Source organism: Panthera leo, chromosome F2 (genome assembly GCF_018350215.1).
Source record: "Panthera leo isolate Ple1 chromosome F2, P.leo_Ple1_pat1.1, whole genome shotgun sequence".
Classification (NCBI taxonomy): domain Eukaryota; kingdom Metazoa; phylum Chordata; class Mammalia; order Carnivora; family Felidae; genus Panthera; species Panthera leo.
The window spans coordinates 72,879,134-72,951,222 of record NC_056695.1 but is presented as its reverse complement, the minus strand read 5'-3'; positions in this window follow the sequence as shown (position 1 = coordinate 72,951,222).

Sequence of the window (72,089 nt, the reverse complement as noted above, 5' to 3'; positions counted from 1 at the left end):
CGGCAAGCCTGAGCCACATGTGGATTATTGGTCAGTCTAATAACAACCTGAAAGGAGAGACAAAAGGGGTGTTAACCAGTTAAGAGGACAAACACCAGACACTCCAGGAAAAGACAGATTTAGGCAAGAGGTTAGGGGAGGAGGGGCTGGACAATATTCTCAGAGGTGTTGACAAGTAGTAGTCATTATTTTTTTAAAGGGAGAGGGGGTCCTTTCTTTTGGGATATGATGAGATAGTCTGTTAAAAGCGCGTGCTGGTTTGCAGACCCAGAGTGGTCTTCCAAGAGTCAAATTGGAACTGACTTCTCCTACATTCACAAACTTCAGGGGGTTCCATACTATTCCGTATAGATGAGATAGAAGACTGACTTTGAGGGGCGTCTGGGTGGCTCAGGAGGTTAAGCGGCCGACTTCAGCTCAGGTCATGATCTCCCGGTTCGTGAGTTCGAGCCTTGCGTTGAGCTCTCTGCTGACAGCTCGGAGCCTGGAGCCTGCTTCGGATTCTGTGTCTCCCTCTCTCTCTCTGTTCCTCCCCTGCTCGCATTCTGTCTCTCTCTCAAAAATAAATAAAGATTTAAACAAAGTCTGACCTTGATCTAAGGTTTCCACATCTCTCTGATCTTATGTCTCACCACTGCTCACTACATACTCCAGTCTCTGGACTGATGGAAAGAATCACAAATTACTCAGTTTATCCTACCTTTCTGTCTGCTTCTACTTCTACTAGGAAATTCCTCTCCTGATGTCCAAGCATACTCCTGACAATCTCTTAATGTCAAATTCAAATATCAGCTTCCTTTGTGGAAGATTTATTCATTTCTGGAAGAAACAGCTGCTTCCTAATCTGTATCCTCTCAACAGCTCACATCTCGATTCTTCTAGAACAACTATTGCTATGTATGTATATACATATGTACCTCTCTCTATTCTTACATAAATACGTCTGTATGTATGTATGCATGTATATTTAAATCCACTTTTCCCTCACAAGCAGAAGGATCTGCTACTCTCAGCCCTTACTCTATTCAAGGTGAAGTGTAGACTTATCGTTTCCAGGAACTGAGTCATGTGGGTGGGGGATGTAGATTAATTTACGTAAACAGACCTATGACAATATTTCTTGAAAAATATTTTTAAAAACTGCAAAAAACAAGAGAGATGAATACTCATGGAAGGAAGGAAGGAAGGAAGGAAGGAAGGAAGGAAGAAGAAAGGAAGAAGGGAAGAAGGAAGGAAGGAAGGAAGGAAGGAGGAAGGAAGAAGAGAAGAAGGAAGGAAGGAAGGAAGGAAGAAGGGAAGAAGGGAAGAAGGAAGGAAGGAAGAAGAGAAGGAAGAAGGAAGGAAGGAAGGAAGAAGGAAGGAAGAAAGAAAGAAAGAAAAAGAAAGAAAGAAAGAAAGAAAGAAAGAAAGAAAGAAAGAAAGAAAGAAAAGGAAAGAAAAAGAAAGAATTTATTCTATTGCATTATATCCAAAAAATAAGCTGCTTTCTGGATAGAATGGGGACTGGCAATTATGACTCTTGCCACAATAACTGAAAGGTAGCATCATCCTGTGCCTGTGTTCCTGCTTCCATTCCAACCTACACTGTAGCTTAGAAGTGGGAGATAAGCCGGCAGCCCTCAGTGATGTTTAAGTAGAGAACATCTTCCTCCACTTTACCGACAGCTATTCAAGCAACGCTAGGCTGACAGGAGGATTCAGGTCAGTTGTTATAAATAATCCAACCATCTGGTATCTCAAGAACAGAGAAAGGGGTACTCTCCCCTCTATTTCAAATTGAGTCTTTATTCAAAACTCACCTCACTGGAGACAGAAGCAGAATTTCTGACTCAAGCCTCCTCTGTGGTTCCAAGCTTCCATTTGCCACAATCTTGTTCAGCAGTGGCAGTGACAGGGGGTGTCTCAGGTGTATGCAGAATGGTGATAAAACCCTTTGCATAGTCTCCATCAGAACATCTTTCCATCCTCAAGAAATTTGATATGTCCTTACAATGATACAATCTAAATATAAGCCATGAACTTTCTATACCTCAGGACAAGTCCCCTATTCCCCCTTGCAACAGGATTGCCTCATTTCTAAAGACTGTCCATCCTGTAGAGACTCTTAGCAGTCACTACTGTTGGATTTGTTCCCACAGTGCATTTTCTATTGTGAATTTTGTGGTAGCCAATAAATTTGTGGTAGCCAATAAATTTGTTTTGTGGTATATTGTGGTAGCCAATAAATTTGTTTATTCAAAGAATGAATAAGCCATTGTGGAATTTCACCAAAACATTCATTTAGCACTTTGATAGGTGCTGATGGTTCGAAGACAAAAACAAAACAAAACCACCCAACAACAACAAAACAACAACAACAACAAAGTGACCTTAGGAGAAAATCTTTGAGATTAAGGACGGGACAATGTGTTCATAGACGTTATACAAAAAGCATGGTGCGTTAAAGGAAAAACTGATAAATGGGACCTCATCAAAATTAAAACCTTTTTCTCTGTGAAAGCCCATGTGAGGACCATGAAAAGGCAAGGGATGGACTGGAATAAAATACACAAGCTATATACCCAACAGAGGACGAGTATCTGGAATATATACAGAAATCTTAAAACTGAATGTTAAAAGTCAAACAAGCTGATTAGAAAATTGACAAAAGACATGAACAGCCATTTCACCGAAGACATAGAGATAGCAAATCAGCCTATGAAAAGATGTTCACTGTAACTAGCCATTAGGGATATGGCTAATTTCCTACAGACAAGGGTCTAAAATACACAATTGACTTCAGGATAACACACATTTAATTTTGATAAAAATAGAAACTTTGCTACAATATGGCTCTATTTCTTTCCTCCCCCATTGTACTATTATTTTCATGCTTATAACACCTCTATGTTATAAACACCTTTCACATTTATAATACCGTGGCAATGTTTATATATCAGATAAGGCCAACAATTCAAATTCGGCAGGATAAGTATTGATCTAAATAATTCTGTGCTTTGGAAAGAAATTAAGAGTATTTTCTTCATTGCCATTATGTTTTCTTTTCTTTCTTTTTTTTTTTTTTTTTTGTTTTTAGGAACTTGCTTGGATTTTAATTGCATAGTCCCTACCCCCCACATGTATGGCTACAGGTGTGTCTGCTCAGGTGTTTTTATCCTGGCTTTCTAGGATATTCTAGGGCTTGTCTTGTTTCTGCACAGCTTAGAGGTGACCTAGGGATTTGAGGAAAGTCTGCTATTCAAATAGCTTGGGCCCGTAAGGCTTCCAACTCTGTTGATCTATCTGTGTGTGAGTGGGGGAACACATTCCAATTTTATTTTATTTTTTTTGACTAATCCACAGTTACAAAGATATTTCTCCTATGTTTTCTTCTAGAATTTATATGGTTTTAGCTTTTACATCTCAAGCAGTGGATCTATTTTGAATTCGTTTTGGCATAAGATGTGAGGTAAGGGTCAAGGTTCAGTTTGATTTTGCAAATGGAGTTTTAGTCATCTTAGCACCATTTGTCATTTTTTCATTTATTTTTATTTTTATTTTAGAGAGAGTGTGAGCGGGGGAGAGGGGCAGAGGGGGAGGGTGGTGAAGAGAGAGAGAGAGAGAGAGAGAGAGAGAGAGAGAGAGAGAGAGAACTAAGTAGGTTCTACACTCAGGGCAGAGCTCCACATGGGGCTCAATCCCACAACCCTGGAACCTGAGCCAAAATCAAGAGTTAGACACTCAACCGACTGAGCCACCCAATGCCCCTCATCTTAACACCATTTTTAAATCAACTCTCTTCTCTCCAAAGAACCACCGTGGAAAATTTGTCAACAATCAATTGACCAGATATGTGTGGGTCTGCATCTGGAATCTCCTTGGTTCATTTACCTATCTGTCTATCCCTAATGCTGTGAATTAAGGCTAATGATGCATTACTGAGATATATTTAATACCAGAAAAAGAGAACAGGATTCTACATTTTCTCGTAAGTCTCCACGATTGACTGAAGTACACACCTGGCATTTGGTAAATATTTCAAACCACTGTTTCTTCGAGAACCATGCAGAGTAGTGTCTTCTCTATAACCATAGAACAAGAGGGACTATTATCTCCTTATAAACCTTCTGATATTCCTCATGGGTTTTATGGTGGAATGCTACTGGAAAGCATTGCAAAGGGGCGAAAAGCAAGCTTAAGGAAAATAAAAGAGAAGAAGAGACTATTGAGAAATGAGCCATAAATATTTTTGGCACGTATAGCATTATGATAGGGCAACGTTTTCACCCTCCGTTGATTGTGTTCTCTCTCTCTCCGGTACCTCTATTTGGTCAAGACCTGATACACATAGAGATTGCTCAGCAAAAACTTACTAAATGAAATTTAACAAAGCATGACTAATTGATGAAATGAATAATTTATTGTCCTGCTTATTTCATCCACATATTAGAAATGCTCCTTTTTCTGCTGGTACCAGCTAATTAAGTCCTGACATGTTTCTCCCCCAAAATAGTAGCGGCAATTCAGTTGGGTAGATTTTTTTTTTTAATCCCAAATAGGAAATCATAGGCAGTAGCTCATTGTATGCTTAAAATGTGCTCTTTAAACAGGCTGCTGTTTGACAACTGGGATGTGAGAGGATGTCAAAACTAAGACGAGGATTAGAAATGGTGTGGGCCAACCCACTCGTTTTATTTAAGTTAGTGATAATGGAAATAATAGCTGTTGAGGTACTCTAATCACTTAGATGTGTAAAAATAATAAGGCAAGTGATAATACTTTATATTCATTCAGTACTTTGAGGCTTTAAAAGGAATTCGGCATCCACTATTTTATTGGATTTTAATGCCAATAACGTGAATTATGTTATTATCTCCATTTTGCTGGCAATCGTCACAGCTCACATTATTGGGTGTTTACAAGACAGTCTCCATGTGACTCTACATCGGTCCCCTTGTTTAATTCTTACAGCAATTCTGGGAGTTAAGCACTGTTAACATCCTCATTTCTAACGATGAAGAAAATCAGACACAGAGATATCAACAGCTTATTGCGCACAATCGCCTCGGTAATAACCGGCAGAATTAGGATCTGAACTCATTCAGCGTGGCCTTGGAACCTGTATTCCTGGTGAACCTATGAAGAAAAGCACAGCCTTTCTTGGCTAAGGAGTGAGCTTCGTTCTCCTGGCGAGGAAGTAACTGGCCTTAGATTTTCAACCTCACTTGGCTGACTCTCAGGTACCTACCTCCACCTGTTCAAGGAGAGAATGAGCTCCCTGGGGGAATACAATGATTTGTCACCCTGTGTCCCTATACAAACATCTAGCAGTTTGAGTCAAGAAATCCATAGCCTAGTCTTTGATTCCTCAGTTGCTATGTCTTTTTCCTTAAGACATCCCTTTAATCTGTTTTGTCCCGCTAGGGCACACCCTGGAATCAATCGGTGTGTTTGGTAAACAGAGCAGGTATACCACTGAGTCTGTGTGTAGACCTTGGCCTTGACCTCTGACAGCACTGGGGAGCCATCGAATGACTTTCATCATGACAGTTTCATGGGGCATCTCTATTTCACTTCCTCTCCCTGCCATCCCTCCCTTGGCAAGGGAGGAGTATCACTTGGTTCTCAGAGAAAGGGAATCCGTGCTGCTCTGCCTGTCAAAGAAAACCTAGCTAAGGAAACATCCTGATGTTAAAATCTAGGTCATTCTTTTAAAGACTCTTACGTATCTACAATCAGAATGGCAATATGATTCTTCTTTCGAGGACAAGTCCAAAGAAAACAAAATAAAAACGAAAACTAGCCACATCTCTGTTCCCGAATTATTTGCTCTTCCTCAGACAAAAGTTATTTATGCCTTATACCCATCTTTGGGAAAAAAGAGCCTAGAACGGAACCTGGTGTGTATAAAGTCTCAATCAACTTTCAAGGCTGGATGGGAAAGGTCGACTGGCATCCCACAGGCTGGGTACTCCACATACATTAGCTTATTTAATCCTTGCCTCGGTAGGCTGGATGCATTATCCTCATGGTACAGATGAAGAAACTCGGAGAGGTGATCTTCGTCAAAAGTTACAAGTCCTTAGTGTTAGAAGTGGAGAGGAAACAAAAGAAAAAGAAAATAAGAGGGAAAAGGGAAGGAGAAAGAAGGGGTAAAAGGAAGGGGAACTCGGCAGATTTGTACACGTTTGGTTTTCAGCGAACGACTACAAATAAATATGATTTGCTATAGTGCTTGTCCTAAACGATTACAAAGACATCGGTTATAGTCCTTCAACCGTCAGAGTAAAGCCAATATTAAGGGAAGATGGCTTCCTTTTGGCTCCCACCATAATTTCACCTCCATGATACTAAACTGGAAAGATCTGGTCCCAATAATAACGTTCGAAATCATTTACACACACATGTACAACCCACACGGACACACAGACAGACAGACACAGGAAAATTAACAAACCTGAGTTCACCTCTCTGAGCAAACAGTCCACACCATCTGGAAGCATCCTTAAACTCAGGGTATAAAGTGGCTTTGCTGGTAAAAGCACCAGTTTTGAGGTTGCAGGTATCTGAGTCCTTGGCACGTTCCCTCGTTTGTTCGATATTTGTTATTCAATACCATGTGGCAGGCACAAGAAATCACAGAAATGACCAAAATATTTACAGTTCCTGACCTCAAGAAAGCACGGACAAGTAGCGGGTCAATTAAATCTGCAATTGTCCTAAAGCCAGTGAACGCTGTGATGGCGAATTTTGAGTAGGACAGACATACGCAAGGAAATGCGAATTGAAATGAGGTCAGATGCGTAATGGAAAAAAGCCCAATTTGGATAGGAAAATGGAAAAAATTAAATCTTGGGCCCACCAGGGGGATTAAATCTGCAAACTCAGTTTCTGTATTTGTAAACTTGGGGTTACACAGGCGATCTCAGAAGGTCATTGTTACAATTAAATGCAAAGATACGGGTTGCTTGTCATCGACCTGACTCAGGGTGCAAACTCACCCGTTGTTGTCACTGCAGTGGAGTGAAATGGAGAGGTGAGTCCATTCTATCAGCTGCGCTCACGCTCTGCTGTAGCTAAACCCTGAATTACTGTCCCCATTAACGCATAGCTTTGTAAAATTAGCAAAATTCAAGGACTGACAAGCCATAGCAAGGGCCATTGTGCGGAAAACTTGGAACAATGACAGCTAGGCATCCGTAATAAGCGTGTGTACCCCAGCACCTAGAGTCTTGGCCTGACACAGAGGAGGTACGTAATAAATGTTTGTTGCCTAAATAAATCAACTTTCATTATTATTATTCTTTTTTATCAAGAGCCCAGATCTGTTTACAGAGAAGAGTTAGTTTAAAATTTTTACTGCAGGGGCGCCTGGGTGGCTCAGTCAGTTAAGCATCCAACTTTGGCTCAGGTCATGATCTCAAGCCCCACATCGGGTTCTGTGCTGACAGCTCAGAGCTTGGAGCCTATTTCAGATTCTGTGTCTCTTTCTCTCTCTGCCCCCCCCCACCCCACTCGTGCTCTGTCTCCCTCTGTCTCAAAACTAAATAAACATTAAAAAAATAAAAAATAAAAATGTTAATGCTCATCAGTTTTTGCTGATATGCGCATACAATGCCCACAACAGTTTTTGCCCCATCAGTCAGGGGGGAACAAAATGCAAAAACTACGTTTTCTCTGGACCTGCAAATTTTTAAAATCATCTAGATAAGTGAATATAATTATTTCCATAATTGATTGAATTTTCAAAAGTAAGAATTAACATTTGTACAGAAAAGCTAAGCATTGGAAAATGTTTTTATTTTTCCTGCAATTTATTTTTCTTTTAATCCTTTTTTTTTTTTTTTGGTTTTTTATTGGGTTTGCTGTGCTGAGCCCACCATGATGATTAAATTTTGACTCAAAGAACAGAATTAGTTCTACTATGGTGTCAAGCCTGAAGGAGAAGTCAATCTACCATATTGATGTTTATGGTTTCCATAGCTGGGATCGATAGTAATAAAAGTTTGTCCTCTGAATGCAAAATGCTAGCTCATTACGCTGTACCAGGGGAATGCCTGCGAAGTTTTGCTTCTTTCTTGGTGTTCTAAGGGATCGAACGGAAAATATTACACATGCCTATAAATATACACGCAAAATTAGCTATTTAACAATAGAAATCGATGTCACTCAGTTGGTTTTACTTAAAATACCTACACATTCCTCAGTCCTTATCTCCAAAGATGCCAGATCTTACAAGATGTATTTGTGGCATGGCGGGGGGTGGGGGGGATACTTTCTGTGTCCAGATTAGCGGAGGGTACCTTATATTTGGGCCAGGTATCTTGTTTTAACTAATTTATAATTTGAAGAAGCCATACACATCCATGCTTTAAATAGGCAAATAGTCCTAAAATGTCCCTGGTACCTACCTGTCAACCCCGGGTCATCTCCTTCAAGGTTGTAACTTCAAGAATTCTGGATTTTTTTTTTTGCCTAGCATTTGTCTCCATACCTCTAAATAATATGCTGACATTTGATGATTATTATATTTTTGGTTAGAAAATAGTTCTAGGCACTGAGAAATGACAGAGGCAAACTAAGCTTTTCTATAGCTTCCTATTTCCCCTCCCAGCAGCTATCTTAATCTTTCAGTAAATTAAAGACTAGAATTTACACGATAATGACGACACACATGTTCTTTGCTGAACTGCGTCACGCTGTATGGGTACATCTCTTGTCTTGACAAGGTTCCGTTTATCTGGGGAAATGATCATCACGTCTTCCACACACTTGTTAATATTTCCTACAGGCTAAATCATTAGCCCCCTCTTTCCCTGGAACAGTCTCTGAGCCATCATGACCATCTGCCTAATTCCGCTCCTCCTTCACCATCATCCTTCCATCCATTTCCCTACAGTATCACCAATGGACTTCCCTCTATTACTTGCCGACATTGGGTCTCCTAGAGCCGCAATCATATGCCTTCTTTCTTTGCTTAATTTGGTCTGCTGCTGGTTATTTTCCCTAATACTTTCATGAAGATAGGTTATAGCAAATGAATTTTGATGTGGTATCTTCGCACCTTTGAAATTTTCTTTTGCTCCTTTCACGTTTGCTTGATAGATTGAGTGCGTAGACACTTCTCCACTGAAATGATTTTTATTCAAAATACTGAAAACATTGCTATTCTGACTCCCAACTACCAGTGTTACTGTCAAGAAGATGACTGCTTTGGGAAATTTTCACCCTATATATATGACTTGTCTTTCTCTTTGGGAGATTTTAACATTTTATCTTTATCCTTGCTATGCTGAAATTCTTTAATAATATGCTTAGTGTGAGCCTGTTTTTTCTGGTTCAGCCCCAGACATATACTATATCAGAGACTTGGGTTTTCAATACTGGGAAACCATACTTCAGTTTTTGTTATTGTTAATTTCCTCCTTTCTCTTCTCTCTGTTCACTGTGTCTCAATCTCTTGCCTTTTTAAACTCCCATTCTTAAGATAGTATACCTTCTAGAATGATGCTCTGATATTCATGTACTCTGTATACCTCATCTCTTAGCTTATTTTCTGGGAGATTTTCTCAATATTATTTTCCAACGTTTTCATGCTATTTTAATTTCAGTCATTGGATTTTTATATTTTAAGTACTTTGAAAAATATTCTGTTTGTTTTTTTTTTTTTTTTTTTCCAATAGCTCATTCTTATTTCACGAAGGCAACAGGATCTTTTAGCTTTCTCAGGATATTAATTCCGGATGGGGTTATTTTGTGTGTGTGTTGGGAAGAGTTTACTTTTTCCTAGCTTGTACATTATTTCAGTTTCTTCCAGTGTCCTTCTTTTGTCGTTGCTGTTTGATTCTTTTGGTCTTTCACATTTGTCAGAGGTTTTCCTTAAATATCTGGTTATCTGTCGTCTCATAATTTAGAGAAGGGACTGAAATCTTCTGTCCGTAAGATGGGCTTGTCTACTGCTAGGCTCCACCGTGAAGTGATCCAGACCGAGGTGACTGAATGGACTCATCAGACACTTATTCTCTCCAGCTAAAGGTTGTCCAGCCACACCACTGGTCATCTCTCCAAAGTCTGCCCTCCCAACAGTGAATGTCCTAACGGTAGCCTCCTTTGCACTCTACCTAGGCAGGGACTAACCCAAATAATCCGGGGCTGGTTCCCTTTTGCTTCACAGTTTCTTCTTCAGGACATTTCTTTCACCTCACATTTTACTGTGAGCAGCAAGGAGAAACCAGGAGGCACCTTCAACAATTTCAAAGCCACTTCAACATTTTTAAGTATTTGTTACCGAAGGATCCCTCTTCTTGGTTCCAGAACCACTGAGAACTGTCCCTCTTTATAGTGATCTCCAGGTTTTTTCTTCTCTTGAAGACTTGTGGGTTTCTCCAGGTAGTAACCCGCTAATATTTTACATTAGAGGAACGAGAAGAGGAACTATTTCCTCTCATTTTGAGGGCAGCGGAAGGCTTTTTCCGCATCCCACTCTTTCAGTCCTGTGCCTCCCCGACCCCCTTTACTCTACCTGCTGTCCCGGAGCCTCAGTCTTCTCATGTCCAGTCTCCCCAGGAAACAAATCCGTGGTCTCCTCCAGGGCCAGTGGGGGTGGGAGGTGGGATCTAACTGACTCTGTATGCACAGAACTCCCACGAGTCCCTTTCGTTCTGCCTTCTGGCGTGTTTTGTGTCTCCGTGCTCATCCTTATGAGGCTCCTGGGTGTGAAATGGGCATCATCCCTCACTCAGTCTCCCCATCAAAGCACCCAGCCAGAGTTTGCTTTCCCCTTATTTACAGTCCCTGCTTCTCTGCTCACCTTTTTTTCCTAAATATTCCAAGGCTTTTCTTCTATTGTTTCCCCATTTTCTCTGTCTTTTTGGGTTTTTACATTTACTGGTTGTTTTTTTTTTAACTTCTTAAAATGTTTATTTATTTTTGAAAGAGAGAGAGACAGAGTGTGAGTGGGGGTTGGGGGGGGGGGGCGCAGAGAGAGAGGGAGACACAGAATCCCAAGCAGGCTCCAGGCTCTGAGCTGTCAGCCCAGAAGCCCAACTCAGGGCTCGAACCCATGAGCTATGAGATCATGACCTGAGCCCAAGTCAGATGCTTAACTGACTGAGCCACCCGGGCACCCCAGGTTTTTACATTTAAGAAGGCAAAAACACTATCATTTAGAAAAAGGTTTTGAGGGGAGGAAGAAATAGATTTAGAATGTTAATCCTGCATATTGAACTGGAGATTTATAATTTAAAAAAAATAGCTATCACTACGACTTTAGTCTAAGAGCATAAGGAATTAAAAATGTTTAAATTTTACAATTTATAAATTGCTATTAGATAAGGTAGCGTGTATACTTAAATGTGTCAATTCTTGTACCATATCTTATTGCCGTCTTCTTGCAGACAGGAAGACAAAAGCTATTGAGACTTTTTTCAATAACTAAACTTTTTTTTTTTTTCTGGTCTAACTATAGAGATTAAATGACACTCAAGCTCATGCACCCAGGGTTCGGCATTAGGTATGATTAAAGGTAATTATCTTTACTTTGTGTTACGTCTGGCTCTGGGCTGGCCAGTAGACAGACAGAGTAAAGGCTCAGGGCAGCAAGGAAACTGAAGCATACCGCGCGTACACATGCGTGTGTTGGTTTGAGTCCTTTGGGAAGCAGAGGTAATTAGACGCACAAGAAATTTATTGGGGGAGACACCTGTGAAAGGTAAAAAGGAGAAAGCCGGAGAAGGTGGGGGAGCTTCCAGACTGCAATGCGGGTCCAACACCTTTGAAGGAGAGAGGGCAGGAAGGAGTAAGAAAAGTCTCAGACAGTAGGATTGTTCCAAGAAAGGCTCATCCAAATTGCTATGAGTCCTCAAACCAAAGTTGGGGCACCTGGGTGGCTCAGTCGGTTAAGCGGTTGACTTCGGCTCAGGTCATGATCTCGAGGTCTGTGAGTTCGAGCCCCGCGTCGGGCTCTGTGCTGACAGCTCAGAGCCTGGAGCCTGTTTCAAATTCTGTGTCTCCCTCTCTCTGACCCTCCCCCATTCATGCTCTGTCTCTCTCTGTATCAAAAATAAATAAACATTAAAAAAAAAAGTTAAAAAAAAAAAACAAACCAAAGTCACCTACTGGGAGTCCCAGCGGGCCCGTGTTAGTCTCTCTGTTATGCTCCCTTATTGGCTGAACTTGTCCTTAATACAGATACAATGGTGGATCTGTATTACCGAATTAACGTTAATATACGGTAGGGACAACAGCTAGGATCGTTAGCCACCTTTGCTCCCTGGAGCAGGAGATCTGAGGGGCACATTTTCATGACCGGTTGACACAACAAGTTTTTAAATTATTTACTTTGTCATGTAAAAATCTAAATAATTGTCAGGAAAAAAAAATCAGGAATATTCTGTCTTTCTTACATTTATTCTATAGGCTGGTACTGTTTTTGTTGTTTTTTTAACTTATATGAAGTTGGGTTGAACCCCATAATCTATTCAGCTCTTCAAGTCTTTATTGGGCCCCTGGCCTAATAATGATAAAGACAACAATAACGAAACGGCAATGTAAAGGGTGAAGTATGTAGGATTGACTTGTTGCTGTTCCAGTTGATGGATGATACTTCTTTCAGAAACTGGAGGAAAACAATGACTGCTCTTGATTAAAAGATAAAAGAGGGGGCGCCTGGGTGGCCCAGCTGGTTAAGCGTCTGACTCTTGGTTTCAGCTCAGGTCCTGATCTCATGGTTTGTGAGTTTGAGCCCCCCCTCAGGCTCTGCACTGGGACTCTCCCTTGCTCTCTGCCCTCGCCCTGCTGTCTTTCTCGCTCTCAAAACTAAATAAATAAATATCTTAAAAGATAAGAGGGAAAAAATGTAGTTTATTCAGGCTGAGAAAACAAAGAGGCTACATTTTTCTATCACTGAATGGCTCTTGCCCTGGACCTTGGAACTTTGCTGGGTCTGGCATATCTTTGTCCATAAGAAGCAAAAGGGGGCTCACGTATGATCGCTTACATCCCTCCCAGCTTGCACGGTCTGGGACACCAGGGAAGACTTGGTGACTCTGCGGGCAAGCTATTTTTCTCACTGATTGCTTCCATTCTCTGCCCTGATGGTACCTTTTACGTCGTGGTTCCGGTGAGAAAGGACAGCCCAGGTACTGCAAAACAACGCTTCCTTTTAGCCGGTAATAAGCTGCAGGTGTTGGTTGTTTTAAAAATCTGTGCTTCGTGCAATACGAGAGAATTTGTTCACCCTCCCTATTATCACCCCCGCTCTGCTTCTGCCAACAAGACACTGCTTAGAAGCTCCTGTCTGGAAAATTATGCCGTTTTCTCTTGACGGATGATTTGGACAACGTTGTTAGAATTAGAGCCCTGAGAGAAATATCTAGATTGACGGGCTAATTTAGTCGGTCTAACTCTACACTTTTATTACACAGGGCAGGGGGTGGGGGGCTGGGCGAAGCCTCTCTTCCAACAGTTCAAAGAGAATCTGTCATTTCTCCTTGGGCGTTGATGCCTTTGCATGGCATTTATTTGTTTGCTTGTCTGTCTCCCTAACTAGATGGTTAGTTCTTAAGTTCAAGAACTGGTTCCCATTTGTCGTGCCATTCACAGCACTAAAGCATAGTGCCAGTCACATAACAGAGACTTGGTTATGTTTGCTGAGTAATGAGTAAATGGATGGAAGAATACATTTAATAAATAAGTGGTTAAAGACTTTGTCGAATTATAGTTCTACAGGGTTTACTAAGACATCATCCAGTATTTTCCCTATGGTTTGGCCTGATTTTTCACCGGGAATCCTCTTTGTTGGATTTGTGTTGAATAGTGCTTTAATAATCAACAAATATGTATGAAGTTGATTATTATTATTACATATGAAGTTGATATTTTTCTGTTCCAGGTACTGTTCAAGATGCTAAGGGTGGAGCAGTGAATTTAAAAGCTTGGGTCCTTGCCTTCTGGAGACTCAGGTTCTAGTAGGGGATCAGACAATGACCATGTTTAAAAAGAATAAATATAGCGGCACCTGGGTGGCTCAGTCAGTTAAGCGTCCGACTTCAGCTCAGGTCATGACCTCGCAGTTTGTGGGTTCGAGCGAGCCCTGCCTCGGGCTCTGTGCCGCCACCTTGGAGCCTGGAGCCTGCTTCTGATTCTGGGTCTCCCTCTCTCTCTCTGCTCCTCCCCGTTCATGCTATGTCTCCCTCAAAAATAAAGAAACATTAAAAAAAAGAATAAATATAATCCCAGGTATTAGCAAGTGTTATTAACAAGAATGAAGTAGACTATGGTAGTCATTAATGCTGTTCATGGATGCTTCCCATCCTGCCTCCGGGCATATGGCAGAATGGCAGTTTCCCACTATCTTGAGTTATGGACGCCTATGATGACTGACTTTTGGCCAGTTAAACGTAAGCAGAAATGACAGCCATGGCTTCTGGGTGGAAGCTTTAAGAGCCAGTGCTGGAACTGCCTATGCTCCTGTCTCTGTCTCCCAGTATAATTACTAGTGATGTGTGAATGGTGGGTGACCTGCCAGCATGGTTCCTTTAGGAAGAACCACTGGATCAGAGCCCACAGCTGACTTGTGATGGGGGAAGTAAACCAGGTTCCCAGACCCAATTCCAATGGGTTTGTTGGGTGGGGTGGGCAGGTGGCTTTCCACCCAGTGCCAAGCAATTCTCAGATACCGGTGGGGTGGCTGAAACTTCAACTCAATTCTGACACTACCTACCCAGAAACTGTATTAGATTCCACAGGTTAAGGGTTCAGTCCCGTAAGACTGAAGTTTATGTTACTTCTTCAAAGACATCATGTCCTGTGAGACATCATGTTTCAGTGGAAGAAATGAAAATACAACTTGAAATTGGAGCCTCGGTTCTCCACTCCGGGTCTTGATCCCTGCCAGCTCTTTGATCCTGAGACTCAGTGTATTCACCAGTAAATGGGCATAACATGCTTTTTGGGACCAGTTCTGATGCTGGATCTTGAGACCCCGATTCAGTTAGATATGCTGATTTTTTAGAAGACCACAAACTATCTAAACGGCACACCAATACTGTCTCTGGTGGCTCGCCTTATTCGCAAAGACCTGTGAGGGTGTTTATTTTTAAATTATCATGTGTCCTGTGCACAACAGCATGTGGGTTGAGTGTAGGTAGTTCTATTTTACAATTGAGGAGACTAGAGCCTTCTTTGGCATCTGATGTCTGCTAGAGCTTTGGGTAACAAAAGGTCAAGTGCCAACTGGTTATCAAGTGTTGTGCTAGATTCTGGGATACCAAAATAAATGTGTGGTCACCATTCTCAAATGATAGAATAACTCTTAATTGCCAACACTCATTAAGGGCTTACCATGTACCAGGAACAATGGCAACCTTCCTTATTTCATCTGATCTTCTTGGTGACATTATAGAGTGTTCACCATCATTATCTTTATTGAACCGGTGAGGAAATAAGTGTAGGCTTTAATTTGATCAAGTTTGCATGCCCAGTAAGGGGGGCGTTACGGCTTGAACCCCAGCTTATCTAGATGCCTTCAAACTCAAGGATGCCCAGTAAGGACTTGGCATGATGTTGGGTGAATTCCCAAAGCTGTTGGCTCTCTCCCCAGGGGACTTGGGGAAAACGAGCAGTTTTTGTGGCACCAAAGCAGAGTTCAAGCTTCTCTGCTACCAGGAAGCTTCAGCGTTCCTTCCTTGAGTCTGCCTCCAGAAAATAAGAGTGAATCAAAGGGCTTCTTACTATGGGTCAGTCAAATGGGGCAAGTCATTAAAATATTGCCATGTGGCTGCCAGCAGGGACAACTAGACAGGCTGACAGTGGATATCTGCCAGCCATGAGGACCAGGTCCTGACTTTGAAGTTTGGTTAGGAGTTTGCTCTCTGGTTGGGTCACGCTCTTCCTCTCTCGGCCACCCAGAAGCCAGCCCAGTATGAAGTCTACGTGAACACGAGATTGAGAGCATGTGACTATCCCCAGACTTCCAGGGAACGTGAATGACATACAGCAGGCTTTGGAATGTCACAACAGTATGCCCGTTGGATATTTGAATATTTAGATGTTTGGGGTTAGGGCACTGATCAGACTGACTTTGCCATGAATCGCACTGCGTTCTTAGATGGGAGATGTTTATGTTATGTTTCTTCCGCTGCATGTCCATTTCTAGCTCTCAAAATGGATCTCTCCTTCTAAAGCAAAGACATCATCACTTGATTGAAAAAGTTCATAGCCTGTCACGACCTTAGATAAATATTTAAACCTCTTTATACAAAATTCGAGGGGTGTCTACATGAAGCCCCATTTCTGTCCTTGCTATTCTCCCTGCCCACCTTCCTCTCACATTACTTGACAATCCCCAAATGTGTCGCACACTTTGACATATGTGTGGCTGTGAACACTTTCTTTTCCCCCCTGCTCAGAATGCATCCCCTCTGACCCCAACTTTCCAGGACTCTGTCTAATTATCCCCACTCTTGGCCTCTACCACAGCCCCCTAGTTTCCTTCCTTGGCTATTCATGTGTGTGCCTTCGAAGCTGGGCCACGTCTTTTCATGTCTCTTTCTAGAGTACTTAACACAGGACCTGGGATAGCAGCTGTGAAATAAGTATTAAAGAATAGGCTTCGTCTTTGTTATTCATGTGGCTCTTTGTGGGTCCCAGTGTCTCTTTTTGTTTCAACGTCTGTCATCTTTACCCCCATTTCCTCATAACCCAGACCCTTCCTCCTCTCTCTATTCCACTGGTTTTGCTCTGGTGTTTCTCTTTCTAATCAGCTAGATTAGCGCTGAGTCCCCACCCTGGCTTGGTGAGTTTTTCTTTACGTTTCTTGCTTGCTAACATATTTGGCTTGCTCGTTTGTTAACTCAGGGTCCAGAAGCATAAGAATGCTCGTTTTAACCCTCCCTTAGGACTGTCTTCTCTAAAACAGCCAGAAAATCCAACCAGAAGGAAGAACTGAATTTTCAATCGGTCTTTGGGCTGGAGACAGTTAATTCTTTACCACCCAACCAGCCAATGGCTCAGAGCCACAGTTCGTGTTTGGAAGATGGGTCTGTCTGAGCTATGTCAGCTCAAATGACTCATGTCAAGAAATGACGGATGCATTAGCCTCATTTTACAGATACGTAGATAAGAAGTAAGGCTTGTCTAAAGTCTTGTAGCTTCGAGGGAGAATTGATTTTGGACGATGCAAGCATGCAACTGTAGTTAAGGACGCCATAACTCATTCATCAGTGAAAACCGTATTATACATATTCTATGTGCCAAGCTCTCTACCAGGTGCTGTGACAACACTGACGAATAATATCATTTCTTGGCCTTCAGTAGGCGAGTTCGTCAGGGAATCTAACACTTACAACACGATGTAAGAAACTCCATCCTAGAAGCCGTCCAGAGGGGCTAATTTAGTACCAGAGGATATATAGAATCAGCCTGCCATGATCAGTTCAGATTTTCACAGTCTGTCTGGACATTATCTTCAAGGGAAACTGTCAGGTGGCATAGTTTTTTTATTCTGAGACCTTCTGCTAATTCCTGAAATTGAGGATAAACCATCTTGAAACGAAATTATTCTAAGAACTTCAGCGCGTGGGAAATGCTCTGGGACGCGCTATTAAGCACTATCTGTGTAGACGGCTTGAGGTGCTCTGGAGACTCGGAATCTGGGCTGACTTCATTGTGCACGTTAGTGCTTTATCCCTGCTCCCAAGTGTTCCTAGGAGGTTTGGGCTGTGTTTGTTGCTTTGGGGTATAGCTTCTCAGCATGCCGTGCTGCCCTCAATGCACAAAAACTTTGACAAGACCTGCAATCCCCTCTTCTGCTCAATTTCACTCAAAATCAATCAGTGGGGGCTCCATACGCTCTGCTTCCTGGGTTGCTCTTCAACATGTCTAGAGGGGATTTAATTGCTATTTTGTTCTCCTTGCTGCTCTGCTGGGGTTGAGACCTGTCGGCCCATGTCCCTGTGAGCCCCGCCTCCACGCATTCCCACAATCTCCACCAGGGGTCACTGAGGAGCGCCAGTGAGACACTTCCGGAAAACCAGTGGTTACTTCCATCTCATTATTTTTCTGATGAAGATGATGAAGAGCAGTGACCTCCTCATGTGTTCTAGAAGTATCCAAAACTTAGGGCTGCCTTCTCTTTCTCAGCCATGCTTTTCTTTGATTCAGGGCATTAAGTGAAAGCAATAATGTCCCCAAACTTGTTATCCAAGACGATGCTAAGCAACGTTCAGGAATTATCTGCATTGCTTTCAGCTTTCCACCAAAGGTGGGACTTCCCCTCCCCGCCCCCTCATGGTCCCATCTGGTTGTGGACATCAAGCTGACAGAACTCAGGGGCACTTAAGGCAGACACACTGAGGTTCACCCAAAACTCATGGCTTGAAAAGAGGCAGGTATTCTGATACCTTTCATTAGCTCCTTAAAGCCCAAGTGATGTCCAGACCTGTGTTTATGACTTCATCGGAGCACAGTGAATGAGGTGGCCCCTCTTGCCCATCATATAGAAAATAAATACAACTTTTAGAGACAGAAAAAGGTGGCCCCGAAATATTTAAAATGTTCTATACTTTTACCCTTTATTAAAGTATGCATAACTTATCTTTTGTGATGGGTTATCTGGCTCTTGGTGAGATTTGATTAAGAACAATTGACAATAGTCATAGTTGGCTAATGTTTCTTTCTTTCTTTTTCTTTCATCTCTCTCTCCCTTCTTTCCTTCCTTCCTTCCTTCCTCTTTCTTTCTTTCTTTCTTTCTTTCTTTCTTTCTTTCTTTCCTTCTTTTAGTTTTAAACTCCTAGAGACGATCAGACTTTCAGGTCCACAATGGGGGATTTGACCCAGCGTCGTTGGGATGCCGCAATCATGCAGCTGTCAGAGGTAGTCGGCCTTTTAAGTGATTCCCAACCTCCACAATAGCATATGAGTCTGTCATTTTAAGTACAGTATTTCTTTTCCCCCAGAAGTGCCGTGTAGCTGTCCACATGCTGCTAGAAGAACTAAAGCCACGTGGAGCGTCTCGGCAAGGGGAGTAGGGCATTCCCTATAAACTAAAAACTACCTGCTTATATACAAAGAAAGCTCCCTTAACTCTAAATCCTGTGTCGTGGTGTTTTTCAACGGTGTCCTGTGGTTCAACCATGTGCCCTGAATGTTTTGCAGGTGCCCAGATATGCAGCCGCCGAGCTTTGGGGGGGGGGGGGTGATGGAGTCTGCCAGCATGAGGTTTTCAGGGCACAACCAGCTCTGCTTGTCTACCCAGTGTGCCCTATAAGTATTACTATTTTCTGCAGGTGCCATGGTGTGAGAGAGGGTATGAAAGTGCAGGAATCACCTAAGAAATCAGGTAGCCAGCAGTGGGCTGCCTGGTCAGCCTTGGCTTTCCTGCCCCAGCTCTGGCCCCTCCTGTGCGGATTAGCTGCCTAGCCTCCCTTCTTTCTGTGTTTTCAATTTCACTTAAAGGAGTTACCGTCTCATATGGCCAGTTTTCAAATTGCCAACTCTTGAACTCATTCCTCTTTCAACCGCTAACGCAGAGGCACAGAGATTGGACCTCTTCATGCAACTTCCTCCACGTTCTTTCTTCACTGTTCATCTCCTAAATCAAGTCTCCGTCCTGTTTCCTAGTTAGTGGTACCTTTCCCCTGCTCTTGTATTTCTTACCTTCTGCCAGTTATGCCTCTCAAAGATCGCACTTTCTTCCCTAAAGACCTCCCGCAATGCTATGTCACCAACAGAATAAAGTCCAAACTCCCTAGCATGGAAATTAAGAAACTTCCTGACTTTGTCTCAACAGATGTTTTTTGTTTGTTTGTTGTTGTTTTTTGGGGTTTTTTTTTGATGGCTCTTTTCCCTTCCATGAAATTCTTAAAAAGATTACCCTTCGGTTTTTCATCCTTCGGTTCATTTTCTCCGGCTACACACTTGGCTTACAACCCTTATCCCTCTTCCCACCGAATGAAGATTCTTTTCATGTGCAAGACTAAATAAAATACTGCCTCCTCTGTTGACTTCAAAAAAAAAAAAATGTGCTCTCCTTTTTAGGCGTTCTGTAACATACCACTTTTGTTTTCAATTAATGTTTATCCTTTTCATTTGTTTTATATTTTTCTAGACTGTCTACATCCTATTCGCCCAATTAAATCATAAGTTCTGTGAGTGCAGAGAATGTCTTACATGGTTCTGTGTCCCTCCAGTGATACTGAAGATAGCCTGTAACTGGTGCTCCGTGCATGTTCGGCGAATGGACGCACGCCTAATACACAGAGTTCTTGGGTATGAGCCGGTGCACTGTGGAGTCCTGGAGGGCAGGAGCTGGGTCGTGTGACTTCGCATCCCCTGCAGTGGCATGGTAGTAAGAACACGGGCTCCGGGGGGAGCTGCCTGCCTTTGGATCTCACATCTGGCACTTTCTAGCTCTGTACCTCGGGTTATTTCATGAACTTCTCTGTGTCCCCTTGTGCAACTGTAAAATGGGGGCGATCATTCATTTATGCAACAAATCTGCGTCTGCTGGGAGCTGCAGATGTGGGACAAAGGTCAGGGAAAAACCAGGCAAAGTGCCTGCTCTAATGAAGTCTCCATCACTGTGAGAAAGACAGAGGGATAGATAGAACGACGCCAGGTGTTTGCATGCATTCTAAAGGAAAATAAAGTAGAGCGAGGGGAGAGGGGATGATGAAGTTCGCTGTTTCAGAGACCTGGACGGCATAGAAGTGAACCACACAGACGTACGGGGGGAGAGCGTTTCCAGCAAAGGGAAACTGCCAGCATAAAAGCCGGGAGAGATATCAGAAGTGCTGAAAGGTATGAGGATTAACTGAGCGAACACAGAATAAAAACGCTAACCCTTATCATCTGGCATGATTGCAGGCACACAGTAGCATCACCAATATTTATTAAAGGAACACGTGATTGACCAGAAAGAAAACCAATATGCCAATATTTGTTGAGTTTCTAACACGAACCACTGTGTCCGGAGCTTTCCAAAATCCCCATCAGGGATCAGGAGTACCGTGAGCGATGGGTGGGTACCCCGATAGAACTCACTGGTTCTGCTGCTCCTTAGTTAGGGTGTGACCTTGAGTGAGTCACTTAATCTCTCTGTGATTCAGTTTCCTTGTTTGTAAAACAAGGCTAATAGATACCTTTTTTTTTCCTAGGGCTGCTGTAAGGATTAAATGAGTTAATGTCTCTGAAGCATTCACAATGGGACCTGGCGGCAAAGTCAGGGGCTCTCCGATCCTTATCTTACTGATGGGGATACCTGAGAACAAATGGCTTAAGAGACTTGCCCAAGGCACCCCAGTCAGTGACAGGCAAGGAGGAGGTACCAAGTCAGGTCTTCTTAACTGGTAGGCCCACAACCTTTCCTATGCACCCTGCGTGTGGGATGGGGATGAGGCCAGCGGGGGTCGGTTCTCACCCCATCCCCCTGGAGGATGACCCCCATCACAGCCTCTCTAGAACCGCGATGCGATGCTCGGCGGCCTTTTCCCAGCTGGCTTTCTGAATTGGCCCTGATGTTCTTTATTTATGCAACAGCCGCAGTCTCCGAATGGGGACTTCCAGGCTGCAGGGGGTGATGCTTATGTTTAGGCCCATAAAATCTCCAAATGCTGCAGGGCAAGAGCTGTTGATTCCCCTCTACCTCCTCCTCAGGAATGTGTGATTTGCGCCAAACGTCTATTTACTGCCCCTAAGAGTCCCCCACGCTTTACTTTCTGCTTGTCGGAGGATTTAGCTTTCACTCTGTGAACCGCACACGCCCACAGAAAGACACCCCAGTGTCTCAGCACAGGGTTTCGTACCGAATCCCTCAATTCCGACATACGTTATTTATCTCTATTTCTGATGACTTTCACCCTTAAATGGCAGTTTCACTGGGCTGTTTTGTCTCTGCAGATGGCAAGCCGGCCATTCGCCATCTGGAGCCGCTACTGGGGGTATTTTGGGTTGGAAAGTTTGATGAGGGGGAAAAAGAAGGGGGATTGGGGGGAGTTTGGTTTCTGGTCAATCAGGACGTTTTTTGCTTTCCTCCTCTAGTTCTTCCCCGTTTTTTTTTTTCCTTTTCCTTTCTGACGTGGTCCGTGTGCATTGGCTCTCCCATCTCCGTGGGTTTGGAATCTGTGTTATCCCAGAGTTGCAGCTTCCTGGTAATTATTCAGAAACAACAGACAGAAAGAGAGGGAGGGAAAGAGGGAGGGAGGGAGGGAGGGAAGGGAGGGAGAAAGACTTTGTGAGTACGATGGTTCCAGAAAACAAATATCTCATGATAACATATTTTGCTTGTTCCAAATTGGTTTGGAGTTGTTTTACTCATCGGAAATGCCAAAAGACGAACGGGGCCTCATAGACATGAATGTGAAGTTTGCATATTTACAAACAGGCTTGTGGTGCTCGGGCTGTGAGGGCACACACTTCCCGCCTACTCATTACACCAGAATTTGTCCTTTTATACCAGTGCTAGCGAATGAGCTGCTAATCGCTGGGGAAGGATTGGTGAGGAAGGTTTGCGTTCTAAACATAAGGGACTTTGGAGATCCTCTAACCTGAGACCCTCATGTTACTGATGAAAGCACGGGGCGTGAGCGACGCGACCCAAGTCTCGCCAGCTAGTGAGTGGCACGGAGATTGCTAAAAGCCAGCCTGTGATTCATTTAATTCTTCTGTGTTGGTGGACTGAAATAAAAAGAGATGATATTTAGAATTTTTATTTGATATGACAAGAATCGGGGTGCAATACACAATTTAAAAGAAAATATAGACTCCGGCGACCGTGGACCCCAACTAGAGTTCAGACACTGTCGTGTCTCCTGGTTTCTAAATTGCGCTCTGTGGAGCCTTCAGCATCTTGAGAAGGTGCCTTGGACACCCCAAGCAGGAGAGGAAGAGTCTGAAGTTTCTCCCCCATTCCCTCCTACCCCTGGCCAGCACCCAGTCTTAAATCAGAACAGCTCAGCTCTTATCATCTTGTACTTTCCTTAGATTTCATTTTTTCAAGTGTTGTCGACAATCAAAGACATTTTTAGAAGAGCCCATTTGCAGATGAGCAGAGCACTGGTTTTCTCAAAGTCATCAATTAGAGGTGAAGTACAAGATCGCGGGCCCCTGAACTACTCATCCAGGGGATCGTCACTCAATCGGATGCCACAGAGCAGTCGCGTGATGAGAGCTTAGGGCCAGGGGAGTACACGTGTCACATCTTGCCTCCTCTGGCCTGACACCCGTTGCGAGGTACATCAGGAATGCCAACCACGTGAAAGAAACGGGGTTTCGACCGGCTCATACAGGGACAGATTTAATACTTAATGTGGGACTATACGGAAGGGTTTTCCTCAATTTACCAAGAGGAGAACACAAAGCAAGTCCTAAAGGAGAAAAGGAGAGTCAGATTCAACTTAGAAGGTATCAGACCACAAAGGAGCCGGGAATGGGGTATCTGATGCAATGGAGCAGGAGGACGCAGGGTTAGGAGGTCCAGGCAGCAGTAGTCACATGACGGCAAGGGGGCCAATGAATGTCTCCTGAAAGCTAAGAGAGGGTAGAAGGAGGAGGAATTAACCGGCACGGGCCAAAGCACCGGGGGCTTGAGTGGTCAGTTTTGGACCAATTTTCTTTTCTTTTTTTTTTCATGTTTATGTTTCAGAGACAGAGAGAGAGACAGAGACAGAGTGGGAGTGGGGGAGGGGCAGAGAGAGAGAGAGAGAGAGAGAGAGAGAGAGAGAGAGGGAGACGGAGAATCCAGGCTCTGGGCTGTCAGCACAGAGCCTCATGCGGGGCTCGAACTCCCGGACTGCGAGACCGGGACCTGAGCTGAAGTCAGACACTTAACCCACTGCGCCGCTCAGGTGCCCCCTGGCCAATCTTCTGAAGTTTGCATGCGCACAGCAACCTCTGTCCCAAGGACTTTCTCCACAACCACTGCAGCCGGGGGCTGGTCTGTTCACAGATTTATAAGTACATTGTCCTTGACCTTTGAACTGTCACTTCCACGTGGGCAGCCTATTATGCTTAACTCTAGTACGCACTTAGCTTTCCAATTGTGCCCAGTTCTGTAACAACTGACACCATATTTGCAGAGTGTTTGGCTTGTTTATTGAACTTCAAGGTACCACTGCCTGGATCCTTCTCAGACCGAGAGGTACCCGGTCCCAGAGCAGGACCAAAATGAATCAGGAGCGTGCGTGTGGTTCTTCAGCTTGAGGTAAGGGGTTTAGGATGAACACTTGTCTTTCTAAAAGAACCCTCAGAAAATGCAAACACTAATTCAATAAGATCAATGCTCCCCTGTGTTCATTGCAGCATTATTTATAATAGCCACGGTATGGAAGCAACCCAAGGGTCCACGGATAGACGGACGGATAAAAAAGATGTGATACGCACACGTATATACACACACCGCACGATGGAATAATCCCCAGCCATGAAAAAGAATGAGATCTCAACCATTTGCAACAACGTGGATGGAACTAGAGGGTAAAATGCTAAGTGAAATAAGTTAGATAAAGACAAATACCATATGATTTCACTCATATGTGGAATTTAAGAAACAAAACAAATGAATGAACGAACAAAATAACAGACTGTTAACTACAGGGAACAAAATGGTGGTCCCCAGAGCGGAGGTGGGTGGGGGATGGGGGAAAAAGGTGACGGGGATTAAGACTACACTTATCGGGGTGAGCACTGAGTTATCAACATATAGCATTGTTGAACCATTACATTGCACACCTGAAACCCATATAACACTGTATGTTAACTATACTTCAATTTAAAAAAAGAGAGAGAAGCGAGAGCCCTGGCAGAAACGCAACGTTTTTGTTTGTTTGTTTGTTTGTTTTTAGTGTTTATTTATTTTCGAGACACAGACAGAGCATGAGCGGGGGAGGGGCAGAGAGAAAGGGAGATACAGAATCCGAAGCAGGTTCCAGGCTCCGAGCTGTCAGCACAGAGCCCGACGCGGGGCTCGAACTCACGAACTACGAGACCATGACCTGAGTGAAATGGTCGGACGCTGAACCGACTGAGCCACCCAGGCGCCCCCAAAGTGTGATTTTTTTTAATCTAACCAAAGACGTTGTTTAGAAGACCATCATTGTTGCCATTCTTCCCTCCTTTCTGTGTTAGAATTCTACCTCTGCAGCCTGAGCCATGGGACATTGTGGTATCTGTGACTTGAGTAGATAAAACCACGGTCATTGGGCTTGGCCATGTAACTTGCTTCGAACGTTAAGGGACTTACGGATCGAGCCTTAAATGTGTTTGTATTAAATACACTGTGTTGAGCACTTTGGTCCCTTGCGTTCCTGCTATTTGCGATAAGAACAAGCTCTGAGTAGGCACTTGTTCAAGGAGAATGGAGTCTGCAGCAGACCCGAATCCAACCTGCAGCCCGACGCAGGCCCCGCCAAGCCTAAATGAGATCAGCAGAATCCCAGCCAACCCACAGATCTGGCTGCAAGATAAATCAGTGTCTGTTGTTGTGAGCCACCGAGATTTTACATTTCTTTGTTACACCTCAGTATCGCTGATTGAAACCGAGTGCCATTCAATTGAAAGTACTGTATCATGGGAGACAGCACAGTGGTTAAAAGCTTAGCTCTGGAGTCAGGATGTTGGAGTTTGAGTCCTGACTCGGTTACGTACGAGCGATATAACCCTGGGAAAATTAGTTAGCGACTCTGTGAATGTTTCTTTCCCTGTAAGAGGTGGGTCATGAACGTGACTATACACGTGATCCTCGTTACCCCTAGATCCCATATTTGCAAATTCACTGACTCGCTGAAGTTTACTTGTAGGCTCCAAATCCACACCCGTGGTGTATTCACCATCACTCATGGCCAAGTGCAGAGAGGTGAAAAATTTGTTCCCTGATGTGCATGTTTCCAGCTGAGGTTGAACAAGGCAATGCTCTAGCTTCTTGTTTCAGCCTCTGTATTGTAAACAAATGTCCTTGTTATGGTCTAGTTAGTGCCACGTTTGTTTTTGTTTTTTGGTTTTTTTTTTGCATTTTTGTGCTTTTTGTTAGTGAATTCAGTTTAAGATGCCCCCAGTGTGGTGCTGAAGCATGAATTATTGTTCCTGAGCTCAAGAATGCTGTGATGTGCCTTCTGGAGGAATTAAGCATATTAGACAAGCTTCAGTCACAAATTCTAGTGCTGTTTGTTGACAGTGAGTTCAACGTCAATGAATCAACCATATACATTAAATAAGGTATCTCTCAACAGAGGCACACATAATCCAAGGTTAGGTGTTGATCAGTTGACAAAAATGTTGCACGCAGAGGCTCCCAGAAACCTGAACCTGTATTTCCCCTAGAAACAGCAGTTGAGTGTTCGCTAATGCAAAAAGTAACAACTGCTGTGAATAATGCGAATCGACTTTCTAGAACATAACTGCCATTGATAGTAGGAATCGACTGTACTTACCTCATAAGGTTCTCGTGAAGGTTGAGTAAGATAAGTTGTGTAAGGTGCTTAGTTACCGAGAGCACAGGAAATGCTTATAAATATTATCTATTATTTAATGCTCCTCAAGAGTCCATATGGCAATCATAAGAGGCTAAAAATTATGTAAGTTGAAACTATAGTGATATGGGTACAGTTATTGACATGTTGACACGTAGAACTTTCATTGATTCTGCAACAGGCAGGAATTAAGACTGAAGGTGAGTGACGGATGATATCAATGCAGGAAGGGAAAGAGTATGCCATCCAGTGATTTTTATCAGGGATCCAAAGACACCAAGAGATATTTGGAAAGATATTTAAACCTGTGACCATTATTGGGGCGCCTGAGCAGCTCAGTCGGTTAAGCGTCCGACTCTTGGCTTCGGCTCAGGTCATGATCTCAGGGTTGGTGAGTTCAAGCCCCACATCAGGCTCCACGCTGACAGCACGGAACCTGCCTGGAATTCTCTCTCTCCCTCTCTCTCTGCCCCTCCTCTGCTCTCTCTGTCTCTCAAAATAAATAAACTTAAAAAATTTAAACCTGTGACCATTATTGTAGGTAACCTGAAACCTAAAAGAGTTTGGTCCAGTGGCTTATTTCTTGTACATTCTACCACACTGGTTGAGAGATTTTAATCAGCAGATTTTTCTGTGGGGCCACAGTGACCGGAGAGAGCCACAGGTCTTTATTTCTGGCATTTTCTGCACAACCGGAGACAGAATTGTTGTCACAGCCTGCTCCTGGCACTTCCTCAGAGATTGAGAGTAGTAATCACAATTAAAGATGACTATACAAGCTCTACCTTGTAAGTTTCCAGAAGCAGAGGATTGAGGGTTTCTGGTGAGTCCCATTCTTTAAATAACTTAAAAAAAAAACCTCTGAGGCATAACTGAAGCATAATTTTCATTATGTTTCTTGTGTGTAGGGTTCACTGAAACTCTTGAACCTGAAGGTTTAGAGTTTTCACTCTGGTTTGCCTGAAACTGTCCAGGTTTTTAGCATCAAAAGTCCCTACATCCTATGAAAGCTTTTAATACCAGCAGAAAGGAGCAGTTGGTTGTCTGTTAACACGTTGCCCCCAAACTTAGTGGCTACAAATATCAATTTATTATTATCTCCTACATTTTTGTGGGTTTTCTATGATTTGTTGGGTGGTTCTTGTCTGGGATCTCTTGTTCAGCTGTGATTAACCGTGGCTGCAAGCTTATCTGTACAAGGTGGGTGGTACCCGTCACCCAAGGTTGTTAAGTTCAATGAGATCATAGATATAAAAAGCTTCGTGCAGAGTGCTTGGGTGGCTTAGTCAGTTGTGTGTCCAACTCTTTCTTTCTCTTCCTTCCTTCCTTCCTTTCTTTCTTTTTTCTTTCTTTTTTTTTTTTTTTTAGAGAGAGAGGAAGCACATGCATGAGCAGAGCAGAGAGAGGCAGAGGGAGAGAGAGAGAGAGAGAGAGAGAGAGAGAGAGAGAGAATCTTAAGCAGGCTCCACGCTTAGCACAGAGCCTGTCTCAGGGCTTGATCCCATGACCTGAGCCGACACCAGGAGGCAGACGCTCAACTGACTGAGCCAGCCAAGTGTCCTGGGTGTCTGACTCTTGCTCTCAGCTCAGGTCTTGATCTCAAGGTTGTGAGTTCAAGTCTCATGTTGGGCTCTGTGCTGGGCATGGGGCCTACTTTAAAAAATAAAAAATAAATAAATAAAAGACTTTATGCAAAGTAGGAAACACGCTGAGGCAGTGGTGATGGTAGAACGAGGCGGCTGATAAGTAGAATTGTCAGAATGGCTAAAATTAACAACACAAGAAACAACAGGTGTTGGCAAGGTTGCAGAGAAATGGGAACCCTCTTGTGCTGCTGGTGGAAATGCAAGCCAGTGCAGCCACTCTGGAGAACAGTATGGAGATTCCTCCCAAAACTAAAAATAGAACTACCCTGTGATCCAACGGTTGCACTATTAGGTATTGACCCAAAGGATACAAAAATACAGATTCAAAGGGGTACAGGCACCTCAATGTTTATAGCAGCATTATCAGCAACAACTGCACTATGGAAAGAGCCCAAGTGTCCACCAACTGATGAACGGAGAAAAAGATGTAGTGTATACAATGGAATATTACTCAGCCATCAAAAAGAACGAAACCTTGCCATTTGCAAAGACATGGATGGAGCTCGAATGTATTATGCTAAGTGAAATAAGTCAGCCAGGGAGACAAATACGATATGATTTCACTCATCTGTGGAACTTAAGAAACAAAACAGATGAACAAATGGGAGGCGAGGAAAAAGAGAAGGAAACACATCACAGAGACTCTTAATGATAGAGAACAAACTGAGGGTTGTTTGAGGGAGGTGGACGGGGGATGGGCTAGATGGGGGATGGGGACTAAGGAGGGCACTTGTAATGATGAGCACCGGGTGTTGGAGGTAAGTGATGAATCACTGCATTCTACTCCCAAAACCAATATTGCACTGAATGTTAACTAACGAAAATTTAAATTAAAAAAGAAGGAAAAAATAAAAAGAAGTGGCCCAGGGAAGTTAAGGAACTGTCCCATTGATCACCCTTGTTGCCTGTCCACTAAGTAGTAGATGGCGGGTATGAAAATTTGCTGCTTTGACCGCAATCCGCATGCGATCCGGCCTCGGAAGTCAAATCCGAATGTGAGACCAATCAAACCTCAAATTCCTTTTCAGCTCAACATTCTACGTCTCTCATAGGCCTTGTGTGAGAGAATGAGATTCGTTCCGGCTACTAACTCCTCTGTTTTCGGCTACAAGGTCTTATTTTCAGGGCCATGTTCTGGAGAGCCCTGTTCCTCCTCTGGACCGGAAGAGATGACTATAATATCATGCACACACTTCATGATAATCACTTCTGCAATTATTTTCTTAAAACCGATTTTGCTACTGGATCGTGAGTTCACTGATGGGTACCTGTGTTCGTACAGTGTTCACCATGCAGAAAGTGTCACGTAAGTATTGGTTAAAATAGTAAAGTCCTTAAAACCCTACATACTGATTTTAAAATTTCTTCAAAATGTGAGAGAATTGATTTTGATGTTGCTGGATGTCAACATTGTATTCCAGGATTGATGTTGTTTGATTTTATATCTTCCACTGTAAACAAGATAGATGGGAAAGCATAAATTGGTCAATTTCAACTCTATCTTTGGAATATAGACTCAAAAAGAAGGTAATAGAAATTCTCATGATATTTGAGCATGTCAAGGAAAAGTTGTATATTAAAACTTATTTCAAATTGAACATTTGAAGTGGCTGTATCTAACAAAGCCTGCCTGTTTCTGTTGTTGTGCAATTTAAACGAAATTCTTATTTTAAAAGCATGTGATACTCAGGTCATGATCTCATGGTCATGAGATCAAGCCCCGTGTCAAGCTCCTCACTGGGCACGGAGCCTGCATAGGATTCTCTCTCCTTCTGCCCTTCTCTCTCTCTCTCTCTCTCTCTCTCTCTCTCTCTCTCTCTCTCCCCTTCTCTTCCCACCCAACAAAAATGACCAAAAAAAGTGTGTTGGGGTGCCTGGGTGACTCAGTCGGTTAAGCGTCCAACTTCAGCTCAGGTCATGATTTCAGGGTTCGTGGGTTCAACCCCCTGTTGGGCTCTGTGCTGACAGCTCAGAGCCTGGAGCCTGCCCTTGATTCTGTCTTTCCCTCTCTTTCTGCCTTTCCCCCCACTCATGCTGTCCCTCCCTCTCTCTCTCTCTGTCAAAAATAAATAAGCATTAAAATTTTTTTAAATAATAAAATAATAAAAAAGTAAAGGGTGTGACATACTTTTGGGAGTACTTTTTCCAATAGAAGCATTTAACTCTGTTCTTGGAATATACCCAGTTATCTCCGATTCTGTTTATAACACCAAAATATCAAGAAACTAAGAAGTAAAATAGTTAAGAAACAGTTTTCATGCCCCAAACAAAAACAATCCTCCTCGCAACCCTTGATGTGTTGACATCTAAGAAAATCTACTGGCTTTTTGCCTCACTGAAAATCAAGAATCCAATTAAGCTAAGCAATTTCAAATGACTTAATTAAAGAACATTTTTTTAAACTGAGTAACAAAATAGGCTGATGAACCTGAATAGGTTAGAAAATTGACTTGGGAGGATAGCAATGCAGGAGATTCTATTTTCCATGGATCCCATAAAGTTTAATATGCCCTGCTTTTCATCTTTCTGGGCCTAACAGAGTCATAGTTCACCAAAAGGCACAAGTTAAATTGGCTTTTTGAATGCTCTGGGGCCCTAAGATGTCATGTAGAACCCCTCTCCTATTTGACGGATGGGCCAGTGAACCCAAGCATGGACAGGTCTGAAAGGTTCTTCCTCCAAATAATTCCAGATAGTTGATGGCACAGCCCAAACTGAAAGTTAGGTGGGCCAGTTCTCAGTTCAGTACATTTCGGTTTGTTTGTCTGTGTTTTAGTTTTTGAGGATGCGGAGAGTAGAAGAGAGGATAGAGGGTTGGAAAGACGCATTTGTTTTCAGGGTTTTTCCTTTGCAACCTTATTTACGTGCTTGAGACCATCTTTTATTTGTAATATTTCTGCTCACTTTTTAACCTCATGTGATAATAAAATCATTTTTCATGTTGCTTATGAATTTTTTAGCCCTACACCCAGCATGTGCCTTGAACTCACCGCCCTGAGATCAAGAGCCCCCTGCTCTATGGACTGAGCCAGCCGGGCGCCCCTGCATATGAAATCTTCATACACATGGGTTTTAGCAGTTACATACTTTTCCGTTGAATGCATGCACCATTATGTATTAGACTGAGCCGTAAGATGCTGCCATTTTTGGAGCTTAAACGTGATCAACATTAGCGAGTTCATGTCTTTGAAACTGTAACTCTCCATTCCATGTTACAGGATCTGTTCAGATTTATAAATTAGCTGCGGTGGGTAACTGGAGGGAAATTTACATTTGATTCATTCAGTTTTGCCATAAACCTCCCGCATGGGCTAGAGTGTTACCAGCTGCTTTCTTCTGGGGAGAAGACAGCCCTGTTGCTAGTCTCCAGGAGGGCTGGTGGGAATCAGTAATGCTCTCTACCCTCTGTCCAGGTCTTGGAAAAACGGAAAAGGGATGGTTCCAAAGAGCCCAGCCCTTCTCACCCACAGTTTGTGGGCAAGCACCTCTGTGGGGCCTTGGCGAGGCCAGAGAAACAAGCTCCTCTAATTGGGACAGTGCTGCCTGTGTGCTCGACAGAGCTGTTTTGCTGTAAATCATATCTTTGAGCTCTATTAAAAGAACCTATAGCTTTTGTCCTTGTCTGTTGACATCTGTCCATCAGGCACACCAACACCCTATGACCACGGGACAGTATCTGGGCACATGAAGCTATCGTTACTTGGAATCAGTTCCTTGAGAGGGATTTCTGAAAGGAATTTCTATGCTAACAGATGAAAACATTTTGCAGGCTCTTTCTACGTGTTGCCTATTGATTTCCAGAAGGGCGATACGCACCAACGATTGCTCAAAAAGCTCATTTTGCCACATGATCACCAGCTTTAGGTGGCATCATTAGAAAATAAAAATCTCTGTTGGTTCTCTTGGTGACTCAGTTTGATATGCTCACTATCAGAAATGATAGCTCCACCCCCTTGTCCTCACCCCTCAGTCCTTGTTGAGAGCTAAGATTTGGGGACAAACACTTGCCGGGAATCAGGAAAGCAGAGCTTGCCTTTTATACTGCTGCCTTTGGATCTTCAGATGGCCAGCCTCTCCTCCTCCCCTCCCCTCCCATTCTCCCCTCCCTCCCCCTCCCTCTCCTCCCCTCCCTCCTTCTTCTTCTTCTTCTTCTTCTTCTTCTTCTTCTTCTTCTCCTTCAACATTGAAGTTGATGTCGCAAAACAAAGTAACAGCCTGACTTTCTACTATTCCACTTGAATTCAGAAATGCTTGAGAGATTAAAACTTTTCCTTGCCTGGAAACTGGGCAGGTGGGCAGAGCACTGATAGTTTTTAGAGTTGGAGAAAAAGCATGGTGCCTTTAAATGAATGCCGGTCATCATCGGGACTCTTAGCTAATATTTATCCAACTATAATCACTCATGCACATGTATTTTGTGGGATCAAATGAGCTATGGAGTGGAAAGAAACCATGGACAGATTTCACAAAGCTGAGCCAGCTGCATTGTTTGGGGATTAGGCAACACTACGGAGCAGTGGAAAGGTTGGGGATTCCGAATGAGGTTGCTTTCAACTGTACTGGCCTCTGTTGACCACTAGCTCTGTGATTTAAAAAAACCTCTTTTCTTTACTGAGACCCAGTGTTCTCATCACTGAACATAGTGTGGCTGAGAAGATTCCTGATATCACGACTGCAAAGCACGTGCCACACTGGAGAAGTACCATCAATTCTAATGAGGGGGCTCCCACAGCAATGCCTCAGAGCACGAGCCTTAAGCACCCAGACCTGCATTCAAATACTGTCTCCATGGGATGAATTTTTAAAGCTCTCTGGAATTTGCTTTCATTTGGTAAAATGATGATACATACACTTACAGATGCAGTGAAAAATCAAAGGAGATAATATATGGGTACAGTTTAACCTTGTGCCCGATACATGGTAAATGTTAACTAAATGGTGGTTGATTTCCATTGTGAGATTATAATATTTTCTCTCACTCTGCTTTTGTCAAGCACTTAGAACGCTGTTACAGATTCCTTTTTCAATCCAGATATTAATATGTATCTCAATGTGCTTTCCAAACCCTAGCTGCTTGTCAAAATATGAATACTGGGCGTCACTTTGATCTACTGTTCTTTTCGGAATACCTTCATGGTAGCAGGTTGTTATTCTGTAAGTGTCACAAAAAAAACTTATTAATAGATGTTAATCCTTAAGGCTCTTTCTATTAACAATGTCTGTTTGTATTTTGAAGCTGCAATTTCCTTTAGATGCCTTAAGCATTCTTAATTAAATCCCCCTTTTTCTCCAGCTGAGTGTTTGACCTTGAAATGAAAGATTAATCGAAAGAAAGACTATAGGTATCTATGTATGTGTGTATACAAAGACAGACAAGCATAAAGAAAGATTATAGATGATGATGATGACGATAGGTAGATAGATAGATAGATAAACAGACAGACATTGAGGCCCATATTTAATTAACAAAACAAGAAGTCATTGTGCCATAAAACTTTTCTCCTTTTAAGTATATTTTTGTTTTGTTTTACAATTAAGTTTCTATGCAAAAGCGTGAGCCTCCTTTGCCAACTCGCGACTCGCTACTAAAAAAAAATGTGGACATGTCTTAATAGTTAACCTCTAGATCATATGATTCAATTTATACAGGTTTCCAAAAACCAAATAACAGTTTTACATGCCTGTCACTTAAATAAGAGATCCATTACTTTAACTAAAAGGACCTTCATTAGAACAGAAATTCTATTAAATGTCTACCAAAACCAGGGATTTGCCTAAGGTCAGCCTTGTCCTTGTTATTTGGCCCAAATCTGCTCTTTAGCATCCGAGTTAGCCTTTCAAAGGCTGCATGACTGAATTTTCACTGTATTTCTTCCACCCCTGATATAATTGTATTACAAAAAAACCCAGCTACGTGAAAAAGTATTAGAAAGAAAAATATAAGGGATAATCAACTTAGCTCTGCTGGACTCCCAGGATGAGAACCAGGTTCCTGCATTGTCTTCGTCATACAAATAATGGTTGGAACCACAGTAGCTACTGCACTGAGGCCCTTTGGATCTGACCATGGAGACTCTGGATCTTCTTACCCTAGTCTTGGGTGAGATGCCATGCCAGACAGCATGAGATATGACATTCTGAGCAGCTTCCATGAAGTGCCAGGCGGTGAAATGCAGAAAGTACAGTGAAGTCATCACCTTATGTAGTGAAATCTGACCAACTGGGGAGAGAAGATGGCAGACAGACAACACATGCGCCCTTCTATTCCTCCCACTGAGAGCCTAACGAGGCACTCCCTACATGACCTGGCAGCGGGCTATGTCTTTTCTGGAGGTCCGGATGCCTCCATAATTCACCAACTTGAATCTTTCCCTGCTTTATTTCCTTTTCTGCTCCTCTTGTTTTGTTGGAATTTCATCTTCTAGTAAGCCCATCAACCTCTGAGCTTTGATTCAGGCCGTTCACTAGGGAAACTGAGCTAAGACAGTTGGTTCCAAGAGTAGTACCAGAAAGCAGACCTAGAGGTTGAGATTTAGTTGTAAGATCGACTCTCTAGAAGCAATCGGAAACCTGCTGTCGCGGGTAGGTGCAGTGTTTATAACCCCTGCCACGTAATGGCATTACAATGATCAAAATGTTCATCTGTGGATAATAATACATGAGGCAGAGGGTAAGATTTTCATTAAAGAATCAAGTAGCTTCTGTATTAAACTATATAAAGGGAAAGATGATTGAAGAATTATACAGTGTGGTGCCTCCTTTTGTCAGCATTGGAGCAAGCAGGAAAGGGAAGGTTTAACACAGTTAATTACTGACATCATGGGTGCTATGAAAATCAGAAGGCCATCATGGCAGTTTTATTTTATTTTTTAAATATTTATTTATTTGAGAGAGAGAGCGAGCCAGGGAGGGGCAGAGAGAGAGGAGAGAGAGAATTCCAAGCAGTCTCTGCACTGTCAGCAGGGAGCCTGATGTGGGGCTCAATCTCAGGAACTGTGAGATCATGACCTGAGCTGAAATCAAAAGTCAGATGCTTAACCAAATGAGCTATCCAGGTCCTCCCACCATGGCAGTTTTAAAGAGATTTCTATCTCTTCCACCGCAGGGCTGTGTAGTGCAAGATAATACTTATTCTTTTCAGTGCCTAATGCAACCACGCTTTACTGAGTGTTAGACAACAATCAGAGCTGAGTCTCCGCAAAGACCAATAAGGAAATTATAATCCCTTAACCAGAAAAAAAAATTCTCCACATCTCAAAAGAGTCACAGACGTTGCTTAACAGATACCAGCAGGAAAAGAGGGAGTGCATGTAGGGACAGGTTTGAGGGTCCTATACCCAAGAACATGGAATATCATGCTGGAAAAACAAGAATTCATTCACATGTGGGCACTAAGGTGTTTTGGATTTGGTGTTCTGGGAAGAACTATCTCAAACTACCACTAGTAATATTATGAATGGCTCTAAAGTCTGGATTTATTAATAGCCAACAGTAATCCAAGTAGAGATTTCAAAACTTCCTTCTTGTACTCTTGAGGAAGTACTGGGGAAGCTTAAAGAGGCCAGAAAGATACAGTGGATTCATTATACAAACTGAGAACCCATCACTTGACTGGATTCCCTGGAAGGCGAGAGCACATATTTCCTATTAGGACGATAAAGAAAGCACCCGGGAGAGGGCTGTTAGCACCTTTGAGATAGATGTTCTTCTACAGGCCTTGGAATTGAACCCCTGGATATATTGTGGACATGATAGAATTCAGGACTAGCAGAGGCCAGATTTTAAGACTTAACCTTCATAAGCAAAGTAGATATAATGGGAGTCAAGGTTGGAGTCACAACAATGGTACGTTGACCAAATCTATGGCCATGGCTAAATATATCATAATATTCCAGGAAGGCAGTAGATGCGTTCTTAATAGGGTATTTCTTGATTTCTAAAACCAGAAAGAAGAAATTTGATCTGGTGAGCAAAGGCCTGACATCAGTCACTGGAATGGAAAATCACAGAAGCACATCACAAAATCAAAATCACATCCAGGTCCCAGACCTAACGCAGTTCATGGTCTTATAACCCATTGATCAAGGGGGAGACCAGCCTTCTGGAGAAAGGATCTTGTCATGTCACCAGACACATGCATATTGAGCACCCAATTCTTCCCCAGAGAAATCTGTGCTATTTTCCAGAGTAAATATGTGATGGGAAGCAAACAACCAGAGTTCTTGAAGATAGTTAAATATAGGGTCTAAATTGCCATTGGTATCAGGAAAACTAAGGGGCCATCTTAGTGCTCAGTTAGAGTAGGACTTATGTAAACTACATGGAAAATGATCTTGGCTATTGTCTTGCTCAAAATGGATACAATGGGCCCACGTATTCGTACTATATATGTGTTCACTCATCATCCTCTGCTCCTTGAACTGCTCCAAAAAGGAGTCATTGGGAGTGTGTGATACCAGTCTTGACAAATGAGGAAATCAAGGCACCAAGAGGTTTTAAGTCATTTTCCCAAACTTACCCAACTAGTAAGTGAAAGTGCAGGGATTCAAGGAATCGGACCCTAAGCGTACTCTTCCTCAGGTCAGAAGACCTTCATCACTTTCTTCCTCCTGAGCCAGATATGAAGTGTGCCTTTAAGGATTACTACAACCGATGAACACAACATATTTATTTCAGACCGTGAGCTCAGTCATCCTCCAAATACTCCTTTGCTGGCATCAGATCATCTTCAATTCAAGAATTCCTCTAAATTTTTACGTGGAGAGATACCTACCTCGGGTAGCCTCACCCGCAGTGGGGCCCTAGAATGATAAGTAGCCCCTCTATGGAAAATAAGAAGAGTTTTTGAGGCTGAGTGTTCTACATATCATAAGTAGACAGGATGGGATGGTTTTGATGCTCTCCTAGAGAGAAAAGATGACGGAAAAAAAAAAACCCCTGTATTTCTTAGACGATAAGACAGAGCTAGCTCTTGTCACTCAAGAATGCATAAAAGGAAGACAGCATCAGGCTGTACCTTATTTTCTTTTCCAAAGTTGCTGACTCCCTTATAAAAATAAGTGCTGTACAGGCCTCATTTTATCAGAACTGCAGCTGGACCACTTGGATCCCACTGGAAATCGGGAGGTGACTAAACATACAAGTTCAGTCCAGCTGACTCTGGTATCTCATCAACCTTCACAGTACTTAAAAAAAGTCCACAACTGAAGATTTTATAAAACACAACCAGGGATATTTACATGACAACAAATGTTCCTGGGGCAGAAGCATTCTTAGAATTTTTGACACGAACATATGTGAACTCCACACAATAGAAAAATTGGAACTACAATGGCCGTGTGATTCTAGTGTTAATTAACAACGCATCCTTGCTGTGCCATAATGGTTAGGATGAGCTAATGTAGTATCTGCAGCCTACCCATTGCTAAATCCACAGAGTTAAGTTCTCCCATAGTTCAAAGGCTATAATTATGTATATTCATATTTCTATGATTTATTCGATGCAAATTTTATGGAATGATATTTGACTATGTCTTTAGCCCGTTTTGAAACTGGGGTATAATTTTCATGCAGAGATTTCCTTTTCTTGGTTTTAGCCAACTTTTGAGAAAGGCAGACAGTCTTGTAAGCCCAACCCAAATTGAGATATGAAGATACAGAACACGTCCATCCCCTCCAAAAAGTCTCCATGTACCACTCTTGTGGTCAATGCCACCACGTTAGCTCAGGGGTCCTACAAATGGAGCATCCAATATGGAGATTCTGAGTCTGGTTTCTTGCACTTAGCATAATGCATTTAAGCTTGCTCCACTTAACTGCTGTGGGTTATCCTTTCCTTCCACTTGACAAATAGTATTCCACTGCAAGGATGTACCACAGTTTCTTATCCATTGATCAGTGGAAGGCCATTTGAGTGTTTCCAATTTGGGGCTCTTAATCACAAAGCCATTATTAAGAGTGAGATACAAGTTTTTGTTTGAATAAAAGTTTTCATTTCTCTTGTTTAAATATCCCAGAGTGGGACGGAGCTATGTAGTCTGTGGTCCTACTTTGCAGGAAACCGTCAAACTTTCCCCCAAAGGTCAAACCATGTTGCACACTGACCGTGTGGCTGGAGTCAAGTGGGGAGGGAGAGAGGACTAGGAAGTCGCGGTCAGAGAGGTCACAGGAAGTGATAGGCGCAGGGCATTGTCAGCCGTTGGGGTTTAGTCTGAACGGAACAGAAACCATTGAAGAGTTTGGCACATGGGGAAACAAGAATGAAATTGTATCTTGAGAGGATGGCTGTAGGTGCTGTGCTGACTGGGGAGTAGGGAGGTCACTGCGGAAGCAGAAGGCCACTTAGCAGACAGCGACTACAGTTAAGACAACAGAATGGAGCAGCTTATGTCAGTGTATTAACATTGGAAAATATGAGAAGAGCTCGGGTTCTGTTGATATTTAGAAGAAAGAGGAAAAGGATTTCCTGGTGCACTGGATCTGGGTCGCTTTATAAAAGAAAGGGGGATGGGGCGCCTGGGCGGCTCAGTCGGTTGAGCGTCCGACTTCGGCTCAGGTCATGATCTGGCGGTCTGTGAGTTCGAGCCCCTCGTCGGGCTCTGTGCTGACGGCTCAGAGCCCGGAGCCTGCTTCCGATTCTGTGTCTCCCTCTCTCTCTGCCCCTCCCCCGCTCATGCTCTGTCTCTCTCTCTCTCTCTCTCTGTCAAAAATAAATAAACATTAAAAAAAGTTAAAAAAAAAACAAGAGAAAGGGGTGGAAAAATGATGTCACAAAGTACTTTAGGATTGAGGGAAAGGACAATAGGAGAAACTTGCCATGCGTCAAGAATGAAGGTTGCCAGAAATGCTAAATATGGGGCAAGGAAGACGTCAGCCATAGTTAATATAATCCACTGTGTAAGTACAACATGACAATGTATCGTGAGCTTTATAAAATATGTAGAAGGAAATACCACAAGGACAGGAGGGGTAAACGTAAGCGCACAGCTTTGACTCTCCCGTGATGCATGAAGTAGCAAGATATTGTGTGGACCTTGACCACGAGGATGTAAAGATGCGTTCATAAACTTCAGAGCAGTGGCGCACAAAGTGTAGTCATCTTTAATCTGATAAGGGGTACAGATGAGGAACCTGTAACTAACACACATAATGGTTGTCCCCAAAACAGAAAAAAAAAAAAAAGGCAGGGATAACTGCTCTCAACACGGCTACTCCTAAATTGTCCATCCTAAGTAAATTAGAAAATGGATGGGACGCCGGGATGGCTCAGTCGGTTAAGTGTCTGACTTCGGCTCAGGTCATGACCTCACAGTTTGTAAGTTCAAGCCTCATGTCGGGCTCTGTGCTGACAGCTCAGAGCCTGGAGCCTGCTTCCGATTCTGTGTCTCCCTCTCTCTCTGCCCCTCCCCACTTGCCCTCTGTCTCTCTTTCTCATTAAAAATTTTTTTTTAAAAAATGGATTTACTCTGCAATCTGAAACAACCAAGAACTGGACAGAATAGATACAGCTATGTATGCACATATGTATGGGGTGCATGTATGTGTACGTATATGTCTACGATATGTATAGTGAGTATCTACACAAGCATATGTAGATAATACACAGAAAAAAACATAACTAAGAAGAAAGAGCTGCACAAGGAGAGAACTCTGGAGATTTGTAGAGCCTTCCTCATTTTCAACAGACTAGTGATGTGTGCATGCATGTGAGGAAGTTCTGTGTGGTCAAAGAAAGAACTACCTGGAGGGATTGGAGATACATGTCCAATACTCACGCAGGGCTAGAATAGTGCCTTTTCTCACCATTGGGACTGGAAAAGACTGAGAATCACAGGACACGGCCTAACCAGGTCTTACATTGGTGCCCAGAGTAAGTAGTAGATTGAGCATTGCTCTGACACCATTTAACCCATCTCGAGGAAAGACTCAAAAGGATTAAATATTTGAAGTAATCTAAACGCATACCAACGCAAAACCCAATTAAAATATACCCAGCACGACCAAGGTAAAATTCACAATGTCTGGCATCCAATGAAAATTATGAGTCCTGCAAAGAATCACAAAAATATGGCCCGTGTCAGGAGAAACATACATCCTTTGCATATATCCTAGCCTAGAACTGATGCAAATATTAAAATTAATAAGCAAGGACATCAAAACAGTTTTTATTACTGTATGCCATTTATAGAAAAAGTTAACTAGGGTCAGTCATAAAACTCCTCTAGGGTTTTGATGATTTTCTGTCTTACCTTTAGGTCTTTCATCCATTTTGAGCTTATTTTTGTGGATGGTGTAAGAAAGTGGTCCAGTTTCATTCTTCTCCGTGTTGCTGTCCAGTTCTCCTCGCACCATTTGCTAAAGAGACTGTCTTTGTTCCATTGGATACTCTTTCCTGTTTTGTCAAAGATTAGTTGGCCATACATTTGTGGGTCCAATTCTGGGTTCTCCATTCTATTCTATCGGTCTATGTGTCTATCTTTGTGCCAATACCATACTGTCTTGATGATTACAGCTTTGTAGTAGAGGCCGAAGTCCGGGATTGTGATGCCTCCCACTGTGGTTTTCTTTTTCAACATTACCTGACTCTTCGGGGTCTTTGTGGTTCCATAGAAATTTTAGGATTGTTTGTTCTAGCTTTGAGAAGAATGCCAGTGCAATTTTGATTGTGATTACATTGAATGTGTAGATTGCTTTGTGTAGTACTGACATTTTAACAATATTTATTCTTCCAATCCCTGAGCATGGAATGTTTTTCCATTTCTGTGTGTCTTTGTCAACTTCTTTCATAACTTTTCTATAGTTTTCAGCATACAGGTCTTTTACATCTTCGGTTAGGTTTATTCTTAGGTATTTTATGGTTCTCGGTGCAATTGTAAATGGGATCAATTTCTTGATTTCTCTGTCTGTTGCCTCATTATTAGTGTATAGAAATGCACCCGATTTCTGTACATTGAGTTTGCATTGTGTGACTTTGCTGAATTCATGGATCAGTTCTAGCAGCTTTTTGGTGGAGACTCTTGGGTTTTCCATGTAGAGTATCATGTTATCTGCAAAAAGTGAAAGTTTGACTTCTTTGCCAATTTGGATGCCTTTTATTTCATTCTGTTGTCTGTTGGCTGAGGCCAGGACTTCCAACCCTATATGTTAAACAACAGTGGTGAGAGTGGACATCCCTGTTGTGTTCTTGATTTTAGGGGGGAAGCTCCCAGTATTTCCCCATTGAGGATGATATTAGCTGTGGGCTTTTCATATATATGGCTTTTATGATGTTAAGGTATGTTCTTTCTATCCCATCTTTCTTGAGGGTTTTTACTAAGAAAGGAGGCTGTATTTTGTCAAATGCTTTTTCTGCAACTATTGACAGATGATGCACGTTCTATTAATGTGATATATCACATTGATTGATTTGTGAGTATTGACCCAGCCCTGCAGGCCAGGAATGAATCCCGCTTGACCATGGTGAATAATTCTTTTAATATATTGTTGAATTCGATTTGCCAGTATCTTGTTGAGAATTTTTGCATCCATGTTCATCAGGGATATTGGCCTGTACTTCTCCTTTTTAGTGGGGTCTATGTCTGGTTTGGGAATCAAGGTAATGCTGGCTTCATAGAATGAGGCTGGAAGCTTTCCTTCCATTTCTATTTTTTGGAACAGCTGGAGAATGATAGGTGTTAACTCTGCTTTAAATGCCTGGTAGAATCCCCCTGGGAATCCATATGGCCCAGGACTTTTATTTGTTGGGAGATTTTTGATAACTGATTCAATTTCTTCCCTGGTTATGGATCTGTTCAAATTTTCTACTTCTTCACACTTGAGTTTTGGTAGTGTGCGGGTGTCTAGGAATTTGTCCATTTCGTGCAAGTTGTGCAGTATGTTGGCATAAACTTTTCCATAGTATTCTCTAATAATTGTTTGTACTTCTGTGGTGTTGGTTGTGATCTCTCCTCTTTCCTTCATGATTTTATCTATTTGGGTTCTCTCTCTTTTCTTTTTGAGAAGTCTGGCGAGGGGTTTATCAATTTTGTTTATTTTGAAAACGCAGCTCTTAGATTCATTGATCTGTTCTACTGTTTTGGGGGGGTTCTATATTGTTTATTTCTGTTTTAAACTTTATTTACAAAAATTTTTTTTAACATTTATTCATTTTTTGAGAGACAGAGAGAAACAGAGCATGAGTGGGAGAAGAGTAGAGAGAGAGGGAGACACAGAATCCGAAGCAGGTCCAGGCTCCGAGCTGTCAGCACAGAGCCCAACGCAGGGCTCAAACTCACAAACCATAAGATCATGACCTGAGCTGAAGTCGGACGCTCAACTGACTGAGCCACCCAGGTGCCCCCTCTGCTCTAATCTTTATTCTCTTTTTATTCTGGCATTGGGGTTTCTTTGCTGTTCTGCTTCTAGTTCCTTTAGACATGAGGTTAGGTTTTGTATTTGGAATTTTTCTTGTTTCTTGAGATAGGCCTGGACTGCAATGTATTTTCCCCTTAGGACTGCCTTTGCGGCATCCCAAAGGGTTTGGGTGACGTGTGTTCATTTTCATTTGCTTCCATATAATTTTTTCTTTTTTATTTAATTGCCTGGCTGACCCATTCATTCTTTAGTAGGAAGTTCTTTAACTTCCATGCGCTTGGAGGCTTTCCAAATTTTTCTTGTGGTTGATTTCAAGTTTCGTAGCATTGTGATCTGAAAATATGCGTGGTATGATCTCAATTCTTCTGTATCTATTGAGGGCTGTTTTGTGACCCAGTATGGGATCTATCTTGGAGAATGTCCCATGTGCACTTGAGAAGGATGTGTATTCTGCTGCTTTAGGATGAAAGGTTCTGAATATATTTGTCAAGTCTATCTGGCGCAGTGTATCATTCAAGGCTATTGTTTCTTTATTGATTTTCTGCCTAGATGATCTGTCCATTGTTGTAAGTGTAGTATTAAAGTTCCCTGCAATCACCATATCCTTACCAATAAGACTGCTTATGTTTGTGATTAATTGAATATATATTTGGGTGCTTTCAAATTGGGGGAATGAACATTTACAATTGTCTGCTCTTCTGGTTGGATAGACCCCATAATTATGATATAATGCCCTTCTTCTTCTCTTGTTACAGCCTTTAGTCTAAAATCTAGTTTGTCTGATGTAGGTATGGCTACTCCAGTTTTCTTTTGACTTCTGGTAGTATGATAGATACTTTCAATCTGAAGGTGTCCTCATGTCTAAAATGGGTCTCTCATAGACAGCATATAGATGGATCTTGTATTTTTATCCATTCTGATGCCCTATGTTTTTTGATTGGAGCATTTAATCCACTTACATTCAGAGTTATTGAAAGATATGGATATAGTGTCATTGTGTTATCTGTAGGTTTTATGCTCGTGATGTCTCTGGTACTTTGTAGTCTTTGCAGCGTTCCCCTCAGAGTCCCCCTTAGGATCTCTTGCAGGGCTAGTTTAGTGGTCATGAACTCCTTCAGTTTTTGTTTATCTGGGAAAGCCTTTATCTCTCCTTCTATTCTGAATGACAGCTTTGCTGGATAAAGGATTCTTGGCTGCATATTTTTCCTACTAAGCACATTGGATATTTTCTTCCACTTCTTTCTGGCCTGCCAAGTCTCAGCGGACAGGTCTGCTACTACCCTTATGTGTCTACCCTTGTGGGTTAAGACAGGTTTGTCCCTAGCTGCTTTCAAAATTCTCTCTTTATCTTTGTATTTTGCCAGTTTCACTTTGATATGCCATGGAGAAGACCTATTCTTGTTAAATCTGAAGGGAGTTCTCTGTGCCTCCTGGATTTGGATGTCTGCCTTCTTCCCCAAATTAGAGAAGTTCTCAGCTATAATTTGTTCAAGTAAACCATCTGCCCCTTTCTCTCTCTCTTCTTCTTCTGGAACTCCTATAATATGGATATTATTACATTTCATTGAACCACTTTGTTCTCTAATTCTCCCCTCATGGCCTAATATTTTTTTATCTCTCTTTTTCTCAGCTTCATCATTTTCCATAATTTTATCTGCTATTTCACTTATTCTCCCCTCTGCTTCTTCCATCCTTGATGTCACTGCAATTAGTTTCTTTTGCACCTCATTTATAGCATTTCTGAATTCGTCATGACTTTTCTTTAGTTCCTTTATCTCTGCAGCAATAGATTCTCTGCTGTCTTTTATACTTTTTTTCAAGCTATTTTCCAGCTATTATGACTGTTATTCTAAATTCTTGCTCGTGTAAAATGTTTATATCTGTTTTGAGCAATTCTCTAGCTGTCATTTCTTCCTGAGATTTCTTTTGAGGAGAATTCTTCCATTTTGTCATTTTGGTTAGTTTTCTGTCCCTTATGTGTTTTAATAGGTTATGATGTGTCCTGCACCTGCGAGCACTATTATATTAAAAGAGGGTCATACACTGTCCCGGGCCTGGCCCTTCAGGAAATGTTTTTGGAATGTCTTGTGTGCTTTCTGTCATTGCGACTCTGGTTGCTTTATCTCCCTACTCGTAGTGGTGGTTCGGACCTTCCACCAGGTGTGCTGTGATTTGTTCATTGAAGTAACCCTGGGAAAAAAATGTTTTTAAAGTAGGGGGAAGAAACCTTCTCCCATACAAAGAGAGAAATGACAGGGGTGGGGAAGAAGAAAAGGAAAAAACAAATGTCCAGAGAATCAGAGAAACTATACGGCTTAATCCAAAAAAGAGAGAGGAAAATAAAGAAGGAGGAGACACAAAGAATACATTAAAAATGTTTTCTTAAACAAATCAACAATCAGAATAACCAGAATAGAGAAGGGAAGGAATAAGAGGAAGAAAAAGAAGAACAAAACAAAAACAAAAACAATAAATAAATAAATAAAAATATATATAAATATATATATGTAAGAACTGACCAAGAATCAAATCAGAAAATGCAAAACTGCTGGGCCGATATCTGATGGTGCCTTGGAGCTCAGTGGCTGTGCTGGTCTGGAGGAGGGGCCTTCTGGTTCGGTGAGTGTCAACCTTGTTGGGTAGATACCAGGCATGGAGGGGTGTGGTTTTTTGTAGGTGCCTCCCGCCTCCACTATGGGCCCGCTGTCCATTCCCTGAAGCCCCACCTTACTGGTGATGGGGAGAAAAATGGTGACACCCCAGTCTCTCGCCCACCCACCTGGTGTCCCAAACCACTATGTTCAGGCTGTCCTTACAGTGCTATGTGGGCAGGAGCAGGCCGTTTTGTGCAAAGTCTTAAAGGATCTCATTCCACACACACCCGGTTCTGGGGAAGTGCCCTCTTCCCAGCCAGCCGACAGAGGACCTCTGGCTGACAGGTGCCTGCAGGGTCTTTTGTCCTTGGGGGCTATATACTTTCTTCCCACAGCACTCAAGAGAGAGGACTGCTCTCTCTGACTGCTCCTCTGAGCTGGCTACCCAGCCCAGGGATGGCTGTCCTCCTCCCAAGGTGTGCAAACAGGGCAGCAGCAGACCCCTGTCCAGAGAAAGCCCCACAACTCTGGAATGAAATAGAAATTGGTTCTTTGTTTTTCCCATTCCCCGGGCCTTGGTGTTTCTCTTATCCAAATACAATTCTACACTTCTACAGCCTCTTTTTCTCTTCTTTTGATCCCTCCCCTCCATTTTACTCTCCCAGATGACAACCACGCACCTATGGCCCGCCATGTTGTCTCCATGGGCCCCTGGTGATGTTTCTGTCACTCTGAGCCTGGATTCCTGGAATTCCCAGTCTTCTGGCCTCAATACTGCTGTGTTTGAGGGATGAGGAAACTTTAGGTCCCCCTAATTCTCTGCCATGTTGACGCAGTTTTATGATTGGTTTGCCCCCATTTTGAAGAGGGGCCAGGGGCCCTGGACTTCTTTTACATGAAGGAGAAACTCTTTTGTTTTAATGTTTGTTGTTTCGGGCTTTTTTAGTACGTGTAACTGAACCAAATTGCACATGATACAGTTTGTTTTGTGATGCGCTCTGAGGTTAGAGCTACAATTGAATCGATTAGGCTGTCACAGCATCCAAGTTGAGCTCTGACTGGGAGATACATTAGCATAAGACAGTTCACAGATACAGAACAAACTCACCTCAGCTTAGACTCAAGAACTGAGAATTCCTTTCATAGGGAGACTTGGAAATTTTTCAAAGCAAGTGGTAAATTGGAGCCTTCAGAAAATGACCTTGCTCCAACAAGCCACTCAAGCCACTGTTTTGGTTTCCATGTGGCTTAGCAAAGTTGACAGGCACGCGTTCTCTTGTACCTCTGATGCCGTCCCCCCACCTTCCTTACCGATGAGTTAGTAGGCTCAATAGGTGACTAAGCTGAGGCTTCTGTTCTTCCTGAGCTGTTACATTCAGATAAAGTTGCTCCTCAGGAGTAACAAACACACAAGCAACATCACAGGAGGACAGCTCCCCAGCAATGCTGGGAAATTGACGGATGAAGCCAGCGGTCCCAGTATCTCCACACGTCTGCCGCCTCTCAGCAGGAGTCATCCATCAGTGCGTGACTGAAAGAGGCCGGGCGTCCTTGGAGTCCTGCTCCACATGTTTGCTTCCAGATGCCTCGCTAAAGATGGCAATCATTATCATGCCTGGGTGGCCAGCCCTCCCACATCTCAGGCGGGTCTGACTGCTTGATGGATGCTTTAATCTTGGCCCTGGTGAAGGGCAACATACATTTCAATTAAGATGTGGCCGGAAATCTGCCCCGAACAATGCCACACAGGCAGTGAGGACAGAGGACTTAGAGTTAGGTGGCTGGGTTCAAGTCCTGGTTTATTCACTTGCAGATTTTTTGAGTCTGAAGAAGTCACTTAGCTGCTACGAGTCTGTTTTCCATGTGATGAGTGACTCAGACTCGCTTAATTGCACCTACTAAGAGCTAAAGGCTATGCTAGGAAGAGGTCCAAGAAAGATACAGTTCCCGACTCAAAGGAGCTCATAGGTTAGTGAAGATATTGGATATTCATTGGATATTGTCTTCCTCAGAGTTTTGAGGAAATTTAAACAGCGATGTATATAAAAGGACTTAAGAGCTTAAAGGGCTCAATAAATATAAGGTGATGGTAACGTTCTTAAAGATGCTGATCTGACAAATCACATTTAGTAGCAAGCTTAGCTTTATTAAGGATGCTCTAAGACTTAGCATGGTAGAGATTTCTAGTATTCACTTATATTTGGTTCTCTAGTCCTCCCTGGTCAATGGGAGGATGACACTTCTCTACCCAGTTGTACTTAGGCCAGGCCATGTGCCTAGCTTTGACCAATGGGATGCGATCAGAGGGGAGGTATATTATTTGGGACCAAAGTACATAATTGTTGGTGTGACATCTTCGGTAGTCTTGTCCTCTGTCTTGGCAATCAAGGATGCCTTCATTCCCAAGTGGTACAACCACAGGATGCTGTGGTCTCTGTAGGCTTGCACTGGCCTGGAGATATTCCTAGATCTACAGGGGATTTTTTCACAGGGAACCAATACACTCCCATCGGTTTGAACCATTGAAATTTGGATGTTGTTTATCACCCTCTCATAGAGTAAATTAGGTCTCGGTTGGATGAAAGGATTCCACATAATTTGTCCTACTTGAAACTATGATGCAATTTTAGAGTGGTATAATTGGACCACTTTTATTTACACAAGAAACCTTATCTTTTGTCTGCAGCTCATAGTCAGTGCCACATCTCAGGTTCTGCAGAGCCGCCTTTCCCTTAGTTAAGTGTTGAAAGTCCTGTTTCTAGAGTTAGGTCATCAAAGGTTTAAATCCTGGCTTTGCCATTTGTTCGTTTTGTGACATCGCACAACTGACCAGTTGACCTAACTCTCTGAATCCCAATTTCGTCAACTAAACTGTGAAGATATTCTCATCTCTTACCAGTCAGGGTCGAGGTGGGGATTAAATGAAATGATGCATGTGAAACATTTAGCCTGCTGTGTGGCAAGTGATTAAAAACTGATGTTTATTATTGCTGATGTTTTTATTATTATTTATCATTTAATAAGTGCAAGCTCTTTCTGTTTGTTTGTCTGTTTGTTTTTAAATTTACATCTAAGTCAGTTAGCATATAGTCAAATAATGATTTCAGGAGTAGACTCCAGTGATCCATCCCCTAAGTATAATACCCAGTGCTTGTCCCAACAAGTGTCTTCCTTAATGCCTCTTACCCACTTAGCCCATCCCCCCCCCACAACCCCTCCAGCAACCCTCAGTTTGTTCTCTGTATTTAAGAGTCTCTTACGTTTCGTCCTCCTCCTTGTTTGTATATTATTTTTGCTTCCCTTCCCTTACGTTAAGTTGTTTTGTACCATAAATCCCTCATATGAGAGGGGTCATATGATATTTATCTTTCTCTGGCCGACAAATTTCACTTAGCATAATACCCTCTAGCTCCATCCACGTTAGTTGCAAACAGAAGTGCACGTTCTGAATGAAATGTAAATCTCTCGTTTTCTTGTAGTTAACTGTGGGCATGGCTTTTCCATCTCTTACGGACACTGTATATTCCCAGAAGAAAGAGGCTATGGGTACGACCTGTCGGGTAATCCCTGGAGAGCACCACTGTTTGCTTTTATGTGCTGCTGCAATTGAAGGAAACCAAACTATCCACAGGACCTTTGTCATTGTTTCTATTGTTTAAAATCTGCACAGGGTTGCTACTGTGGCTTCAGCAGTTACCTTCGTCAAGTTGGACAGAAAGCCACTGAGTCAGAAGGGCTAATGTTACCTAAGGTGGGCAAGCAGAGAAAAACTGAATGAAGAGTTGAAGCGGATGAATGAGCAGATACACATGCATTATGAGCATCACTGTCCTGATCCTTTTTCAGCCCACTTCCATCACTCCTTGGTCACTGAAATAGCTTCCTGGTCTCCCTCCCTTTTCTCCAGTCTCTTCAATATCCTATGTTCTAAATCTACAATGCAAAGCTGGTCATGTTATTCCTCCCCTTAAAGCTCTACAATGACCCCTTCATCGCCCTCAGGATAGAGCCCAATCTGAGTACAGTAAGGCCTTCTGTGATCTGTTGCACTGCTTTCTGTCTTCTCTCACCTCTGCCCTCGAGTGTGTGCCCCAGCCTCATTGAATTACTTCCAAGGGCTTGACTTTACCTTGGCTCTCTTATCTCTGCTCCTTTGTCCACAACTCTGTTCTTCTCTGTTCTAGGTTCCCCGCCTGTCCCCCACCTCCAGTTTGCTTAGCTAACTGCCTTATCTTTAGCTCCAATGTCACTTACATCAGTGCTTCTTAAAATTGAAGGTACGTACGTACGACCTGAAGAATATTTCTGGAGACAGAGATCCGAGTAAGACCAATATTCTGCATTTCTAACAGGCATCCCGGATGCCACTGCTGCTGGTTGGTCTGGGAAGCACACTTTGAGTTCTGGAGCAAATGACTTCCACTAAGTATTGACTATGGGGTGTTCCATCATGCTTTTAGAGAGGCTCTCCCTTCCATAGTTTTTAAAATGTCTATTTTGAGAGAGAGAGAGAGAGAGAGAGAGAAAGACAGAGAGACAGAGAGAGAGAATGAGTAGGGAAGGGGCAGAGAGAGAGGGAAAGAAAGAATCCCAAGCAGGGTCCACACTGTCAGTACAGAGCCCAATGCGGGGCTTGAAACCACAAACGGTGAAATCATGACCCGAGCCGAAATCAAGAATCGGAGGCTTAACGGACTGAGCCACCCAGGTGCCCCCCTTCCATATTATATTGCACCGCGATTGCATGTTTACATTTACAAACCCCCCTCACCTTCAAGCTACACGGCAGCTAAGGCAATGTCTAGATTTGTCATTATGTTTTACCTGTGTACCCCAAGTGCCTGCCACGGTACTTGCCACAGGGTGATCTCTCAGTAAGTATTTGCTGAATGAGTGATTGACAGGGGTTTTTCAAGAAGCCTCCTTTGTCTCCAAAAGGATAATTGTGTCTATCTGAGGACCACGATGATGCCTTTCTGTGGGAGACAAGAAGCTGTATTTCCGAGATGTCTTTTCAATAAAGGACTTGCTGCCTTGTGGAGAATACATCTAGAGACTGATCAAGGTAGGGTAAACGTCTTGGCCAGTTTGGATTGATGTGGGACACCTCCAACAGGCAAAATTTGCTCTGGAGTCCCCTGTCGGGTTGGCTGAGCTTCTGATGGGTCTGGAGCGTAGGGCAGCTTCTCTCTTTGCTCAACCCTGCTCCCTCCACCTTCCTTTGACAGGTTTCGATTCCTACTAAACATTTTTCAGTCCAAGCTCCGCCCTCTCATCCTCACTGTCACTTGTCATGGTGCCTAACACATTATGGATAATAATAATCTTCCAGTTAAATTCAGCAAAAAACCCACAACTGAGTTCCTGCCTTGTGACAGGTATGGTACGAGGTGCTTGGAATACATCAGTCAACAAAAGAGACAAGGGACTGACCTCAAGACTTTATACTTTTTTTTTTTAATTTTTTTTTTTCAACGTTTTTTATTTATTTTTGGGACAGAGAGAGACAGAGCATGAACGGGGGAGGGGCAGAGAGAGAGGGAGACACAGAATCGGAAACAGGCTCCAGGCTCCGAGCCATCAGCCCAGAGCCTGACGCGGGGCTCGAACTCACGGACCGCGAGATCGTGACCTGGCTGAAGTCGGACGCTTAACCGACTGCGCCACCCAGGCGCCCCAAGACTTTATACTTTTGACATAATAGACAATGAACAAGAAATTCTCTACATTTTTCTGTTAGTATGTTATAGGGTGATAAATATTATGAGAAAATAAAGAGAAGTGTAGGATCAGGGGGATGGACGATGTAGGTGGTGAAAAATGTCAAGGGTTGTAATTTTATATATCACAACAGCATGGTTTGGGTGCCTGCATTCAGAAGGTAACAGCTGCTAAGGGCTTGAGGGAAGTGATTTAGTTGTGCATTTATTCTGTTTTATGGAATTACTCACCAGCCAAACACTCACAGTTATTAAATTCTATTGTATGTATATATCTTATGTTTGCCTACGCGCAGAATACTCAAAGAACGTTTTAAGAAAGGTATCCAAGAAATCCAACATAATGTTGACATCCTCTGAAAAGAAGCAGATGGCTGAAGAAAAATGACTGGGAAGAATTATGAGGTCTTTATATATTTCCACTGAAAAAAAGACACCTCACATTAAAATTCAAATACTCTCAGTAGAATTTCCTGAATGTAGAACACATCTGCCCATAGCAGGTTCCCTGACTCCTGTTCAATATAAGTATGTGGATTTGAATTTAGGATGATTGTGGACAGTGACCAAACTTCTCTCTTTTCTTTTCTCTTAAATACCGTCTTATTCTGACTAAGCGTGGGCCCTGATTTTTCTGCACCAAAGCCTTTCTTGCTTTTCCAGACTCGGAGGGCAGCACTCAACTTTCTCTACGTGCCCCGGAGTCCGATGACAAGAAAACAATCCAAAGTGCCTCCTCACAACCTTTTTAGGTGCTCCTGTCTTCAGCAGATTGAATGGAGATAATAAAATCTATGTTGGGAAATCTGCTATGTGCATTCAGTGAGCTAATTCGTGCCAAAGTACTTCATAAACTACAGAGAGCCGTAGAGATTAGGACTTGACAATACAGTCGCAGGATTCGCCGTCTTCTACTGGAGGAAGTGAGGAAGGAGAAGGGGAGAAAGAGAGGAAGCGGGCCTGGGTCTATGTCCTGGTGGCTCGGACATGAGGCTCCTCCAGCTCCTGCCTACTTCCAGGGGACATGGTGCAGAACCCCCCAGGTCCAGTGCTGCTACTGAGGCAGAGAACCTTCCTTCAAGAACATAGAAGTTGCTTGTTTATTCACAGGACAAAGGGAGTCCTTTGGAAGGGAAGAAGAATCAGGATCCTCGACAGGGCACTTGTCCTTCCTTGATGTTCCTTCCTTCATTTTCATTCTTGCTTAACCCAGCCTCCTAAAATGTTTCTCTTTATTGGGCAATAGGCAGGGGCATATTGGGGGCTCCTTGGTGTGGCAGGAAGAAAGCCCTCCAAACTCCGTGCAATTGCATTAACGTCTTCAAACCTATTAGACACTCCCCTCCATTCACCGCAAGAATTTTATCTGTGTGCCGAATGGTGGGGAAGAAATGGTTTCAGTTATGGGAAGGACTCTTAGATGGGGGGAAAATCAAGCTTGCTGTGTGCAGCCCTCAAGGGCTGGAAAAGAATCGATGGGTAAATGTTGAGCGAGATGAGTTCAGATCAATATCGGAGTACTGTAGCTACAGAGCTCTAAGGCTACAAAGACGAGAGCAACCTATCCTCGCGGAACTCAAAATAGAGTAGGGAAAATGAACAATAAATGAACACATACAAAATAATATGATGACTACATATGAAGTTCCTGTGCACATCTCAGTGGGAATAATCAGAACACAAAAGGCTATTTATTCCACCTTGAAACTTTTATGGGCATTCTGGACTTCCAGAATCCTACTCTTTTCACCGCCTCCATTATTGCCACCGTGGTCTAGGACACTACAATAGCATCTCCTGGATTACTGAAGTTGCTTGCTGAATTCTTTTTAATCTTATTAATAGTTCTGACTATATGGTGACATGACAGTATTTTATTTTATTTTTTTAAGCTTTAACTTCGGTATAGTTAACATACCGTGTTATGTTGGTTTCAGGTGTACGATATAGTGATTCAACAGTTCTATGCATCACTCAGTGCTCCTCGAGATAAGTGTACTCTTAATCCCCTTCACCAATTTCACTCCTTCCCGGCTCCCCTCCACCCACCTCCCTTCTGGCAACCACCAGTTTGTTCTCTGGGTTTTTGTTTGTTTGCTCATGTGTTTTATTTCTTAAATTCCACATATGAATGAAATAATATGGTATTTCTCTTTCTCTGTCTAACTTATTTCACTTCGCATTTTACCCTCTAGATCCTTCCATGTTGTTGCTAATGGGTAAGATCTCATTCTTTTTTAAAATGGCTGAATAATATTCCAGTGTGTGTGTGTGTGTGTGTGTGAGACATCTTTTTTTCCATCCGTCTATTCATGGACATTTGGGTTGCTTCCATATCTTGGCTATTGTAAATAATACTGCAATAAACATATCTTTTCAAATTATTGTTTTTGTTTTCTTTGGGAAAATACTCAGAAGTGGAATTAGTGGATTGTATATTTCTTTTTTTTTAATGTTTATTAATTTTTGAGAGAGGCAGAGACAGAATGTGAGTGAGTTAGAGGCAGAGAGGGAGAGGGAGGCACAGAATCCAAAGCAGGCTCCAGGTCAGGGCCCGACGCGGGGCTCGAACTCACAAACTGCGAGATCATGACCTGAGCTGAAGTCGGATGCTTAACTGACTGAGCCACCCAGGTGCCCCTACGTTTCTTTTTTTTTTTTTAATTTCTTTTTAAAACGTTAATTCCAGTGCGGTTAACATACGGTGCTATATTAGTTTCAGGTGTATACTATAGTGATTCAACAATTCTATCTATGCATTACTCAGTGCCCCACGCTTTTTTCCAGAGTGGCTACACCAATTTACATTTCCACACACAGTGCACATGGGTTCCCTTTTCTCCACATCCTTGCCGACAGTAGTAGCTGGAAATTTTAAGAGGAATCCTTGCGGAGAAAGAACAGAAGGAGTAAGACCCAGGATGAGACTATACATTCATGCTAAGTCCCTGGATGTCAATTATGATTTTATGGAGCATACCCCCAGGAAACCGACACAAAATACAGACAAAAACCAAGGAAAAATCTAATCTGAAAAGATAGAGTTTCGTGGAGCCTGACCTGTGGATGTGTTGGGTTTTGTTTTAATTGCGTGTATCCCCCCCCCCCCCCCCAGCTCTGAACAGCTCAGGTGAAAAAAACCTGAAGCTTCAGAGGTGTGAAGTCTTAGAGGACAAAGCCTTAAACTAGCAGAATGTCTGAAAATTATGAGAGGTTCCTGGTAAGCAGTAAACCGCAGACGAGGTGAATCCCACCACTACCCAAATCTATTTTTTAATCTTTTTTTTTAAAGTTTATTCATTGAGAGAGTGAGAGAGACAGAGAGAGAGAGAGAAAGGGAGAGGGAAAAAAATCTCAAGCAGGCTCCCCACTGTCAGCACAGAGCCTGATGCAGGGCTTGAACTCATGAACCGTGAGATCACGACTTGAGCTGAAATCAAGAATCAGACTCTTTTTTTTTTTAATTTTTTAAATGTTTATTTATTTTTGAGACAGAGAGAGACAGAGCATGAACGGGGGAGGGTCAGAGAGAGAGGGAGACACAGAATCCGAAGCAGGCTCCAGGCTCTGAGCTGTCAGCACAGAGCCCGACACGGGGCTCAAACTCACGGACCGCGAGATCATGACCTGAGCCGAAGTCGGACGCTTAACCGAATGAGCCATCCAGGCGCCCCAAGAATCAGACTCTTAACCGACTGAGCCACCCGAATGCCCCAGGCTGCCCGAATCTTTGGATGAATGCCAAGTGATGCATTCCCTCCTTATTTTCAGGACTTGTCTTACTATTTCCCACTTTTGGTACTTTGCTCAAGCCATCTATTCCGTCATAAAAACACATCTTCTATACCTATCTTCCACAATCGTATCCTTTTTAAAAAATTTCCTCTACGTTATGAGCTACATGAAGGTAGGGACTGTATCTGTTGTGTTCAGTGCTGATGCTTTAGTGCTTCTCAGGAACCTTGTACCTGATCACGACGGTGATGATAGTGTCGGTATGATACCTATTTGTTGAAAAAACGATATATTGAGACTATTCACGATAGCCCTAACTCTTACACTGGGATTGTTGTGGAGTTCGTTATAAACCTCAACACAGGGGATCCATAATTAAGGTAGGTGAGACGGTATAAAGGCACTGGTTTTAAATAAAGAGGACATTGGAGGAGGTGTACCTGAAGCCATGTGGATGGGTTGAGAATGGTCTTATGGACCTGGGGACCTTGAATGAGGTGCAGGGTTTAAGAAAATAATGCACCAAGAGAAAGAGCTTGAGGCTCATTCGTGTAAGTGTGAGTGAGGTGCGGCGCTCTGGACAGCAGTGATCCTAACTGTGATATCGGAAAACTTGGTTTGTCGCCATCACTTGTCACGTGTTCTACCAGTAGTTTGTCATTAATAATCTTACAGAATGTATGAATGATGCACTTCGTGTGTTTTAAAATAAAGTGGATTCAAGATTCATTCGGGGATAAAGGTGCTCTCACTCACTTGCCTTCTGATGTATTTTCTGGAATGGGCCAGAAAAAGGTGGGGTTCGCGTTGCCGCCTACTTGGGGTCTGTGGGTACTCTGGAGTGTTTGCACGGGAGAATGCCTTCTGTCACGGACTTGTAACAGAGTATAGGGAGGGAAGTACTGTTCTGAGTTAGAGGTGAGTGTTGGAGAAGAGCGGAAGGCCTGAGCCCGGGGTGCCTTGAGGCAACAACGGAGTTGGATTTTCAGGTCTGGGAAAGCTTACCCTTGGTGCTGCGATAAGCAGTGAATTCTCCAGGTGATCTCAACTGTCTCACAACACGTGACAATTTCCAAGGAGGCAGAGATGAACTAGAAATCAGAAGTATTTAGGAAGCCTTAAGATTCTTCCCTGAGGCTTGACTTTCACGCCTTCTCTTCAAAGAGCGACCCCCTGACGGACTTCAGCCATTTGTAATAATATAAGGAAAGATAGTCACACTTGCCTGTTGGACACCCTCTCTGTCCTGTAAACTCCGTGAGACCAGGGAGCATTTCTTCTCATTCATGGGCTTCATACAGTCCCCAGCATAAGGAGATAACTCAAAATATTTATTGCACAAATGAATGAAATGATCAATGGATAAAAGAATGAGTGAATGAAAAAAAATATCTCTTTTAAAGCTCTGGAAACGTTCTGTTTGGAGAGAAGAGGTTATTTTCAAAAGCTGCTCCAGGGGCCCATGAGAAAGAGTAGGGAGAAGTCTTTCCGGATCAGCGTGCATTTGTCTGGCATGACCAGCTGCAACCAACTCACTCTTGTTTCCCTGGGATTGACTTCAGAGCTCACGGAATAAAGGCTGTGGTGGCTTTAATGACAGAATTGCCTGGACACACTGAATGCCCAGCAGGCAGCTCTTGGACACAGCAAGGGACAAATACCAGACGGCAATCTTTCAAAGCCCAGAAGCACTTTGCACCAGTCTCAACTGCCCATTATTTAGACTGAGACCATCATCAGTGTCTTAAAATGCCAAAGGAGACACTCATAACTCGAATCCCGATTCTAGGGTATTAATGTGGGCACCGGGTGGTGGCTTGGGAGTTACGGTGTTGTGTGGTTAGGGACCATGGGGCCAAGGCAGAAGGCCTCGGCTGGAGCAAGATCAACTGAACTTACCAACCTATGACTTTGGAAGGTCAACTTATCTACCTTGAGCCCAAGTTTGCTCATCTACCCCATGGTGATTTTCTAACAAACCACGAAGGATAAAATGACATGTGGGGACGCTCCCGCTGTTGGTTTTAAAATATACTTTATGCCTATTTGGTTTTTTTTAAATAATATTTAAGTATACTTCTATTTTAATTTAAGTATTGGAAATGATTTGAGACATACAGGAAGATATAAAATGATTTAAGAATATATACAAGGAGGCATACGGAATAATAAATTGGGGGCACCTGGGTGGCTCCCTTGGTTGAGCGTGTTGAGCGTGTGACTCTTCGTTTCAACTCAGGTCATGATCCCAGGGTCATGGGGTCAGGCCCTGTGTCGGTCTCTGCCCTGAGCATGGAGCCTGTGTAAGTTTTCTCTTGCTCTCTCCCTCTGTCTCTCTTTCTCTCTCTCTCTCAAATAAATTTTAAAAATAACAAAGTGAACATCCATGAATCTACTATCCATGTTAAGGAGTAAAATCTTTTCTTTACAGGTGAACCTCCTGTATTTATCATACCAGCTGTAACCCTTTTCTTTCCCTCAACAGGGGTAATAACTATCCCGAATTTGGTGTTCATCTCTCTTGGATTTCTTCATAATTTACTATTACTTTACCTACTGTGAAACCATATAAGCCATATCATACTACATGCATTCTGTAATTCACTTTTCTGGAAGCTGATTCTATGTGAGCTTCTTCCGTATGGATATGTAGAACTTGGCCCACTCATTCTCACTCCTACATCATAGTCTTTTAAGTGAATATATAACAATTTATAAGCAGTCTTCTACTGGTGGACGTTTAGAATATTTTGAGGCTTTTTTTTCCCTCTTGGATACATATATAAATTTTCTAGATTTTGCCAAAGCGTTCTTCAAATGAGTGGTAGCAATTTATATACCCACAAGGGAAGCTGTGAACAAGAGCTCCTCTCATTCTTCATCTTTGCCAAATCTTGGTATGGTCATATAAGCACCGATGTGCAGATCTGTTTGGTATGCAATACTGATCCACTGCAGCCTTAACCTTCATTTTACTCATTGCCAGTGTAGTTGCCAACGTACGAGTTGCCAAATACATGCCAATTTATATTGACAGGCCATTGGTGATTTGTTTTCTATAGGTCACCATTTTCATTTTAACTAGTGAGAAATGTGTTTTTTTTTAATATTTATTTATTAAATACAGAGAACAAACTGAGGGTTGATGGGGGGTGGCGGAGGAGAGGGGAAAATGGGTGATGGGCACTGCGGAGGGCACATGTTGGGATGAGCACTGGGTGTTGTACATAAGCGATGAATCACGGGAATCTAACTCCAAAACCAAGAGTACAATGTATGTACTGTGTGTTAGCTAACTTGACAATAAGTTACAGTAAAAAATCGATTAATTAATTACTTAATTAAAGAATAAAAAGGAACATACCATTGATATATCAAAAATATATACATTCTCTATATATATGTGTGTGTGTGTATATAATGTATAATGTATATGTACATACATATATATACATACATATGTATACACACACACACACACACACACACATAGAGAGAGAGAGAGGAGAGCACAAGCTGAGGAGGGGCAGAGAAGGGGACAGAGGATCTGAGGTGGGCTTTGTGCTCAGAGACTGACAGTAGTGAGCCTCATGTGGGGCTCAAACTCATGATCTGAGCTGAAGTTGGCTGCTCAACTGACTGAGCCACCCAGATGCCACTTTTAGTGAAAGTAGCCAAAACCCAAACAAGTTGGGTTTTTTTTTCCCCCTATAAAGAGAGTATGGAGGAAGGCAGTTCATCCATCAGTGCCCCATGCTGCTTCTGATGGTGGATTCTTCCAACCACAGTATGATAGGCTCATTGCTTCATGGTCACAAGATGGCTGCAGCATCTCCACTGTAGCATCGTGGTCTCAGGCAATCAGAGAAGCTCTCGTTTCAGAAAAGCAAATCTTTCTCAGGAACCCTCAGGATATCTGTGCTTATAGTTTAATGGCCAGATGATGTCACATGCCAAAAAATTCTCATGAAATGAGGCAATTGAATATTAAGCTGAGAAAATTGGCCCCAAGTACAAATCAAAGCACTCTCAGTAAGAAAGGACAGAAAAAGCCTGTTCATTACGCAATCAGCAATGTCTGCCACAAAAGCCTTTGTCCATTTTATGTTCTTTTTATTTTTTGTTTTTTTGTCTTTTTCTTTTTGGTTTGTATAAGTTCCTGATGTCTTATGGATACAAATTCTTTTTTGGTGTTAATGTTACAAATCTCTTATTCTTTAATGAATAATATATGATCATTTCAAGAGATGTGAAAAAACATTTGGTACAATTAAACATAGATTCATAATAAATCTCTCAAACCAGGAATTTAAAATATGTTCTTTACATGGTGAGAATAATTATTTTAAAATCTCCGGTAAATATTATTCAAAATAGAAAAACATTAGAAAAATTAGGGTCAGAAACAAGACAAAGATGGCCATGGACATATATTCAACATTGTATTTCAGGTTTAAATAGAGTACTATGGACACGAATAAAAAAAAAACAGAAAGTGAAAAATAAAAGCATCATTCTTAAGGATGATACTATTAGTCATATATAAAACCCAAAATAGTCTGTCTATAGACAAATTTTAAAAAATTACCAAATAAAGTTTGGTAATGCAACTTGATATAAGATACAAATTCTGAGATTACTAGCAGCAAAATTAAAAGCAGTCACAGTTTAGAGAAATCCCAAAGAATATTAAGGACTTAAGGATAAATCTAATAAAACACTTGCAAAATCAGTATAGGAAAGCTTAGAAATCCTGAAGAGACGTTGAAGAAGACCCAAATAAGTCAAGATACACATATTATGCCCATAAAGAAGAAGAAAGCGTAACATCACAAAAGTAGATATTCCCCCAAATTGAACTGAAAGTCAATGCAATGTTTATCAAAATCTCAATGGCAAGCTAACTCTAAAATATATATGAAATATATATGAGCACAGGATCTAGAAGAATGAGGTATTTCTGAAAAAGAAGAGCAGGGAGGGGGAAATTGATTTACAAGATGTTAGAATTCATTGTGAAGTTTTAGCAGTTATTACCATGTGGAATTGCTAACTGGATAAACCCATGAACCTGGAATATCCTGGAGACCCAGAAGTAGATCCAATTGCCTAGAATGTGAGTATAGGTCAGAGATGTGATGTTATGTCAATGAGTCCAGAGAGAGGGCTCAACAAATGAAACAGCAAAAATGGTGACCAGTTGGAGAAACACGTGACAATGGTGACTTAGCCACCTTACGTTCTATATCAAAAGCACCTCTACGTGGATCAGAAGTTAAATGGCTTTTAAGTTTATAGAGTGTAGTAACTCATTTTCATGGCATGGTTTTTTCATAATACGTGGAAATTCTGGTCTCATGCTGAAATGGAACTTCAAGTTTCAAAAAAGATGCTGTGTGCGTCTTTTTGCCCAGATTTTTCATCAGATTTGATAGATGTGCTCTGGGGTCAAAAAACACGCTAACCTTTCCAGGTTTTGGGGTTTCTATATGTGTCAGGAGCCATTGAGCTACACTCTATAAACTTAAAAACAAACAACAGAGACCAGAGACCAATTAGGGAACAAGTCAGCATTGAGAGAAACCAGAATAAAAAAAAGATTTTAGTTACACTGTAAATCAAGAAATTACTGGGGTGCCTGGGTGGCTCAGTCAGTTAAGCGTCCGACTTCAGCTCAGACCATGATCTCACGGTTCGTGGGTTTGAGCCCCGTGTCAGATTCTGTGCTTACAGCTCGGAGCCTGGAGCCTGCTTCAGATTCCGTGTCTCCCTCTCTCTGCCTCTCCCCCGCTTGTGCTCCGTCTCACTCTGTCTCAAGAATAAACATTAAAAAATATATATTAGTCACAAGCAATCAATCATCATGAAAACCAAAATTATAACTCAGAACACAAGACCCATAAACAGAAATGGCATAAATAGACTTTGTGAAAATCAGATACTTTTTTCTGCCCACGAGATAATCAATAGCAGTAAGACAAGTTACAGAGTAAGAGACAATATTCACAAATTACCTAACCACCAAGGGACCTGCATCCTGAATATGCTAAGAACCCTGAACAGTCAATAGGAAAAAAGGAAACAACCCTCTATAAAACAAGCACAGCCTTGCGTAGTAAAGATCCCATACTAGAGGTTATAGACACGTTAGGTAAGGACAGGAAAAGACTTTTCACACCATCGACGGTCAAGGAAATTCAAATCAAGCACGCAATAGATGCCCGACACACACATCTCGATGGCTGAGGTATGAAGGGAACACTGGCAACACCCTCCAGGCGAGCATCCAGAACATGTGGGGCCTCAAACACTGCAGGTAGGAATGAAAAATGAACACCAGCTCTAGAAAACCGTTGGCTGTTGTTTATGAAAGTATACACGGATGACTTAACATGTAACTTGGAACTCCCACTCCCGAGTGTTTGCTCCAGAAGGAAATCCCATGCTCAGAAAATAAATGAAAAGCTACGATGTACATGTCTATATCAGCAATAATACACACAAGTGTTTATAACAGTAATGTTCCGATGGCAAAAAACTCATAAGAATCTAAATACAAGTCAGTAGTAGAGAGGAGGAATAAATCATGTGAATAATATCCATACGATGGAACGGTATAAAGCAGTCTAAATTAACTACAGCGACAACACATCAACATGGTCGAATCTTAGCCATATAATATTCACTGAGAAAAAAGAAAGTCTCCAGTACTACGTATATAATAGCAACCCTTTTATGAAATTTGCCGAAATGCGTATTCTTTCAGAATACAGATGGACGAGGCAAAGTCATCAAATAAAGAAAGCGACGTAAGAAGTGTACCTAGAAGCCAAGGTAGTGGTTGTTCTGAGTGAGGAGGGGCGGGGCGATCGGATGGACGTGCAACACATTAGGTATAACAAAGTCAAGATTCTAGTGTTTGTATAAGATGGAATGTTTTCATGTGTAAGCAATCAGACAATAATCACGATCCACGGGTGGATCAAAGGTAAGTGAGATTATATATATATATATATATATATATATATATATATATATATCACTATCACTTGGTCAATCACTCTTTCCCACCATTCTCTGGGGCTGTCAGTTATCGATTTACTTTGTTCAGAGTAGGATATTTTTATGGACATGAATTTTAATTTCCAATAGAGACAACATGTGTCAATCTCTTTATTACCCATGCCTTTGTATCTTGTTTGAAAAATCTCTAGACCTGTTTGTTTTGCGCAATTGAATTTTTATAGCCATTCATTAGTATCTTCCCAATGTTATCTCCTGACTTACAAGTGGATAAAGAAATGTGGACATATAGACAATGGCATAGTATGCAGCCTTAAAAAGAGGGAAATACGGCCATAGGGGACAGCATGGGTGAACCTGAAGGAAGTTATGCCAGGTGAAATAAGCGAGTCGTGGAGGAACGGATATTGCAGGATTCCACTTCTATGAGGTAGTTAAAATCAAGTCATAGAAACAGAGAGTGTAATGGTGGTATTCCTTTGTGTGTGTGTGTGTGTGTGTGTGTGTGTATTCATTTTTGAGAGAGAGAGAGTGTGAGAGGGGTAGGGGCAGAGAGAGAGGGGAACAGAGGATCCGAAGGAGGCTCTGCACGGACAGCAGTGAGCCCGATGTGGTGCTCACATTCACAAGCTGTGAGATCATGACCTGTGCCGAAGTCAGATACTCAACCGACTGAGCCACCCAGGAGTCCCATGGTGGTATTCACACATGGAACTCTTACATCACCCTTAGGGACTAGATGTCATCTGCACAATTCCATAAGGAAAGTGATTCCTTTGAGCCCACCCTCCGGTTATTGAGTTTTTTGCATTATACCCGGGCCCACCTTAGACACCTCTGGTCTGGGCAGATGTGTGAGGTTTGGGTAGGTGGGATCGAGGGAGGGGACCCGACATTGCCTAGGCTCTCTGTGGGGGTAAGTGGCACCTGTGACGGCTGCCCTGATGCATTGCACAATGTAAGAGCTTCCTTTGACCCCGGAGGACACTTGAAGCCTCAAGAGGATAAGGAATCTTGCCCTTTCCTGACTGAGGGCAGGAAAATGAATTGGTCCTCAACATCGCTGAGCGAACAATTTCTCGGGCCTCCCTCACCTGCCCTCTTAGATGTTCATGACCTAAGGCATGTGCTTCAAAGAAAGATTGTTTCAGGGCATTGCGTGTCAACGTCTTGCATCTGGGACTCCACCGGCTAATCGAGGGCACTTTGTATCTTGGGGCGCAGCTAACCAGCCTTCACACTCCTGACCACATATACAGCCTGTGATGTGCAGCACCGATGTAGAAAGTTAGTCCGTTTCCTAAATAAATAAATACACCACTGGCGTCTGTTGGGGGTCTATTTTGGAATTCTTTAAGGAAACATGTTGGTGGAATAACAGCTTGGGTCTACTTTTGCACCTTGGGTTCTGATTCGCTGACAAATGAACTCCTCTGGTCTAATTTGCGGCTAACATCTCAGGATCCCTTGTGGATTGGGGTTCAAAGTCTTTATTCAGCATCAGTAGGTACCAGGCACCGGGCTGGGTGCTCTCAGAGACACAATGACAAGTCAGAAAGAGCGGCCGCCATCTAACTGGCACAGAGCTCATTGTTTCCCTGTGTCCTCAGTCCCCCTCACATTAGAAAAGACTCTCCCCTTCCAGTCTCTTCACACGATATTTTATGATAAGATGTTGCTTCTGTGTAAGGCTTGCAGCTGCCTTGAACAAGCCAGTAGGTAAGAAGAACTCCGAGCAATACCATTGCCAGAGATTAAATGTCGGCTTCTTTCCCCAACTTCGTATGTTGAAACCTAATTCCCAGTGAGGTGGGGCCTTTGGGAGGTGATCGGCTCATGAGGCAGGAACCCTTCCGAGGGGGCATTTCTACCACATGAGGACACAGCGAAGAAACCAAGATGGCCAACCAGGACAGGGATCCTCACCAGACCCCGAATCGGCCAGCCGTGCCTCGATCTGCGACTTCCAGCCTCCAGACCTGTGAGACCGAAGTTTTTTGTTGTTTATCAGCTATCCAGCCTATGGTGTATTGAACGGACTGAGACGAGAACGAAGGTAATTTTAGCTTTAGCATAAGCAAGCAGGAAAGGACCTGGAAGGTGGTAAGGAGAAGCAGAATGAGTGCTTCATTCGCAGGGGTATTTTAAAATGTTGCAAAAGTAATCCGTGCAAATGAACACACCTAAGGGTTAAGCGGAGATGAGGGGCAGGGAAGGCGGTGCCGGCAGGTGCACCGGGAGGCAAGGCTAGATGTCACTGCGGCCAGATCTCTGCTCCCCCGTCCTGGGTCCGATTGGCGGGGGATTGGCTTGCCCATCAGCTGGCGGTAGACAGGGAGCAAGCCACGATTAATGCAGAGAGCTTTCACGAACTCACACTTCCCTTCCTGGAATCCCTCAGCCTGTTGGGGTTCTTGAATTTCATTCGTACCTCTGCTCAAATGCCATCTTCATAATAAGGACTTTCGGGACCAACATCCCCCCCCATCAGTCTCTGCCCCTTTAATTCTCTTTATTTTTCACCTCAGCACTTACTCCCACCTGACAGATGTGTCTGTGTTGGTTCACGGCTCCATTCCTAGCATCTAGAGCGGCGTCTAAAACTGGACTAAAATATCCACCCCTCTGTCATGGGACCTGGGTTTTCTGCAGGTTGTCCCTCGGACTCATACAGACCGCTATCTTCTTGGTCCACCTTTGGGCTACTTCCTACAAGTCCCTAAGTCGAGGTCTCGGTATTATGAACTGACCAGTAACCTCCACTCCCCAGTAGACAGGCCATTTTTCAGAGCCCAGCTCAGAACCCCCTTGGAGCTCCTGGCATTATCCACACAGCGGCTACTTTAACCAAAAGCACCTCCAACACAGCCGAGCAACCCTCTCCTGACAGGCTGAGTTTTCAAGAAATATTTTACATTTTTATTTTTCTCTCTGTAATCTGATCCAATTAAGCATATGGGGATGGGAGGGAACAGAATACACAGCCAGGATCACATTTCATTTTGCAGGGCAGACCTGAACACTAGCAAAAATGCAGAGAAATGTGCAAATTAGATCCCCGAAGGCTGGTGCACATAATAAACCAATTAACAGGTTTTGAAACTTGTCGACCTGCAGTCTTCAGGTAAAGTGAGGAAACACGTCTTGAAAGCTGGAAAAAATGGACGAACTGGCAAAGCCATGTCAGACTTCCCTGCTCAAGCTGGGAATACTTCTTTGTAGTCTAAATAAAAACGAAAAAGGCACACAATACAGACACCATCAATGGTATGATTTCAGAATTAGCAGCTGCTTTTCCCGACAATGAAAGATTTGTTAAAAAAGAAAAGAAACAGAAATTGGCCACAAACTCTCAACAAATGCCAAAAAACGATACATTTTGGGCAACGTTCTCTAACCATAATGAACTATGTTGCCAGAAACAACAGAAAGCTACGTTTAGAAACAGACTTAAAACAAAAAAGTCCCTTGGAAATAATTTATTGGGACCAAAACAAATCCAGAAAACACAAATATTGACAAGTAATCAAACATAAGTGACATGACATGATTAAATACCCAAACTTTTGGGATTGACTAAAGCAAAAAGTCCTAATATAAAATGCATATATTGGGAAATGAGAAAGATTGACTATTAGCCAGCTAAGCATCGTGCAAAGAGGTTAAGATGAGGACCGACAACAAGCAACAATAAGGCCAAAGAAAGAACAAGAAAGGAACTAATCAAACTCTGAACAGACCCTATTTTCTTTGTTTATAAGGAAAGCAATAGAGGAGGTAATCAGCTGAACCCAAAGCTAGACTTTTCAAAATATCGTTAAAACAGACGTTTTGGCAAGATGGGACCAGCAGAAAGAAAAGAAACAATATGAGAAATCAAAACAGGGGAAAGGAATGGTAGGAGACAGGAGGGAACACTGAAAAATTCTCTCTTGACTGTTCCACCTCTACAGACAGGATTGTTCCAATGAACGCTAACCTCCCACTCCCTGAATTTGTCTTGAAAACAACAGCAAGCAGCTTATTAGGAAGCTGTACCCAGCTCTGCTGCATTTTAGACAACCCAGGCTAACACAGTAGGTGTTAACCCCAGAGAACAAACTGAGGGTTGATGGGGGTTAACATGCAGGGACAAGGGAGAAGAGAAAATGGGCGATGGGCATTGAGGAGGGCACTTGTTGGGATGAGAACTGGGTGTTGTATGTAAGCGATGAATCACGGGAATCTACCCCCAAAACCAAGAGCACACTTTACACACTGTATGTTAACCGACTTGATAATAAATTATATTAAAAATTTTTTCAATAAAAAAATAAAACAGCAGGTGCTTAATAGGTGCCGAGCAATCAATGTTGCTGCATTTAAAGACTACCCTGATGCTGGAACCCACAGTGCAGAAGGCCCCTTTCTGGCCCTTCTCCAGCCACAACCAGCCCGTGAGGGGATGCATCTTCAGTGCCACAGGGCTTTCTCACCTCGATCCTGATCAGAGGACCCTCCGTGAGCACCTTAGCCGATGCTTCCCACGCGTGACATTCTCTCTTGCTCTATTTTTTCTTATTTCTTAACCCGTCTTTGCACATAGATGGTTTATATATCTGTCTATTTCTATCCCAGATTTTAAAGTCTACGAGGTCATGATCATACCCCTTTGTGCAGTGTGTGTTATAATACTTACGTATTATATTAACATGTGAATTATGTAATACTTCATTCAATTCTCCCCCAACACTTATAAAGAATGCACTATTTTTACCTCGGTTTTACAAATGAAGAAACTGAGGCACGGAAGAATCCAGGCATTTACCCTCAGGTCACCTAGCCAGGCAAAGTGAAAGATTTTTAACCGCTCTTGGGTGCAAGAGTGGCATCATCAAAGGCCATTTAAGCCGTGGGAGAAGACCGTCACAAGGAAGGCGTATACAGTGAGAATTTACCTGTCCTGGAACTCCAGGCCTGAGAAACTCCAACACGACAGGGAAGAGTCCAGATAAGGTAGCTGCAGAGATCACTGAGAAGCAGTGGCCTGAAATGTAGGAAGAACGCCCAGAAGTCAAAGGAAAAGTATAATTTCTTTGCTGTGATCAAGAACAGAACCGAAAGTTTGGGTCCTCTTAGCTTTTCCTGAGCCAATGCTGAGTTTCCCCATTGCGACTTCCGTTTATAGCACTGGGTTTTGCTTTCACAAATGGGCTGAGGAGAGCACAGCATCACTGTCACTGGAGCTTGATGACCTCCTGTCCATTCGCTTTGATCTGAACTGCACTCAGATCCTTGCACGCCCTACAAATGGCCTCCCATCTACTTTCAAAGGATAAACAAATAAGTAAATAGGTAAGTAAATAAATGAATAAATAAATCGTAAAGTTGATTTTCGTAAACCATGTGCACACGTGTATTCGTTTTCTAGGGCTACCATCACAAAGTACCACAAGCAGAGGGACCAAACAGCAGAAACGTATTGTTTCGCGGTTCTGGAGTCTAGATGTCTGAGACTGTGGACCATGAGTTCTCTGCAGGCTCCGGGGAAAGAACAATGTGTTCCAGGTCTAGCCTCTGCTGGTTCCTTGGCTTGGACAGCAAAACCTCAATCTGCACATGGTGTTCTTTGTGTGCGTGTGTGTGTGTGTGTGTCTATCTCCAAATTTCCGCTTTTGATAAAGACACCCGTCCTACCGGATTAGGACACTTTCGGTATGACCTCATCTTTAAAAATAATTTTTTTTTAGTGTTTATTCTTGAGGGGGAGAGAGAGAGGGAGAGAGAGACACAGAGTATGAGCAGGGGAGGGGTAGAGAGAGAGGGAGACCCAGAATCCGAAGCAGGCTCCGGGCTCCGAGCTGTCAGCACGGAGCCCGACACATCAGTATGACTTCATCTCCACCAGTCACCTCTGCGATGACCCTATTTCAAAATCGGGTCACCTTCTGAGGTATTGGTGGTTAAGGCTTCAGCGCATGACTTTTAAGAGGACACACTTCAACCCACAACAGCACAAACGCTCCTCCTCATTCGTCTAAAGTGCCACTCTTATTTAGGCCTCCCTCCTTTCTTTCGATCACTAATGTCAGCACTGGGAGCCCTATTACACACCAGCGCAGGTGATGGGCCCTGGGTCCAGAGTGCTGGGCTTCAAAACCAGACTCCACTGACCATCTGTGTAATTTTTGGCAAGCAATTTTTCCTCTCTATTCGCAGCTTCCTCATTTATAAACGTTTATAAACTTGGGACAATAACTGTCCCCAAGCCACTGGGCTATTGTGGGGGAACGAAGGCATTAGAATACACGAAGCACTTAGTGACCTGGCACGTAGTGAGCTCTGGATAAGCTTTTGCTTCTTATTATAATCCTACTGCGTGGCATTCAGGTGGGGTTTTAAGTAGTCTCTTCACCCAATGTGGGACTCGAACTTGAACTCCCAGGATCAAGAGTCATAGGCTCTACCTTAGCTAGCCAGGCGCCCCCTGGTGGGGTTTTAATGTCCATAGCACGTTCCCGTGTCTAACATCATTTTACCAGCCCAGAATCCTGAGTTAGGCCCGTATGTTCAGTCCTCATTTCTAACGCGTGAAGGTACAGAGGTGCAGGAAAACAAAGTGCCTGCTTGAGGAAAACCAACGAGGCAAAGGCAAAACGGTCCCAGACCCCAGGGGATGAGACTGTCAGGCTGTTCTCGTTCATCGACTGTCTGCATGGCTGAGAAGATTACATTTAGCTATTACGATCCCATGACAAACCTCTCAATGGGCCACGCCTTGAAGCAAACTCTTAAGTCCAATAAACCCCGAGCCGAGAAAATACACGACGGTATCGCGATTTATAGACATGAACCGTCTCCTCTTGTCATCAGAAACCCAACCCGCTTCTTCAGGGTCTCTGGCAGTTCTATTAAATGTGTCTATAATATGTTATGCCTGAAACCTTTAGGAGGGGGATGATTGCAAATTGCATGGGCTGCTCGAGTCTTCTGGAAATTCTGGGAGGAAAAGTGAAGCCATTATGTTAGCTTTTGAAATTCACCCAGAAATGAAATGACTCCTTTTTTTTTATGTTTTCCTCCTTTAAGGCTTTCAACACGGACCACAGGAGTGTCTGAGTTTTTGAAATTGCTCTGCATTTGCAATTAGGACTCCCGCAGTGCCTCAGGAATCTAATTATGGTTGGGGAGTCATAGAACAACATGCGAACCTATCCTAGGTCAAAACGATATTTTACTAAGTTCACCGAAGATTAAGACTGAATAATGCGGAAGTGTGAAATCCTCAATTATGCATTCAGTTCCAAGGAAAGAGGTGCTCCTTTGCCAGCTGCTTCCAGTTCTCTCACCCGAGAAATATTGAATGTGAACCCTCTGAGATCTCTGGAAAATGCAGTTCTAAACATGAATAAACAAGATGGGACGACTCCACGACAGTTCCTTACCAAGGCAACCCATTCATCAGTGACAAATGGTAGCCACATTTATCATGGCCAGCACTTGGTGATGTATATAAATGTTGAGTCACTATGTGGTACCCCTGAAACTAATATATTTGCATGCCAACTGCCCTTCAATAAAAACACAGACACACAGCTAAATAAACAAGTAAAGCGTGAGGAGGTGCTGTGGGCCAGTGGAGAAGTGTGGCCAGACCAGGATTCTAGGGATTTGAATCCTTGTTCTGATTCTTTTTCCTTACGTCTGAGCACAGGGCTCCCCCAGCCCCGGGACTCACTTCCCTCCCTATTGGTGGCATGGTAGGACGACCAGATGATGAATAGTACTCCCTCAGGTCTAGGATTTAATGGTTCTAGAGTTCTTGGAATTAAATTGTGATGTTATCAGTCAAGGCTTTCCAATTTGGGATTTCTAAATCAATATAATTTAGACAAACTACGTAACAGAAAGGCTGATAAAAAAATTGCCAGATTTTGTTTTTCCCAAATAAAGATATTTTCTTAAAATTTTTTTCTTTATATTTATTTATTTTTGAGAGACGGAGAGAGAGCACCAGTGGGGGAGGGGCAGAGAGAGAAGGAGACACAGAACCCGAAGCAGGCTCCAGGCTCCGAGCTGTCAGCACAGAGCCCGACGCGGGGCTCGAACCCACAGACCGTGAGATCATGACCTGAGCTGAAGTCAGATGCTCAATCAACTGAGCCACCCAGGCGCCTCCCAAGTAAAGATATTTTCAAAAAATACTCCCATCTACCAAAACCATAACTGTATCCCATAAAAGACAAGACAATTTAGGACTGACATTTGAAAAGCAGCAAAGATCATCTCCAATAAGGAAAAGACTATTGGCAAATTGATGGCACTGATAGACAGCACACACACGCATGTGTGCACATGCATCGTTGTCCATATTCTTCCCATTTTTCATGGTCGGGTGAGAATTTTATCACGCGCTAGCATTTGTGACCTTTTGGGGAGTAAAATGAGCAGAAGTATAATTGGCAAATGTACCAGGATGATCAAACTCAATTTGTACCCTAGAAAAACGTTGGCTTAACCAATTTGCCTATACACACAAAAAGAAAGGAAAAGACCCCAAAACCCATGGGAAAGAAAAAAAATAGGTAAGTCAGTTTAACATCTGTTGGTGTCTATGTGATAGACTACAAGGTGATACCTAGATATCTGTCGAAGTTTGATTACACAAAAATGATAGCCTTAGAAAATCTGGGGAGAAAATCAGCTAGAAGGGAAAGACTTCACAGGTACCAAATGAAAACAGAGTAAGATCCTTAGCACCCATTCCTCCGGTATGGTCCGGTGGTGGAAGGAAGAAGTCCTGCACACGTCTAATTTGAGGAGGTGCCTGCATGGAGTGAAAACAGGTAACCGTGAAGGGAGAAGGGCTTTTTTGATTTAATGTAATTTTTATGTCAGAAACCTATAAATCCAAGTATGTTTGAGAACTTCTGGGCAAGTTCCAATCTGTAGTTTCTTGAAACTGATGACATTTACCATCTTGAAACTGATGACATTTACCATTTACAATTTACCATTAGCGAAGGTAATAAATCCTGTGCTTGTAAAAGCTCATTGCTTTATATCTTCTGCCCATCGGTCAACATCACTACCTAGAGGAAAAAGGTGCCTGGTTTGAGCCAGGGTTTTCCAGGCCACCAGTAGGGGAAATGGTTTTGTCGGCCTCTCCTTTCTCAGAGGATGGTATCTGATTAGACAGGAAGTTAGTTTAGCACCAGCAGTCTGTAGTAAAGAATGTCAGGCACCTCTCAAACAGGAACTTTGCTCTATCCCTTGTTCATTTAGTCAGGATTGTTTACTCGACAATTACTATGAGGCAGCCATATTCCAGGCACAGGAGATACAGCGATGGAAAAATCAGAGCCCTGTTTTTTTGACATTTCCAGTGAATGGGCGAGAGCACAGATGAACCTGTAAAATACAAGGCAGAGTGAGAAATTACCATCTCAGAAAGGAGATTGGCCTCAGGAATGCATAACCTGATATCCCTGCCTGCAGTAGTGAAATGGAGGCAAAAGGGAAGATCATGCATGAAGTTGTTGGATGATCAAGCCTGCGTGGAATATTCCAAGAACAGCAAACACTGGAGGGTGATGGATGCATTCATTATTATTCTTTTAAGGGAACAAGGGAGTCCATCTAGGAATACAGAGATCAAAAAAGAAGATAGGGCATTTTTTTCTATGAGTTGCCAACAGGCGGTAGTTTAGGGGCAGGATAAGTGGATTTCCTGGAAAGTTGCTGCACTTTCTGCTACAGGGTTAGAAATTTTTATCGACAGAGAACCCTCCCTTCGTGCACTGTCAGAACCACGCCTCCTGGCGAACCCATGTCCCTAACTCTGAGGCTTTCAGAGGCTCATTCATCCCAGACTGGTGGGCTTCTCTCAGCCCCAGGCTCTGACCTTCCATTCTGACTGCGGTGGGGGGGAAGGGCGGTGGGGGGGGGGGGGCGGCTGGTATTTGGTGCTTCTCCATCATTCTCTTTTAGAGTTCCTGGTAACTTCGAAACCATGAGTAGGTTTCTTTTTACTTGTTTTGTTTCTCTTATCAGCTAGAACCTGGGATCCACGCAAAGTGCACGGCACATTTACATGTTACGTCGCATCCCATCTCTACGGGACCCTGAGGGTTCACCAGGGGAACGTGCAGAGGTCAAAGCCTCTTCGTCCTTGAGCTCTTCATTACGCAGCGGACATCCTGCTGATGACCTTCCCAACTGTTCCTCCTCCCTCCTACCAGCCTTCTCAGCAATAAGAATCACCCACCCGGAGGAGGGCACAGGTATCAAAATCAAACATGGGCTTTTATAAGGGCTTGGTAGGGAAATTCTCTTGTACTTGCTTGAACAAACCTCCTCAATCGCAAAATCTGGATGTGTTTTGCTACTTTAAATTCCAATGCAATGCAAAACTCACTGTGACAGCCTCCCTGATGAGCTGTCATGCTTTGTTTGACCACCTTTGCAAGCCATGCGCTCACCGCTTTGGAAAGTAGCTTGTTTCCCAGCAAGTTCGTGCCAATTAGTAAAAACTACTTTCTCATATTCAAACGAAATCTGCTTTCTGGTAACGCTTATCCTATCTCTTAATTCTTAAAT